The sequence below is a fragment of the Medicago sativa genome, chromosome 5 (assembly GCF_051527215.1).
Source record: "Medicago sativa cultivar Bolivia chromosome 5, Bolivia_mono, whole genome shotgun sequence".
NCBI lineage: Eukaryota > Viridiplantae > Streptophyta > Magnoliopsida > Fabales > Fabaceae > Medicago > Medicago sativa.
Window position 1 is genome coordinate 51,384,646 of NC_140753.1, and position 59,693 is coordinate 51,444,338.

General features: G+C 32.6%; 1 protein-coding gene and 2 long non-coding RNA genes across 4 annotated transcripts; 2 read left to right on the forward strand and 1 right to left on the reverse strand.

Moving 5' to 3' along the window:
* Positions 1–11,465: 11,465 nt before the first annotated feature.
* LOC146922811 (pesticidal crystal cry8Ba protein) lies at positions 11,466–19,459 on the forward strand. Of its 2 annotated transcripts, none has more exons than XM_085715603.1 (22): positions 11,466–11,862; positions 12,131–12,727; positions 13,049–13,257; positions 13,418–13,489; positions 13,579–13,713; positions 13,796–13,914; positions 13,999–14,304; positions 14,499–14,586; positions 14,667–14,772; positions 14,866–14,979; positions 15,096–15,259; positions 15,369–15,489; positions 15,828–16,052; positions 16,146–16,336; positions 16,657–16,824; positions 16,941–17,046; positions 17,176–17,313; positions 17,494–17,655; positions 17,746–17,946; positions 18,372–18,566; positions 18,669–18,740; positions 18,969–19,459. In XM_085715603.1, exons 1-22 carry the CDS (start codon positions 11,815–11,817, stop codon positions 19,119–19,121), a joined length of 3,690 nt encoding a protein of 1,229 aa, XP_085571729.1. In that variant the 5' UTR covers positions 11,466–11,814; the 3' UTR covers positions 19,122–19,459. The 2 variants fall into 2 exon arrangements, with proteins under 2 accessions (XP_085571729.1, XP_085571730.1); XM_085715604.1 differs by having other exon boundaries at positions 18,378–18,566.
* Positions 19,460–30,412: 10,953 nt separating this feature from the next.
* Positions 30,413–31,403, reverse strand: LOC146922812 (uncharacterized). Its single transcript, XR_015012586.1, has 2 exons — positions 31,292–31,403; positions 30,413–30,681 (listed from the first exon to the last, which is right to left on the reverse strand). It is a non-coding gene; the product is annotated as an uncharacterized LOC146922812 (long non-coding RNA).
* An 8,593-nt stretch (positions 31,404–39,996) lies between these two features.
* Positions 39,997–41,034, forward strand: LOC146922813 (uncharacterized). The gene is made up of 3 exons (XR_015012591.1): positions 39,997–40,199; positions 40,302–40,373; positions 40,531–41,034. It is a non-coding gene; the product is annotated as an uncharacterized LOC146922813 (long non-coding RNA).
* Positions 41,035–59,693: the final 18,659 nt, after the last annotated feature.

Consider the following 59,693-nt stretch of genomic DNA (forward strand, 5'->3'; position numbering starts at 1 on the left):
ACACGTTTCCGTCACCAGGGAGTTGTCCTTCCTAATTGACTAGGCTTCTGAAGGGATAGTTTGTCCGGTAGACACGTGTCCAGGATTCCGATTTGAGAAATTCTAGTTTCTGCTTCCTTCTAACTCTGTTAGGGCCATATTCAACGGTGGGATCGACTAAACATGTTTCGGTTCCAATGTTAGACACGTTTCAGTCACTGGGGAGTTGTCCTTCTTAGTTGACCAGGCTTCTGAAGGGATAATTTGTCCAGTAGACACGCGTCCGGGAATCCGATCTGAGAAATTCCAGTTTAGGCTTTCTTCTAACTCCGTGAGGGTCACATCCAACGGTGGGATCGACTAAATATGCTTCTGTTCCAATGTTAGGTACGTTTCAGTCACCGGGGAGCTGTCCTTCCTAGTTGACTAGGCTTCTGAAGGGATAGTTTGTCCGGTAGACACGTTTTCGAGAATTCGATCTGAGAAATTTCAGTTTCTGTTTCCTTCTAACTCCGTGAGGGTCACATCCAACGGTGGGATCGACTAAACATGATTCGGTTCCAATGTTAGACATGTTTCAGTCACCAGGGAGTTGTCCTTCCTAGTTGACTAGACTTCTGAAGGGATAGTTTGTCCGGTAGACACTTGTCCGGGAATCCGATCTGAGAAATTTCAGTTTCTGTTTCCTTCTAATAAAATCATTCAGATCATTGGATATGAACTAATCGAAAGGAGAATGAACTAGAAACTTCTATTTCGCCGAAGGGATAATTTGTCGAATTGACCTATATTGAAAATTCGTATCATTGAAATTTAAGGTTCTACTTCGATCTTATTTTACGGTTGAATTAATTATATAAAATATAAATGCTTAGTTGGACACGACTCTAAATAAAAAATTCGGTCACACACACAAAAATGATGATAAAATTTAAAAAAGAAATAATTTAGTCATATTACTTAATATCATATCTCTTTTAAATTTTATCATTCATGTATGTGTGTTCATATAAATTATATTTAGACTTTCTCTATGTAAAAACTCAAAATAAAATGAACTAATTCATTGATTATTAAATGTTAATTCAAAACGTTTACCAGTAATGAAATATAATAAAAATCGCATTAAAGAACAAGCGGTTGGATGGTGCAGTTGGTAACGTATATAGTGCTTATGGGAATTGGTTGCAGGTTCGACTCTTGTCAATAGAATTTTTAATTTTTCATTTTTTTTAACTCATCTTCTTCGCCCGTGGACTATAAAACGGGTTTCTCGACCCGCGTTTCGACCCGGTCGGATCTCGCTTGTTACTCTATTAAATTGAACGATTTTTACTGAGTTTTGATCGGAATTGAAAGGCATTAAAAAGCACATACTTATTTTGCAAATCTACAAGCCAATCACATATTAGGTTCTTGAAAAAACGGAAACGGAAGCTACGACGTTTCACACAAGCCAATCGACGTGTTAGCGAGCGTGGTATCAATCTGTCATTGAGGTGATGAGACAAATTCAACTTGGAATCAAAATACAGATCCACCACAATGCTTGACTACTCTCTATTTTCAACAAACCCACCACTACAACAATCTACATCTTGAAAAAGAAAGATATTTGTTGCTTTCAATAGAACATTCATTCCAGGAAGAATTAAAAAAAGAAACCACTCTCAAGTCATAACATTGATTCCATGAAATTAACAATTTTTTTAAAAAATTGATTTTCAATTGTATTTGCTCACCATGTGCATCCTGTGATGTGAACCTTAGAATTTGAAAACCGCAACATAAGGATTGAAAGAAGAATTGACAGTGTGACGACGGCGGCCAACTGAAGGCGGCGGAGTAAAGCCACTGGATTATGAAGAAAGAGAGCTTTCTGTCAAAAAAAGAAAAGAATAGAGGGTTAATTATGTTTCTAGTCCCTATAAAATAGCGACCTTGTAAGTTTAGTCCCTACTTAATTTTAATAGCATTTTTAGTCCCTATAAAAAAAAATTTACTTATAATTTTAGTCCCTGCTAAAACAAAGTTTGATTAATTATCCTTAAACTCTTAAATTTTTGAACGATTTTTTTGAGACAAGATTATAACACTATGAAAGGTTCGTTTACTAAAATTTAGAATTTTCTGACATGAAATGAATTAAATATGAATTTTTTAAAACGACAAAAGTTAAAGATAAAAAGTAATAAAATCTGGATGTAGAAATCAAATTTTGCGATAATTTTTTGCGGACGAACTTTTAGTAATGTTCTAAACATGTCTGCAAAAAATTGTTCAAAAATTTAAGAGTTTAAGCATAAATTAAACAAATTTGAATTGAGTAGGGACTAATACTCAGTGCAGAAAAACAAAATTAGGGACTAAAAATGCTATTAAAATTAAGTAGGGACTAAACTTACAAGGTCGCTATTTTATAGGGACTAGAAACATAATTAATCCAAGAATAGAAGGAGGTGAGAGAAATTGTACTTAGAGAGAAGAGAGGGTTGATATGTTTGGGTTGAGTGTGGAGAGGTGTAGGTGCTCCCTTGCTGAGGTGGAGTAGATCCAATCCAATGTTATAATCCTAAGATAAAAAAAAAAGCATCTTTTGCTCCCTCACTAGATGAGGGACCTATTGGCTCCCTCATGTTAGACCTCGCCCTCACCTCACATCCAAACGAATCCAACGCCAAACTTCTCTCTTTCACCTTAATTTATGCTCAATGAGTGTTCAGGTGTAACATACCCCACACCAGGGTGTGGTTATGGTGCATAAGGAAATCCTTATGCACTGTGCATAAATCACAGCCCATTAACCGGTAGCCCAATATAATTGTTTTTTACACCCCAAGTGAAAGCTTAATTCTAATAACAATTAATATCTCCTTACCATTTATTTTGTTTTTACGGAATTTAATTTGTTTTCATAATGTCCTAATTAATATTTGTCTATTTTCTCACATTAGTAGTGATCATTGGTCTGAATAGTAGCCTGAAGCATTTACGTGAATCACAGTTTAATTAATTTTTATTTTTTTTTACAATCGAAATTTCAATTTAATTGTTCACATAAATGCTTAAAATCATTTTAATAAAACAAAGAAAAATGCTCCAGTTCAGAAATTTTTTACACTAACATGTAAAAAACTCAACATGTCTTAGATAAAATGAAAACATGTAATAAAAAATGAAAACATGAAATTATGCCAAAACCATTTTGCTATGGAAATGATTTCTGTGATTTGTACTCCAAAACCATTGGATGTACTTAATGGTTTCCAGCAGGTGAAAAAAAACTAAGGACCTAGAGTCATTGTCATCATTCAGTTTTGGACCGACACAATTGGAGGAGGGGGAAAGAAATGGTTTCTGTGAGTTGTACTCCAAAGCCATTTTGCCGTGGAAATGGTTTATGTGAGTTGTACTTCAAAACCATTTTGCTGTGGAAATGGTTTCTGTGAGTTGTACTTCAAAACCATTTTGTTGTGGGAATGGTTTCCAGCAAGAACAACATGAACAATATTTTCCAGCAATTCATTTTTTGAGCTTTCACTACAAATCCATCAAACACTTTTCCAGCAAACAATCATCAGATAAAAATTTCCAGCAACAATCTTTTTCTTTTGATTTCAAGAACAACACTATCTCCATCAATATTTTTTCCTATCTCACAAATAACAACAACCTTTTCAAATCATCATCATCTAGAATAACACAACAAATTCGAACTCAAGCAATCACAACACAATCCGAACCAGATCTGTACAAAACAAAGCCGCTTCTAGATCTAGAAGAAGAAGAAAGGAAAGGTAAAACCGTGATCTATTTTTCTAGATCTAGAACAAACCGTTGAGTTTTCGAAAAATCTAAGGCCATATTCATAACCAGCGCGAAAAAGGATGTCGGAAAGTGTCTTCAGTTTTCAAAAAAAAAGGAAGTTGAAATTTCCGGCGCAGTGGCGCCGCCCTATTGGGCCGGCCACCACCGCGCCGGCGTTTTAATGTTGATCGGAGAAGATAACCTTTGTTGCAAAGCTTCTCTCTCTAAAATAATTTAGAGAGAGAAGCATTTTAACTTATGTTTCACTTATACCTCTTTCTTTATTCCTTGATTTGGTGTAGTTTGAGAGGAGAAACTTAGGATTATCACACATGTACACTAGATCTGATGGTTGTGAATGATTTATGCACGGTGCATAAGGACATAACTTTTGCCCCCACACCATGTCCATAACTTTAACCCATCATCACTCATGCCTAATTTACCTAATTTTCTGGTACTTCACTTTTCCATTTATATTTTCTTTCTTATCATACTATAACTACAAAGATTTTATCGTGATTGTTATGAAACTACTCAAATAAGAAAGAATCGAGACAAGTGAAATAAAGAGAGAAGATAGAGTATTGTATTATTCTTATTTATTATATACTTTTTTGTTACAAATGAACTCTATTTACAGATAAATACAATGAAATGATACGAGTCAATGATATGGCCCAATAAATATTGAACATCCACCGTACCAAAAAAAAAAATATTGAACATCCACTTACTATTAATCATAACAGTGATATGTTTATTATTTCATTTTATTATTATTTTACGAAATTATTCAATTTTATACTATTAGTTTAATTTATTTACTAAGCTCTAAGTATGCATAATTCAATTTCAATTGCAAGATTTTCAATGAAATGGCTCATGATTGAGTGACTTCAAGGAATCTAAGTCCGGTATTTTAACATCTTTGAAATTTTGAATTGACGGTAAAATTATTTTTTAATTTGACCATGTAGGTGCATAATGAAAATTACCATTCGTCTCTTAATATAATACTTTTTTACAAAATTATCTCTATTGATTTACCATTGGCAAATATTATATTTCTTTCTTATGATATCAATAATTATAAGCGTAATTATAAAAAAAAAGTAACACATTTTTGATAAATTTAATACAACTATTTGCTTAATATTCGTAGTTTTTTTTAAAGAAATATCCGTAAATTTTATAAAGACGTTTATAATAAGAGATAAATAAATAACATGCTACATTTTGTACTCTCGTAATGGAACCCCACATAAGAATCAAACTCAAAGTTTGATAATTAACAAGCAAGAAAGAAAAGAAACAACTAGGAAACCGATGTCGAACGCTGAAGAGGGTAATCGTAAACGAAAGTAGCGTATCTTGCTTCCAACCACCGATAAGACTGAAGCTTAGTTTTTTCACATAAAATATGCATATCAACCATCGTCTTTAGAGGTATATAATTGCAATCTTGAACTAAGTAACATTTTTTTTTTACGTTGTGGACACCATTTTTGGATATGTTATAGATCTTTTTTAGACCTGCTAAATATATTTGATATTTGATATTCAAATGACATTATTTGAATATTAAAGTAGAAAAATAGATAATTTATGGATGAACATATTATTTATGATCTTTTTTGTTGTAGAGACCAATTATACTTTTTAAATGCATTTGTTGTTCTTCTATCTTGCTTAAATTAAATTTTTAGTCACTCCATTTTTAAAATTGTGTTTTTGATCCACTATTTTACAACTTTTAGAAAATTTTACCAATACTCAAATTTAGAGTTTTTTTGTTGATGTGACATCATGGTTATTGACGTGAAAATGCGTTAAGATTAATTATGGATCATCATTTAGCCCTTATAACGACGACACAACTTCATGACATTGGTGACGATGCCACATCACAAAAAAAAAAACTTTAAAATTGAGTTGCACGAAAAATCCTACAAAGTAGCGAAACAAGTGAAGACCTAAAATCCGATTTACGAAGGGGGATTGAAAATTTAATTTTGACATGTTTTTAATCATACAAAATAGAAGATCTAAAAGTGCATCTCATCATTTTTTTCATAATTCTTATGAAAGATCAAATTGTCTCTTTTTATATTATGGTCAAAGATCAAAGTGTTGATTTTATGACGGTGTGGTTCTTATATAAGGGATAAGTTGTTCCATTTTTTTTTTGCAAGAACTAAACATTGCTCTTATTTTTTTCACAATCACCAAGTGAATGTAGCAGTTTTTCAGAGAGGTTATAAGGGATAAGCTTTTCACTATTTTGCCTTTTTTCCAAAAAAAAAAAAAACAAAGACACTTAAGTTTGTACTAGCAAGTAGCAACTAGAGGTCAAAAAAGAAGTTTTTTTTTTTTTTGAGAGGGTCAAAAAAAGAAGTTGTGAACAAACAATTAGCATTATTATGTTATGTTGGTTTGTGAAACACTCGTTTACAGCTTAATGCATAAGGTACTACCATGTTACCAGCACAGTCTTAGTGGGATTCATTTGTCAAACTGATAGTTAGTACCATTATTAAATATTCAAAAGTTTATCGTTATTATAATAGTGACATTCAAATTTATTCAAATTAAAGCGACTTCACTTGACTTCACAACTTTATAGCCGTCACCATGAAGCATTTAATCTATTCATTCATTCCCTTGTGCTGTAGTTGTGTCACCAAATTTCTTCAAAGCTGCCATATAGATTCTTCCTTACCTTTCAATATTACTCATTTACCGTCCTAACCAAACATCACTCAGTGGTTGTTCTAGCAGGAGCCAACAATATATTTCGACTTTACTATAATTATTCAAGTATTATTATTTTTTACTTGTAAAAAAAAAGTATTGTTATTTATTAAGCAAAAAAATATTAAAATAAGAAACAAATTTAAATTTAAAAGCAAATTCAAATTCAAATTTTAAATTTAAAAGGGTGAAAACAAAGTAATCTTATATACAGTTTTTAAATGAATATTAAATATGTTTTTTTTTATAGTTATAACAATTATAATTGATTGATGTGAAAAAATTATTTATAGTTAATATCAGTTAAAACCTATGAAGCCCCAATACTTCAAAATGGATGATGTATCGTATCCCCTGCGTATCCTGCATTGATACCTGTCTGATACTTCCCGATACGTATCAGGAGAGTATCCAAAGAATAAATTTTATTTTTTTAAAAAATAATTATCCGATACTTCCCGATACGTATGAGGAAAGTATCCGATAATTATCCTGCACCGATATCTTCCCCAATACTTCCCAATTAATGTTAACTAAAATAATTAAACTCTTGAGTATAATGCTTCTTTTTTGGATCGATATAGTATAACACTAACAATGTTCCTTTTGGATATAATATAATACTTATGGTGGTCTTTTTGGGATTGACTAATCATCACTATCTTGATCGTCAATATTATTTATATTTATGTTGATGTGCTACGAGCCTATGACTGGTTTCTTTTGTTTATTAATATATTTGTATATTAAAAAAATGGTTATAATTATATTGTACATTTAATTATATAATTTTTTTGATTAACGTATCCCAACTGTATCGTATCTTGATTTTTGAAATTTTCCCGTATCGGTGCAGTATCGTATCCGTGTCGTATCTCGTATCCTGGCTTCACATGTTAAAACCTATTATAATAGATAAATAAATTATTAAGTTTCGTGTTGATAGTTTAGCTGGTAATGTCAAAGATATTAAGGAGGATGTCAACTCAAAACTAACTTAACCACTAATCACTAACAATTACTTCTTTATTAAAAAAAAATATTTCCTATAAAAAAAAAACAAATACATCACGTTAACTTTTATTTTTTAGGTTATCATATTTTTTTATTTAAAGAAGAAAAATGAAATTATATAACCAAACAACTTTACTTTCGCCGCATATGGGGTCCTAGAGAGAAGCAAAGATAAAAAAATGTAATTACATCAAATAACGGGAAAAATAACAAAAAGAATGTTAAGAAGTAATTAAATGCATAATTAGAGATAGCCAAAATTAGATATGGTGTGGGTTGTGTTGGTGGCGGGTGGTTCCAGAAGTGTGTCTCTCGACAGGTGGGTGATGGTGCCAACACTTTTTTTTGGCATGATCTATGGTTAGGAGGAGTTCCTTTGGGTGTGTGCTTTGGGCATTTATTTGAGCTAGTTGTCGATAAGTATTGTATTGTATCGCTTATGTCAGCCCTCGCTTGGGAGGAGGGGGCGGAGGCGGTTGTGGGTTTGGTAGGAGATGTTAGGGGAGTGTGTCACATTACTTCGTAGGAGGTTAATGTTTCAGATTCCTGGAGGAGGCAGCTAGATCCTTGTGCAGGTTATACGGTGCGTGGTGCATACCAGCTTCTCACGTCTCGGGACGCCCCTCAGGGTGTTCAGGTGACTGATTTGGTTTGGCATAAACAAGTTCCTCTGAAGGTGTCTATTTTTTGCTTTGAGGTTATTGCGTAATCGGTTGCCTACGAGGTCAAATCTTATGGATAGCGACATTTCTTTTATGCAGCTAGTTTGGTTACTTTGTGCCTGGACTATATGGAACGATCGTAACAATATATTGTTTAATAATGTAGAAAGTTCCATAGATCAATTATTAGATAAAGTAAAGCGCCACACGTTATGGTGGCTTAATGCTAGTAACACAAACTTTGTTTTTGACTTTACTTCGTTGTGGTCAAGCCCTTTGTTATGTTTGGGCATTGGCTAACTAATTTGTAACATTGTACAAGTGTTTCTATTAGGAGTGTCCTAGGCACACCTTGTGCTTGAGAGACTTCCTAATTTTGTTATTATATACCATTTTTTATTGTTTAAAAAATTAAATGCATAAAAGAGGATTGAGCCACTAAAAGTGGTAGCTAAAGGCAAAATTGACGAGCTTCGCCTTTAGCCACCCATAAGAGTGAACCTTAATTTTGTCAGGGATGTGTTGAATAGTATCATCTTTATTTCGAAAGGTTCTAGCATTTTTTTTCTTTTCATAAAACCCAAACAATGGAACATCAAATCAAAAGAAGAAGACCATATTTGTATTTTGAAAAACCTCCCAAAACACTAAATTGTGTTAAGTGATCCGAGATTCGGTAAGGAGTAACCATGACAACGTCTAGCCAGTCATAAACAACGATCCAAAATATGACGAAAATGTTGCAATGAACAAAAATATGAGTCACATCCTCCATATGACCACAACCTCCCACACAAGACTGAACGGTAGCTAGAATCACCGCTCTTTTGAATAAATTGTTTTTCATTGAAAGGCGATTGCGAAGTACATGATTGTCATCTGCAATGTTTTGTTGATTCGTTGATTGTAAAATATTGTAAGCATTGATGACTGTATATTTTTTTTGAAGTATGCAAACTCCACAACCACCTGTCATTAACATCGTCTTGCAAAACAACATAATTCAATAGTGCACTACACTCCCCCAACTGTTCCTCCTCCAAAGCTCATAACCTTCTATGTCATTTCCAAGCCTCACCACTCTCACCCAAATCTAAATGCTTCATCTCATAACCCCTACCTCCAACCAAGGATCCCACCAAAATAAAGTCAAAGTTCGTCACCTACCTCACACACATAGTTATCATCTATCCATCTTACCACACCCGCACCAACACCCTGATGAATATTGATTAAATTGCTCCACCACACTGAACCCCTTCCCCTCCTAAAAGCAAAATGCCCTAAATCTAGCTCACAACACTCTATACGACAAACTACCATGATCCTTCTTTAACCTGCAACATCATCTACAGGTTGCCGACTAAGAACAATCTTTTTAGGCGGTTGTTGAGGAACAGGTTGCCGACTAAGAATAATCTTTTTAGGCGATGCGTGATTGATGTCGAGGCAGTCATGTGTGTTAGAGGTTGCGGCATGGAAGAGACAGCGCCACACTTATTTATTCACTGTGTCACTTTTGGTACATTGTGGCATCATATCAGGTCTTGGATCGGAATGTCCGGTGTTGACCCCCTAAATGTTGATGACCATTTCATTCAATTTATTCACTCTACAGGTCACTCTAAGGCTCGTCAATCCTTTCTTCAACTTATTTGGTTACTTTGTGTCTAGTTGGTTTGGAATGACCGTAACAACAAACTTCATAATAATATCCAAACCACCATTGATCAAATAGTAGAAAAAGTAAAATATCACTCTTTATGGTGGCTTAAAGCCAGTAACGCCACTTTTTTGCACGGTACTCAAAGATGGTGGTCGGACACTTTATTATGTTTGGGTATCGACTGACACATGTTTTTGTTCCTTCATTGTATGACTGACTGTTTATAGGGATGTCACTTTTAGTACATTTTGTACTTAGGTGATTCACCTCCGTTGTTAATATATTCCATTTTTATGTCTTAAAAAAACATCATCTACCTTTTAGAGCCTTATTAAACTCCCTTTATCATATTGTTTGTACAAAATTTTCACATTCTTTAACAATGACTAATATTTATTTAAGAGTTTATAAAACACAAATGGTGAGTTTTTCTTCTTCAATCATATTTTTTTCTTAGTAAAGATCCAGAAACTAAACCTTCACCACATGCTTAAAGACCATAATTTCTCAGCATATTCATTTTTTTGTTTTGATAATTACCATGTACTGGTAACACATTGCATTAAATTAAATACATTTAATAAAAACAAAGGAAAAAGGGTACGAGTGAAATGTGTGTGACCCACCATCATGTGCTTGCGCCACTAGTGTAGTGGGGACTCTTTTTGCCTAATTCTGCTTACACAACACAAACTTGGACTTGTAGGAAAAAACCATAAAGTGTCCCCACTCCTACAACGTTCGAATTTCGATCCAATAATCTTTATGCTTGTTCTTTCTTTGAATATAAATTAAAAAATGAAATAAAATATTTTAATTAATCACCCCACTTCGTTTACTTGGTCATGGGTCCCGTATATTATAATTTACGTGCACTTTATTTTCGGTCTCGTAAGAGAATTTTCTCCATTTTAGTCGGTGATATAAATAATTTTTTTTTAAAGGAATGTAAATAAATAATAACATAAAACAAATCATAGGTATGTGTAAACGTAGTTGTCCTTTTGTGCTGATCAAACGGGATCATATGACCATCCATGTTCTTCATATTAATCATCACAACCAACTTCCTATTAGAAAACGTTTTATTGGGAAAGCTTAAAAAATAAAATAATTCTACTATATATTCTAGTATATATAAACAATATAAATAAATATAATAAATTCCAAACAAATATATGAATGCGATTCACTTTTAGTAATTTTTTATTTAGTAGTATCATTTCCCATATATAGATTGTTGTTGAATAAGATTCACATAATTTGATTATATGTAATATTAAAAATATAAATATATCCTTGAGAATTCTATTAAAAGTAAATAAAATAAGATCAAGTGAAAAAATTGTCCAAATTTTCTGCACAAATCTTAAGGGATGATATTTTTTTATTAATACTATCTTACAAATTACTACAATGATCATACGTTATTCTTGGTAAATAAATAAATATTTATTACTTTTTTTAAGGCAAATCTTTTAAATATTTACTCATTAAATACAAAAAAAAAGAGACAAAATAAATAAAACAAAAAACATTAAAAAAACAACATTAAAAATAAAACCAGGCAAAAGCAAGAACACAAGCAGAAGAGTGTTTTTTTTTTATCTGTGTGTGGTTTTTCTTTCTCTCTCTTCAGTCTCTCTCTAAGCTTAATATCAAAGGGAGAACCTTTCTGATTAAGCAAGTAAACCCTTTTTTTCTCTCTCTCAAATCTCGAACCCCATTACGGTTTCTGATTCACACTTCTGTGGTTTTTTCTAAATTTTTCAGTAACCAAAAACCCTCAAAATTTCATTCACGTTTAACACTTCTATTTTTGATCATTTTTCATTCTTGTTCAATTTTTTATGCATAAAGCTTAATTCTTTAGGTTTAAGGTTTCAAAATTGGTAGTGCATTTTCATTCAGAGGTTGGTTCTATTAGGTAAGATGTTCACTGAAGGACTTGACAAAAACGCACTTAGATGGGTCAGAGAGGTAATAATCTTAACTCATTACCGTTTTTTCATGTTTTATGCAAATGGGTTTCTTTTAATTTACCTTATTATTTGTAAAGTTGCGATTTTTTGTTCGTTTGCTGTTGTTGTTGTTTGTTGTGCTGTTTATCGTAAGAATGTGATGAAATTAGTATTAGTAATAATGAAGTTCTGATTTTGAGTTGAATTCTGCCAAAATAACTACATTGGTATATATTTTTTTTGAAATTCTAATTTTTGTTTTGATTTTGTGTTTGATTGTTAATTAGAAGGAAGTGCCATTCTCAAACACAGCTATGAGATCTCGTGATCCGATTAGTGGAATGAAAAGTGGCGGCGGTAGAGGGTGTGGATTACCACCACCATCAAAATTTAGGAGTGGTCATCTTCCTGCTAATAAGTTACCTGTCTCGGCGGTTGAGACATTCGATAGCGGTTCAAATAGTGATATGGACGCCAGCGTTGATTCGGAAGAGGAAGTTTATGGTGGAAGGTATTCTTTGGATTCATCACCACAAGACAACAGAGTCCCCAATGGTGCTGCTAAGAGATATGGGAATGTTGCTCAGATGCCACGGTCTCGGTATGCGAGTGATTACACGTTCTCTGATGTTAGTTCGTCCAGAGAAACACTTACTGGAAGACAAGGAATGACGAGGGATCCGGTAATGAGGAGTGCTGCTAATGGAAGGCAGAATGGTTTCACTGAGGATGATTCGTCGGATTCTGCGGCTAGCTCAGAATTTTCTACCACACAAGTAGGGAGTAGTATCAATGGCACTCTTCCAAAAAGCAGGGCTTATATGTCAGCAGGGTATGCTTCTAGTGTACCTTCAAGGATGAATGTTCAAAGTTCTGCAGAAAAGGTACGAGATATCCCAATAATTTTTCATACAAAATTTTCTCAATTTTGGTTTTTAAGCACTTGCTAGCTACTGCTTCTTTTGGGTGAATGAAATACTACGTAGCACGGACACTTCGGATCGAAGGTGTGTCCAACACGTGTCAATGTCGGACACTCACACGGCACCACATGTAGTTACATTCAAATATTTCACTTTCACACATTGTTATTGGTGTAAGTGTCTGTGCTGTGTCCGGTATTGTGTCTGTGTCCGTGCTTCATAGGTGAAATATCTTGGCTTAAATTAGCCTAACTTTGTGATTTGTGCTATGAGAATTTTCAGAGTGGAAGGTTATCTGATGACGAGGACGAAGACATTCCGAGTGCACCCCCATTTTGTGGTTCTACTCAAGAGATAAGACAAACTAACGAGGAAATTCCAACTTCTGCAACACGTAGTACTCCAAATAAAGCAGAATCAAGTACTTTGAAATCTGTATCCAGGGATAAGTTAGAGAACCATGGAGATGCAAGCTCGGAAAAATTCGTTAGGTTAGTATATTTGATCGCATTAGTATGCCTCTCAATATTGAGTTCTTAACCTTCTTTATACATAAACATGCATGACATCTTAATCACACAACTTATAAAAATGTTTAGTAATTTAATTCAATTTAATATCTTGTTAAACTTGATGTATATGCGTTCACAGAACTGCTACTGGTTCAGAGGGTGCTGCATCCTCCAATTCACAACCACCTCGCCTTCCAACATTTCATGCAAGGTATCAATATTTAGTGTTTTTTTTTTTTTGTGCTGAATGCTTTTCTCCTTAAGCATATATGCTAATATATCTACGTGAATTCTTTTCAGTGCTCTTGGGCCATGGTATGCAGTAATTGCATACGACGCCTGTGCGCGTCTTTGCCTTCACGCTTGGGCGATGCAGTGTATGGAAGCTCCAATGTTTTTGGAAAATGAATGCTCTTTACTTAGAGATGCATTTGGGTGAGTTAAGACTTGAGACTCTTCTGACACTACTCTCTTCTCCTTCAAGTGTTCATGTAATTTAATTTTTTTTAATTTGTAGATTGCGACAAGTGCTTCTTCAACCAGAAGAGGAGCTAATGGTGAAATGCAATGGAGAACTTTCTAGTGAGGGTGTTGCTCCTAAACTGAAAAAACTTATTGGCAAGATGAAGGTGCAAGGTACATTATTGTGTGCTAGATTTTCTTTTCAAATTATCTAACTTCTCCATAGTGAGTCTTTTGTGACATTCTTCACTTTTGCAGTACGCAAAGTCAAAGTGGGGCTCGACCCTCCTACTGGATGTAGCATGTCATCAATAGTGACACATAAAATTAAAATGGATTCAATGCGACACCACTTCTCAAATTTGCAGTCAAAACTATCTTCTGGTTGGCACGCTCTTAGGAAAGTTCGGTTTGTACCACATTTGCCTGCAAATGGTTCCCTGACACATAAAAGCTTGGCATATGTGCATGCTAGCACACGCTATATACAACAAGTCTCTGGACTCCTAAAAGTTGGTGTAACAACTTTGCGGAATAGTTCATCCTCCTATGAAGCTGTGCAAGGTATGGGAAAATGCACTCTGCGTAATAATTACTCATTTTTATTATCCATGCCTTAAGGGGAAAAATGTTGGAAATAAATGATTTTCTCTCGATATTTGAATTATAACTATTTATAAATTAATTAGCCATTTTTCAATTGTATAAGTTTTAACTTATTTCACTGTATCTTATTTTCTGCCTGTGTATATCATCAGAGACATTCACGTGTTTCTTACGACTCAAAAGTGTAGTTGAAGAAGACGCCATTAGGTTGCAGCCTGGATCCAGTGAAGTCCATATGTTGTAAGTTATTTTATTTTCAGTCTTTAAAATATAATTCACCATTATGCTGGTTGAATATATTCTGACTACTACATTTACAGTTTTCCAGATAGTCTTGGAGATGATTTGCTCATTGAAGTTCAAGATTCCAAGGGAAAGCATTTTGGGCGTGTTCTTGTCCAAGTGGCTGCTATCGCTGATAATCCGGTAATATTTTTATTGCATTTCTATCGCAGAGTTTTTAGTGCCTGTGTTGAGAGGTGATCATTAAGATAGAATTCATGTTCAATCTGAAAACAGTCTGACAAAGTACGCTGGTGGAATGTTTACCGTGAACCAGACCATGAGCTTGTTGGCAAGATACAGCTTTATATACTCTATTCAACCAGTGCAGATGACAATAGTCATCTTAAGGTTAGCATCTGTGAACATTGTATAGTTTTATGTATTATGCATTTGCTTTAGGAATTGTTATCTAAAGCTCTTTTTGAGTTTCCTAATATATCATTTTATTGTCTTTGTGGTTGCAGTGTGGTTCTGTAGCGGAGACAGTTGCATATGACCTGGTTCTAGAAGTTGCAATGAAAGTTCAGGGCTTTCAGCAAAGGAACCTAGAATTACATGGTCCATGGAAATGGCTCTTGACAGAGTTTGCTTCATATTATGGTGTGTCTGAGATTTATACGAAGCTGAGGTAATGAGAAGTTGATGTGCTATTTCCTGCTGAAATATTAATTTATTAAACTTTGTCTAAATTATTGTGTTAGTTGTGTTCATAATGTTCTGCATTTCTGCTCAAATAGATATCTATCGTATGTCATGGATGTTGCCACACCAACAGCAGATTGCCTTAACTTGGTATATAATCTGCTTGCACCTGTTATCATGAAGGGAAATAGCAAAACTTCCTTGAGCCACCAAGAGGTATCATCGACATCTCTTTTATTCAAGCGTTTTAACTTCGATTAACTAATGTCATCCACTTTCATTATATTTTTAAAGTTCTGTTTTAAGATCAACTAAACAACTTATAACTAATATGAAGACAGTTTGATTTTTTTTTTTTTTTTGAGAGATACTTTATTTTGTCTATTGTTATATAAATAGCTTATACATAGCATTTATATGATAACCACTTAATTAAACTGTTAATCCAAGCATGGCCATATACAACATACGATTTTTAGTTGGCATTTATTTACTTTCAACTAGATTGAATTTTTTGTCTTATCTAATACGGTTCAATTCGGTCATCTTATCAGAATCGACTACTAGGAGAGACCAAGGACGAAATTGAACAGATACTCACACTTACATTTGAGAATTACAAGTCACTTGATGAGTCATCTTTCTCTGGAATCGTCGAGGTTTTCAGACCAGCATCCAGTCATGCAGCTCCTGCCTTGGAACCGGCTGTTAAACTTTACAAGCTTCTTCATGATATCTTATCTCCTGAGGCCCAAACCAGTTTCTGTCACTACTTCCAGGTTGGAGAAACTTGAGTTGTTGATGATGATTATTATTACAATTTACTAATTGGATACACTTTTCTGTGTAATTAACAACTAATATTATCTCAGGTTGCGGCAAAAAAGAGGGCTAGAAGGCACCTTTCTGACACAGATGAATATATTGCACAGAATAATGAAAGCTGTTTGATGGATCCTTTGACCATGTCTACCGCTTACCAGAAGATGAAAACCCTGTGCATAAATCTTAGGAATGAGATCTATGCTGATATTCAGATTCATAATCAAAATATACTTCCTAGGTATCTTTCTTTTCTCAAACATATAAGGACAGCTTATGCAGTTCATAATTAAGAATTCGGACAACTTAATAACATGTATGAATGTTTTGTGAACTCTGATGAAATTTAAATTTTTAATTTGGTTTTTGTTTCTGTTGCATGTTTGTCACTTTTACCAATTTAAGTATTTATATAATCTAGAATAAGTAAGAACATGTGATAATAGGAATCGTTATTTGAATCACCTTATTTGTAACATGTGAAAGTGTTATTGTGTTTTACTTTCAAGCTACTATTATTGTTAATGGTTCTAATATGGCTGGTTCAATATTTTTCGACAGCTTTGTAGACCTGCCAAATCTTTCTGCTTCCATATACAGCACAGAGCTTTGCAATAGATTACGAGCCTTCCTCATATCTTGTCCACCGACAGGTCCATCATCACCAGTAGCAGAACTTGTCATTGCAACATCCGATTTTCAAAGAGATCTTTCAGGCTGGAACATTAAGTAAGTACTCTTTACTAATTTTAGTATGTGACTAGGATCACAGCCCTAATTATGTAATCGAAGAATTAATCGCTGCTGTTAATACACAAGTTTTACTTATTTTATTTCCTTCTTAGTCCTATCAAAGGTGGAGTGGATGCAAAAGAGTTGTTCCATTTGTATATTCTTGTTTGGATCCAAGATAAACGTCTATCTTTGCTCGAGTCGTGCAAATTAGACAAGGTACTCTTTTTCTATATTATAATGGGTTTTTTGAAGGATGCTTTTAAACTAATCATGTGTTGGACTTTGTCTCCTAAGTGATATATTGTCTTGTATTGACGAGAATGTCTAAATGCTTTGCTTTTTCAGGTGAAATGGTCTGGTGTTAGAACACAGCATTCTACTACTCCCTTTGTTGATGACATGTATGAGCGGCTGAAGGAAACATTGACAGACTATGAGGTCATCATTTGCCGCTGGCCAGAATATACCTTGGTTCTAGAAAATGTATGTATTATGACTTTCCTCATCCTGCATTTTTCTTTTTCCCATTTGTTTTAGATGTTGCCAAATTCTATTTTCTTACTATCATCTTTAGTCAATTTTAGCATAACTAATGAGAATCTATTTTGAAGAATACAAGTTTAACTCTGGCTTTCTTTTTTCTGAAAAAATAAATGATGACAGGCAATAGCTGATATTGAGAAGGCGATTGTGGAAGCTTTAGATAAACAGTATGCGGATGTATTAGCTCCTCTTAAAGATAGCATGGCACCTAAGAAATTTGGGCTTAAATATGTCCAGAAACTTGCCAAACGGTCTACATGTGCCTATGTGGTTCCTGAGGAGGTGGGTTGAATTTATGAAAAGAAAAAAAAAAGATCTTCTTTTGGATAACACTTTGTTCAAACAATTAAAACTTATGTCACCTTTTGTCAGGTTGGAATTCTTTTGAATTCCTTGAAGAGGATGCTCGACATCTTACGTCCAAGGATTGAATCACAGTTCAAATCATGGGCTTCTTGCTTACCAAATGCTGGAAACACAGCACCTGGTGAGCGACTTAGCGAAGTGACCGTGATGCTGAGAGCAAAGTTCAGGAACTACTTGCAGGCTATTGTGGAGAAACTCGTGGAAAATGTAAGATTTTTATGCAATTTTTTTGTTATTAATTTAATATTTGATACCCTTGGTAAAAGAGTTGTGCCAAGCACATCAATGTTGTCAAATAGCAGTACTGTAAGTTACGAGAGGAAATGAAATTTTGAAGTCTGAAGAACATACTGCAGTTAGAATATTTATGCACTAATCACTATGTCTGTAGTATTCTGAAACCCAATGTAAAGGTTATTGTAAGGGAACAATACTGACCAGAGGTTGCATATGTTTCTAGTCCACATTGCTACTAATGCTATTAAATTTGGTTGCTTGTTAAGTTACTATGTTCGTCGTATTTATGCACTGCAGCACATGCTAGATTTATTTTACTCATCTTTCCAGCATAGTTAGTAAATTAATCAAATATATTAAACTGTAACTAATATGAGTCATTTATTTTGTTCCAGACGAAGTTACAGAATGCTACAAAATTAAAGAAGATTCTTCAAGATTCAAAGGAAACAGTGGTAGAGTCTGATTTAAAAAGTAGAATGCAACCACTGAAAGAGCAGTTAGCTAGTACCATAAGCTATCTTCACAGTATTTGTGAAACTCATGTTTTCATTGCCATCTGTCGAGGTTATTGGGACCGAATGGGACAGGTAACTTAATTTTCTTCTGGATTTATTTACCTTGCCATGTAGTATCTTTTTAGATGTAATGAGTTTTATGGAAAATTTTCTTATATATTTCTTATTTGACAGGAAATTTTGAGTTTCTTGGAGAACAGAAAAGAGAATAGATCATGGTATAAAGGTTCAAGGGTGGCTGTTTCTGTAAGTAGCAACCTCTGCTTAATTACTTAAGGTCATTTTATTATGTGTGCAATACAAGGAAAAATGAAAAATAGCATTTTATGTAAAACTAACTTTCAATTTATTTATATAAAAGCAATGTTCGTAATGCACTTTAGCTATTTAGTCAATGTGCGCTCTTGGGTCCGGATTATGGGCTGTAAGAAAAGTATTGATTTCTATCTTGAAACCGTGTATGCATGAATGCAGGTTCTGGATGATACATTTGCCTCACAGATGCAACAACTTCTAGGAAATGCGATACAAGAGAAAGACATGGAGGCACCTAGATGCATCATGGAGGTTCGTTCTATGCTATGTAAAGACGCTCCTAATCACAAGGACAACAGTTTTTACTATTAGACTGCTAATCAATACACATGTAAATAAAGAGGGTTATTAAGGGGTTAAAATGATGATAATCAATCAATCATATGGGTCACACCAATTTTGTAGCAGGAGTAAGCAACTCAACTGCTCCTAGGAACAAGATTAATATGCTCTTCACTTACTGGGAAATGAGAAATAGTGCAATTTTTTAAGTAGCATACACAATTGTTATTCATTGTAATACTTTGGTAGGAATATATAGTTTTACTAGATTGGTTAAAAAATGCAATCTCTAACAGCAGTAACTTTTTGTTTAATTTATTCTTCATTTTGATGGTATATTAATCATATCAGTTATCTCAGCCAGCAAATAATGTTTGCCATTTAAATTCTATCAAAAAGATATATTTGTCATTTAAAAAAATGCATTAAAGTGTCGGTTACACTTTGGATTTAGACTCTCATATATGAGGATGTTCTGCCAAGAGATTTCATTATAAATTTATTTGCATTTTTTAATGTTGAGTTGAATGAATTTTAATGATGAAGACCTCACATGATTTTCTAACCAGAAATTCATCTGACACATCCAATTCTCTTTATTTTCACATTTGGTTGTATCAACCAACCACCACAGTGTGACTCGAACAAAAACATGTTTTTGTTGCATTCCAAAAACAAACAAAAAAACTTTTGTTGGTTTTTTTTAGCAATTATTCTATGTAATGTAACTGTGTGTTCTATCTCAACTTTTTACCTCAAGGTTAGATGAATCATTATCATGAGATAATTCACGGAATATTGTATCTTTTGTTGAATAGTTGGTCTAGTCAAAAAAGAATTGATGAATTGTTCGTTGTGTAAGCTTTTGGGGAGGAACTTTTCTCAATTCTTCAAAGCAATTATTCTATGTAACTGTGTTAGTTGTGTATTTTTTAAGAAAAACTTACTTAACTCTTACATTTCTACAATCATGTATGATATGATCGAATACTGAAAAAAGAATCATGTCTGTCTGGATAAAGTTGCTCTCAAGTTTTTAAAATACGACTCCTTACAAGATCAATGTTTACAACAAGGGTTGTTTAAAAGAAATTCGGAAACTATTTTGTACAAAGGTGATGCCTATAAGAAAGAATGCACGAGTTGTGGTTCAAGATGAGACTGTGGAGCACACCGGAGAGCAAGCATACAAATGGGAAGCGATGGCTGTTGCTGTCTGAGACGGTTGGTTACCTCCACCGAGACGAGACATTGTGTGTTTGTGTGTGTGAGAGAGAGGATTGTAGAGAGATTTCGAGTTTGTATGTGGGATGGAAAGAATATAAGACAAAAATCACAATCGTATTTCAAACATTCTTTCTTGCTTGAAGTTTGCTTGTGTTGTGGGGAGGTCAAACTCAAAATGGACAATTTTATCATTTTATTATAGGTTAATTATTAAAATTGACAATGTAATATACACGGAGTTTTAATAATTATCCAGTAAAAATAAAAACACATAATACTTACGTAATTTGAGATTTTTCTTGTTTTTGACATGTAATATACACGAATTCTAGAAAAGTAATTTAGAGGTTGAATTTTTTCATGATTTTTTGCAGACAAGTTTAACACGTTAAAATTTGATTTTACACAAAAAATTAGAATTTGTCAGAGAAAGGAATGAATAATTATGAATTTTTGTTCCCCATAATTATGAATTTCTTAAACAATTAATATTAATTCGTCCCTCGTTTAAAAACCACAAAATTTCATGATGAAGGTTCTTATGATGTTCTAACCATGACTACACAATTAGTGAATGAAATTTGACCCGTGAGTATTTGCTTACTCGGAGTAAAATTGAAATTTTGTATGTTTTGGTTGAAAAATCAAAATAAATCGAGACATCTTTGAAATGCTCTGAAACTTTGCAAATCCTTTTTTATGTATTTTTATAGATGTCTCTACAAACAAACAACTCAAAATTCCATCTCTAGGTTGAGATTTCCGTTGTTTTGTTATTTGAGTTTTTGGCGCTTTAAAAATTCATAATTCATTCTTTCCTTGTCGGACAATTCTAATTATGCGTCGAAAGCCTTATTCAAACGTCTTAAACTTGCCTGGAAAAAATTATGAAAAACTTCAACATCTAATTAATTTTTTTGGACTTCACATATATTATAGGGTCAAAAATAGGAAGACTCTAAAATTAAGATTAGAATATGTGTTTTTGTTTTTACAAGGTCATTTTCCAAACTTCCTGTATATTCTAGGGTCAATTTGAATAATTAACCTTTTTATTATTGTCTTAAACAAATTTGTCCATTTTATGATACACTACATGTTTTAAATCAATTTAATAGTTTTGTTTTGATAAAATTTAATACGATATTGTAGGCATTTTGTCACATTATTTATAGGTAGATTGTGACATTATATGTGCAAGAATCAGGGTTCAAACCTCAGACATCTCACCTATTTATCTTAAAAAGTGAATTTTTAGCCATCAAATTAATTGACAAAAACTATTTAATACGATTTCTTGTGTTTAAGACAAAAATCAATTTGCTCCTTAAAAAAAAAAAGACAAAAATCAATCTGCTGTTTTTTAATTAAGATTTAAAAGTTAATTATTTCTAAACATATTTGCAAGCAAGTAATTTCGATGTCACCAAAATTGTGGTGGTGATAAATTAGAGTCACCGCCCACAACTGGTTAAAGACGTTCATATGACGAATATTACCGGACGGTCATGACACAAACAAAGCAACAACATAATTATAGTGGTAAATCAATGGTTGTCGCAAACTCTAAGAATGATGTATTTTTAAAATTGATATATTTTTTAAACATATTTTAAGCAAATTTTATTTTTTGATCTTTTTCAGAAGCAAAATTGCTTATTAAATTATCATAATCAATTTTATTTAACAATTCTTTTTTAATGGATAATAAAGTCAACTCATAGTTTTTGTTGAGACGTTGTCATGGATTCAAATCGGGTCAATTTACGAACCGGGTCAAACATTGACCCTTATCAAAAAATGAACAAAATCCTTCAAAATCCTGCGATTTTGAACGGATTTCACGATTTTGTGCGATTTTGTTCGATTTTGCCTGTTTTTGGGACTTTACTATGGATTTGAATCGTTGAAGTTACACAAAGTCGCAAAAACCTGGATCACACTCCCAGATCCCAAGTCAATACCACTAGGCCAATTTCGTTTTCAATTTCTAACAACAACTCCTCTTATCAATTTTTGGAATTGCAAAATGAAAGAAAAAGATGAATCTTGCTGTATCTGGTGATGGTGAGCATTGAAACATGTATATTGGAATCATATGGGTACCAATTTTAGGATGATGACATTTTTCCATGGGTAACATCGTCATGGCTCTTCTTGTCATGGGACCACAAATTGAAAAAAAAAATCAGAAATGGGTCTTCTTATTATAGTGCTGTTACTTTTGAAGGAGTAGGATCTTGTTGATGCCTGTAGCACCACCACCATCGGAAAAAAAAAAATCAGTGAAGGAAGAAGGGGAAGGAACAAAAATAATGTTTTTTTTAACATCAAAGTACCGGTTGCAGGTTAAAGGAACAAAAATAAGGGGTGATGTGGCAAAATTTAATTGGAGTGTGTTAAAGAGTGTGACCCTAGCATTTCTCTTAAAATTAATATATATTTTAAAACATATTTTAAGTAAATTTTATTTTTTGATCTTTTTCAGAAGCAAAATTGCTTATTAAATTATCATAATCAGTTTTATTTAACAACTCTTTTTTAATGGATGGTAAAGTCAACTCATATAGTTTTTGTTGAGACGTTGCCAATCTTAGATAGAAATTTATTAATATTAAATGTGATTAAAAAATTAACACTTTTGTGAAAATCTCAAAGTTAAAAAAAAATTTGTTGTTAACTCAAAGTTGTCCTCTCGCGTGCGTGCGTGCGCGCACACACGCAATTTAAAAAAATAAATTTTTTTGAGACTAAAAGCACGGATTTTACTAGTGTGATGGTTGAGACGGCTACATGTAACCTATTACCTTCCTTTTTAACAGTATATGAGAGTGATGCACTAGTATTCAAGGTGAATTGTCCTCGTGAGCTTAGCTCAGTTGGTATGGACAATGCATAATATATGCGAGATCCGGGGTTCAAACTCAGACCACAAAAAAAAAAGGTGAATTGATGACTGACTACAGTTGATTTATGCAGTGCACTTATGTGTTTAAAGAAATTTATTTGAATTATTAATGCATGTAGAATTTATATAAGTGATCTTACATATAGGAAAAGAAAAATTAAGGGTCTCTTTGAAGGATAAGAGACAAGATTGGATAACTATATCATGTCTTGATACCATTAGAGAAAATTAAACACATATTATGTCTTTATAGTTAGTGATTTGTCTTTTTGAAGGATATAGTTAGTGATTTGTTGGATGCTATCATTCTGTTTATGAACTGCTAAATGTTTTAGGGCTATGCTATATAGAGCGACAAAATATATAGCGAAAATTTCACGAACTTAATTTTAAGTACTGAAAGCTTTATGTTTTGTTTTGAAAGATGTACTAAAAACTTGTTTGTTATATTAACATCAAAGGTAGTGATATAATTGACTTTTTGCCACCGCCACACCACTTGGGTTGCATGCTAGACGTGTCTTCATGTCTCCATGCACCTCTGTTGTCCTCCAGCCTCCCACTAAATCAAAATAAATATTTTCACTTACAAATTTTGTCATAATTGTTAATATAAATCAAACTTGAAGGAGCAGAGGTGAACAAGCTATATTTAAAGGCATGATGATCAGTTTTTTATTGCATGGTGCCTCATTCGTGATTTTTCCGTGAAAAAATATTCGCGACACATAGCATAACCCTAACTTAATTTTTTTTCCATATATATGCAGGAGTGGCTCTATAATCGCTACGTGAAGGATTAAAGTATTTGGTGGCTCCCCCCCCCCCCCCCCCCCCCCCCCCCTTCTCCAGTTTTTTTTTCAGTTTTTTTTGAAGAAGCTAAACTAGCCCACCTAAATTAACACTAGAGAGAATCGAACCTGAGACCTCAAGGAGGAGCACACTCCCAGATCCCAAGTCAATACCACTAGGCCAATTTCGTTTTCAATTTCTAACAACAACTCCTCTTATCAATTTTTGGAATTGTAAAATGAAAGAAAAAGATGAATCTTGCTGTATCTGGTGATGGTGAGCATTGAAACATGTATATTGGAATCATGGGTACCAATTTTAGGATGATGACATTTTTCCATGGGTAACATCGTCATGGCTCTTCTTGTCATGGGACCACAAATTGAAAAAAAAAATCAGAAATGGGTCTTCTTATTATAGTGCTGTTACTTTTGAAGGAGTAGGATCTTGTTGATGCCTGTAGCACCACCACCATCGGAAAAAAAAAAAAAATCAGTGAAGGAAGAAGGGGAAGGAACAAAAATAATGTTTTTTTTAACATCAAAGTACCGGTTGCAGGTTAAAGGAACAAAAATAAGGGGTGATGTGGCAAAATTTAATTGGAGTGTGTTAAAGAGTGTGACCCTAACATTTCTCTTAAAATTAATATATACTAGTATGGACACCCGTGCCAAGCACGGGCTAGAATATCGTCATACTTAATGGAGATAATATTAAGATGAAGAAAATGTCAGTTAAAGTCTAACATTGGATAAAAGAGTTCAGGTTGAACAACAAATAAGTAAAAAAAAAAATCATACTTAAGCCTTTCGGATGAAGATGTATCATTCTCACTTATCTGATTTCTATTTTTTAAAACGTGTGGATCCACATCAGTGTTGGCTCGCTCAAAATGCACAACAGTTGCATTATATCCTATTTCAACATTTTGGTGGAGTAGGAGTGGTATCATTCTCACTTATTTTGGGGGAGTGGTATCATTCTCACTTATTTCGGTGATCGATCACGGGCACATAGAGTCTGACACTTAATGGAGAGATGTTAATGTGTCAAATCCGAGTTAAAGTTTCACATTTTATGTAAGAGTAGATGTTGAGAGATATGTTAATGTGTCATGTGTGAGTGAAACTTCTACTTTTGATATTGAACAACATATATGTGAGATGACCAATATACCTAATGTCTTTAGGTTTCAGATGGAGATGTGGTTTTCATCTTACATATGAGGTTTCTCATATTCAAATGTGACAATCCAATCCATTGTAGGATTTATCTGAAATCCAAGCACTATAATGATATTTTTTTTGTTTTGGGATGTCATTTGCTTAATTTTATTATATTAAATTTAAGTTTTTTGATGTCATTCACCTTAATGCAATGTCTTTGTCTAACTTTAATTATTTTAAATTCTTTCATTTTGGTCTTCGGTGGGTCACAGTATAAACAATTGTAGAAGCATTATGTTGAGTCGACAAAATACATACTTATTAGACAATTTGAGTGAACATGCGGTGTCAATATCACCTGTGTGGTTGCTCTTAGTCTAATACAGTGATCCAACCTAATTTAGGCTCCATCTATCATTCTAACATTAAAATGAATTACTTTGCTGGTGTTTGAATGTCATTTATTGATTATTTTATCTAAAAAATTAGTATTTAGATGTCATTCGCTTTCATGCTATTTTTATTCAACCTCTATCATTTCAAACTCATTCACGCCTGGTCTTTTGAATGATTTGAAAATAGAAGAATCTTTATAACGATTGTGATTTGACAAAATACATGTTTACTAAACTCATTTTAAAATGCTAATTTTTTACCCAAAAATCTTCAACTCCTTCAAGAAACCACTTCCAGCCCACGTTTTTGAACATGTTGTGTCTCTGTTTGACATTAATTGACTATGTCACATAATTACATGCACGGATGGTCGCACACTTGATTAAGATATGTTAATATGTCAAGTGTGATTGTACATTCTACATTGGATGAAAGAGTAAATTTTCAACAACATATAAGTGAGATGCTCCATGTACCTAATGCCTTATGGTTTTGTGTTAAAATGCGGTATCAATCTCACTTGTATGGTTGATATTGGCCTAATATAAATATTCATATCAGTGTAGGTAGGCTTAGCAGGAATCTCAATATTATCCCAACATTATGATAAACATTTTTGTTAGTTTTTGGATGTCATTTGCTTGATTTTTTTTATCTCAAATTTTATTTATTGGAAGTCATTCGCTTTCAGGTTATATTTTTTATTCCACTTCTATTATTTTAAAATCCTTCACTTTTGGTCTTTGGTGAGATTACAAAGAAAAACTGGATACTGTTCTGCTGAGTTGACAAAATACACGCTTGTTAGAGTTTTTAAAATAATGTAATTTTTTTATTTTAATTTTTTGTTAAAAAATTTGTCCAAAAATATACAACTCCTTCAACAAACACGTCCAACAACTACTTTATTCTCTATATTCACCGACAACGCATAAACCCCTTTTTTCTTATTATTTCTTTCATTTCAAATTCCTTTTATGTCTTCTCAATTTTTCTAGTTTATTTTTTCTCTTCTTTTCTCCATTTTCAGGAAAGGAACAAAAATCTTCCTTCATTAAATCACCACCAACCCACTTTTTTTTTACTATGTTACACCTTCTCAAGTCTTATTTAGCTGTGCTACCAGATCATATGCAGAGAGTCTCAAACTTAAGGGATAATTATTATTTTTTAAATAAGCTAAATTAGCCCAGCCAATTTAGCATTGGGTCCCAAGTCAATACCACCAGACTTACCCAAGTTGGTTAAATGATAGATATTAATATGTCATATCTAAGTTAAAGTTGCACATTAGATTGAAGAGCATAAGGTGATGAACATATAAGTAAGATGACCCCATATACTTAATACCTTGAGAATTTGGATGTGGTGTCAATCTTACTTTTGTGGTTGCTCTTAGCATAATGTGATTATCCTATCCTGTTTAGGCCCATACATAAGTCCCAACATTATAATGATCTTTTTTTTTTTGTCATTTTCTTGATTCTTTTATTTTAAAATTTAGTTTTTTTTATATCATTTGCTTTAATTCTATTTTTTTAATCCAACCTTCATTATTTCCATTTCCTTCACTTATGGTCTTTGATGAGATCTGACAATAGCAAAACATAGATGTGTTATGTGAAGTTAACAAAATACATGCTTATTATACATTCTAAGTAAAGATGTGTTATCAACCTTAATTGTGTGGTTGCTCTTATACTAATTTAATGATTAAATCTAGTATAGACTCCTCCTTGGAGTATCAACATTATGATTAACTATTTTGAAAGTATTTGGATGTCATTTTTAAAAAAAATATATATATCTCAAAATTTAGTTTTTTGATTTTATTCGCTTTCATAATATTTTTTAGGCTTAATTGCAGTTTAACCCCCTAACTTTTATAAAATTGCAATTTTGGCCCCCTAATAAAAAAAAACTACAAAACAGCCCCATAAGTTCTGCATCTGTAGCAGTTTTTGCCCCCAAAGACAAAAAAAAAATAAAAAAAATAACACGGGGCACCTCACTTAGGGTGCCACGTCAGCGTAGACCGAGTCAAAGTTGGTATTGGGGGCTAAAACTGCCACATATGCAAAACTTAGGGGGCCGTTTTGTAGTTTTTTCTTTTTAGGGGGCCAAAATCGTAACTTTGTGAAAGTTAGGGAGTTAAAACTGCAATTAAGCCGATTTTTTATTCAACCTTTGTCATTTCAAAATCCTACATATTTGGTCTTTGGTTGAAATGCAGATGTGTTATTCTAACTTGATAAAATACATTCTTATAATGATAGTAATGTTTGAAAATATATATATTCGTTACTATAATTATATACATGTCAGTTTTACAATATTTAATTAATTGTGAGATTAATTTTTTTTATATAATTATAATGATATTTTGGTATCATGTACGCATCAAACACATGATAAGATTTTTGTTATCATGTCTATATCATATCATGTCTCTATCGAATTTCATATTCTATCATATCTCTATCCTATACCGACCATCAAAGAGGGTTTAGTCTAGCAGTGTAAAGACATACTTTAAATTTAAAGGTTACAGGTTTTGAGCCCTTCTAGTATCTTTGGAGGTATGCAAATGTAAATACTAAATAACTTAGTGAGTGCTCTTTTATCTCTAAGATTTTTTCTACCTTATACAAAATTAACATTCATTCACCATAAAAAAAAATTACCAACAAAAAATTCACTATGACTTTTATTTTTTTTAATAATGGCATTAAATGTCATACCCAAGAATCATTATGGTCCATTGATCAATGAAGTTTTTTGTGTTAAAAGATATTTATGATCATTATTATTATACTATTAAAAGACGTTCTTATGTCAAGCACGTGAGAATTTTCTTCTTTTTAATTATTATTTATTTGTTTATTTTTTATTAGTGAATGAAATGTTTTTTTTGGAAAGTATGAGATTAAATGATATACACTATCAATGTTTGTTTTACACTAACATCCAGTCACACAATCAATTATCAGACACAATAAAAATAAATTTAATATAATTTTCGTTATAGACTTAAAATTATTAGCCTTTAAGTTTTTTATTTTTCAAAATATTTATTATATTAATTAGTTTGATTTTATTGGGGTATATTTTAGGCTTTCATGAAATATATATGTTGTTTTTATTGTAATTGGATTTTTTAAAAAAACCTATTTTAAAATACTTAAAATTTTCCTTAAAAAAAATACTTAAAATTTACTAAAAATGAATTTAATAATGTTAAAAGTAATGCGGTAATTTATGGAATTGTGATTCAATTTGATTGTCTCTAAGAATAAAAAGACTCATCATTTGATCAGATTAATTATCCATTCTATGATCAATTTGGCTTCACCAAAATAAAGGGAGGTGGTTAATAATGTTAAAATAATCTTATGGGCATGGTTTGATTTGATGAAGGATAAAAAAACGGTTATATAATTTTTTATTTAAAAAATGGATGAATTGGTATAATAAGGGTTGGAGTACTTATTGTAGTCTCTAATTATATATCATTTTTCTTATTAAAATTCAAACATTTAAATATCTAATTGTCATTCATTTTTATTTTGATAAAACATCTTCTTTAATTTTGATTTAATGCACATGATGATTATAAAAATCGATTAATTTTTTTAGATGATTTCCTTAATAAAATAATTCATGATAAAAATACCAAAAATAGAATCTCATACAAATAAAAATATATAATAATCATTTCTTAAAAAGATAATACACCAAAAATGGAAATTCTAGTAAATAAAAGTATGTAATAATCATTTATAATTATAATAGAAATTCCCACAACGATTCTTTCGAAAAAAAGAAATTTTCACGACGATCAGCTTGTCATTAATTTCCACTTATAATTGGAGGTTCACCATAAATTTTATTTATTTTTTGTTCAATTTTAAATTAGTAACCACATAACATAAAAAAGTGAAAATTACCTTTAATTCCCAAATTTTCTATAAAGATGAAGTTCATACTTTGATTGATTCTATTCTAAAATTTTTGGTTGGGATACTTTGTTGCAAGTTTTGCTAAAAAGAACAACAATGAAATTAGGTCATGTTTCGACATCTTATTGGATAAAGTCAACCCAAAATTGCAACTTTAAAAAAATCATGAAAGAAACATGAGTAGAAGAGCAAAGATTGATATATCAAACATAATAGAAAGTCAATCCCATGATTTTTATAGGATTAATTCCCTATGAAGTTAAAAACCGTTAATTTAGCGTCGGTATTTCCAAAAGTTTAATGCATTTCTTTTTGACCAAGGGTGTGTACGCTTGTGCGAAGTTTTACGTTAAGCTAACAATTTTTTTCTAGAGATATCATCTCTCAGTTGTGTGCTTGACGATACTTAATTTGAAAAACATCCACAAATATTTTTTTTAAACCTTTGTTGCACTAAATATCCATAACTTTATTTTGACACAGATGCAGAAAGTCATTGAAGAAACATGGAACAATGTTACAAATAATGAGAGAACTAACAGAACACAAATCATTGGGTTATTCAACATCATAAAATATACTCCATTCATTTACTATTATAAGAGGAAGACGAAAACCAAAGGATCATATCATATAAGAAAAGAAAAAGAAAAAAAAATAGTGGCTCGTCATTCTAGGGTTTGCCGTGCGGTTTCGATCAATTTGAGGTAAAAAAAATCGAATAATCAAATCAAAGTATGATCTAATGCGAAAGGTTTTCACAAAGGACATTCAAACATATGCAACGATATTAGATTTTGTGATTTTCAGTTTTTGTACCAATTTATGATTTTCTTTTGAATCGGTTTATATTCGAACACTCATAACTCGTCATTAGTGTGATTAGTTAGACACTTGCAACAATATCAATATTACTGCTAGCATTTTTACAATCTCAATGCAAATAAAACTACTTAAAATTCATTTAACATCAGACACTTTAATCAAATTTATAATATATACAACTCTTAAAATATAAAGCTTGATTAAAATATTCTACTCTCTCCAAATTCTTTCTTTTGTTGAGAGGAACTCTACAAATCCATGTAGTCAAACTTTAATTATTGCATCCTTGCGCTTCATCTTTAATTGTATCCACATAACTGGAAAAATAGAACAAATCAATAAAATCCCGTTAAAACCAAAGAACAATTGGTCGAAGAGCTAAAGAAGAAAAGTTGAACAAAAAATTAGGTAAAAAAACTATAAAAATATAGAGAGATAGAAAGAGGATTAAAATATAAAATAATAGATTTAAATAAATTGCAAACCCAAAGTAGTCAAGAACCAAAAACAAATATGTAATATTTAGAGAATAAGGATGAAACACTATTTATGGGCACTATGAAGAAAAATAATACAATTTTTTTTAATAAAAAATGGATACAAACTATAAATGAACAAACATGATTTTGAAATAATTTTAAATTCTATAACTGAATGTTAAAATGATGTGAGGAATGGTGATGGTTGAAGTAATATTTATAAGGAAAAATTCAAAGCATGGTGAGATCCGAGAAGTAATGTTGAAATTATAAACAAATATCTATTAAATAGTGGTTAAAAGTATGTTTGAACTTTTTGTACACAAATACTAATGGAAGAACGATTAGCACACATCTATGAACATTAGACAAATATAGGCATCAAACCAGCACTAACATGTCGACGTCGTCAATAATCTAAGAAAATAAAATATTTGAATCCACTTACCTTGTTACACTTGAGACTATGATTTTCATCTAATTGATTTTTACTATATCATATCTTCGTGATTGAAAATATGATCGTGATTTAAAATATGCTACCTAACAACCGGAAGAGGGAAAAAAAATGGTGTTAAAGCTTGGAAGAAACGTATGGAAAAGAAGAAGGATAAAAAAATATGTTGATTTTTTCAGGTTTGACTATGAAACAAATTAAAAAAATATAATAAAAGTTAATAGCATTTACACGCCATTAAATCATCCATTTTTTAGTCAACATTTACATTTTAACCACATAAAAATAAGAAGGAATATTCTTTGATGAGAGAGATGAAAAATGCTAGATGAATAACATTAAATGCTAGATGAAAAATATGATGCCAAGTGTACTTTGGCTCATAGATGTATCCTTTTGTATTATATAGAGATTTTAAAACATATTTTAAGTAAATTTTATTTTTTGATCTTTTTCAGAAGCAAAATTGCTTATTAAATTATCATAATCAGTTTTATTTAACAACTCTTTTTAATGGATGGTAAAGTCAACTCATATAGTTTTTGTTGAGACGTTGCCAATCTTAGATAGAAATTTATTAATATTAAATGTGATTAAAAAATTAACACTTTTGTGAAAATCTCAAAGTTAAAAAAAAATTTGTTGTTAACTCAAAGCTGTCCTCTCGCGTGCGTGCGTGCGCGCACACACGCAATTTAAAAAAATAAATTTTTTTGAGACTAAAAGCACGGATTTTACTAGTGTGATGGTTGAGACGGCTACATGTAACCTATTACCTTCCTTTTTAACAGTATATGAGAGTGATGCACTAGTATTCAAGGTGAATTGTCCTCGTGAGCTTAGCTCAGTTGGTATGGACAATGCATAATATATGCGAGATCCGGGGTTCAAACTCAGACCACAAAAAAAAAAGGTGAATTGATGACTGACTACAGTTGATTTATGCAGTGCACTTATGTGTTTAAAGAAATTTATTTGAATTATTAATGCATGTAGAATTTATATAAGTGATCTTACATATAGGAAAAGAAAAATTAAGGGTCTCTTTGAAGGATAAGAGACAAGATTGGATAACTATATCATGTCTTGATACCATTAGAGAAAATTAAACACATATTATGTCTTTATAGTTAGTGATTTGTCTTTTTGAAGGATATAGTCAGTGATTTGTTGGATGCTATCATTCTGTTTATGAACTGCTAAATGTTTTAGGGCTATGCTATATAGAGCGACAAAATATATAGCGAAAATTTCACGAACTTAATTTTAAGTACTGAAAGCTTTATGTTTTGTTTTGAAAGATGTACTAAAAACTTGTTTGTTATATTAACATCAAAGGTAGTGATATAATTGACTTTTTGCCACCGCCACACCACTTGGGTTGCATGCTAGACGTGTCTTCATGTCTCCATGCACCTCTGTTGTCCTCCAGCCTCCCACTAAATCAAAATAAATATTTTCACTTACAAATTTTGTCATAATTGTTAATATAAATCAAACTTGAAGGAGCAGAGGTGAACAAGCTATATTTAAAGGCATGATGATCAGTTTTTTATTGCATGGTGCCTCATTCGTGATTTTTCCGTGAAAAAATATTCGCGACACATAGCATAACCCTAACTTAATTTTTTTTTCCATATATATGCAGGAGTGGCTCTATAATCGCTACGTGAAGGATTAAAGTATTTGGTGGCTCCCCCCACCCCCCCTCCCCCCCCCCCCCCCCCCCCCCCTCCGATAACAAACTGCCATCCTCTTCTCCATCTTATTCTTCCTGTTACACTACCAAAGTTGTCTTTCTTTTGGTAGTGTCAGTTCTGACCACCATTCTCCTTGGCATAGCCACTTGGGCTTTGGTCAAGTATTATCACCAGAGGACGCAACAAAGAGCTACTGCTGCCAGAGGAAAACCGGTGTCTGCTCCAGCAGCTTGGCCAACGCCAACAAGGTAGTATTGCTCATGGACTTATGGTTTTTTATTTGATTGATTTTGGGTTTTTGGATAAAATTTTGTTATCTCATTACCAGTGTTGTTGTTCTTCCTCTTGCGCGCGCGCACACAATTTAAAAAAAGGATAAAATTTTGTTGTTATCTCATTACTAGTGTTGTTGCTCCTCCTCTTGCACGCGCGCACACAATTTAAAAAAAAAAGGATAAAATTTTGTTGTTATCTCATTACTAGTGTTGTTGCTCCTCCTCTTGCGCGCACGCACACAATTAAAAAAAAAGGATAAAATTTTGTTGTTATCTCATTACTAGTGTTGTTGCTCCTCCTCTTGCGCGCACGCACGCACACAATTTAAAAAAAAAATTAATTGGGACTTAAACCAAGGACTTCAAAGGCGTAACGGTTGAGACGGCTACATGTAACCTACTCCCTCCGTCTCACAATTATTGTCTCTTAAACATTTTTTCTTTTTCTCAAAATAATTGTCACTTTACAATACCAATGCAGCATTAATTATTTTTTTCCACTATTATACCATTATTTATTGAATTTCATTCAACTTAACTACTCTACTAACTACAATTAATAAGGGTGATTTAGTAAATGCTACTAATTTTAACATTGAAATCAACACAATTAATCATTTCCTTAATAATCGTGCACCAACCTTAAACGACTAATATTGTGAGACGGAGGGAGTACTACCTTCCCTTTTAATAGTATACTAGCATTCATATGTCCACTTTTTCTACTGCGCTAACCTAAGTATATACTTGACATGTCTCTTTGTATAAATTAATATATAGTATTCATACACAAACATAATTCATTTAACATCACGTAAGTAAAAACCTAATGAACAGAGATCTCTTATTGCCCTTCAGTCTGCTTTTATTTTTGTCTAGGTACTGTGCTAATATATATATATATAATATGTTTCTTTGTATAATTTAATTGCAACGTAAATATGAATATGGATTAAGTTAAACAGAAAAATGAAAGTACATGTAATACACAGAGAATCTAGAACAATATGAGATTTAAATGAAGAAACTATTAATTGGATTTCATTTAGTTTGTGATGACTTGAGAACAATGCAAACAGAGGAACCAATTTTAGTCACTAACTTAACTAACCAACTTAACTAACCTATTGTTGAGATTGCGGATAAGCAAGCATATAAAGGGTTCCCTATTTCCATTTAGACAATATCTAAAGGTGGGGTCTATCTATTCAACATTCAACCCTCAGTTACCATAATGACACTCACTCTACCATTTCACAATTCAACAATACGTAATTCAATATTTCTAAATCAATTTCTGCAGACACGACAACATAGATGAAAAATGTAACACAACATAATCATTTTTTTTTTTGGTAAAGAAGAAGCGCACGATGAAAACAAACAAACTTAATACAATTAGGCAGTAATGAACAAAAACAATTCCGATCCATAAACATTGTATAATCCTTGCAACATGCATCGTGATTCACACCTTTGATTTGAAATAACACATGCCCAAAGAAAACAACCATAATAAAATAATGAACATCGACAAAGAATAAAGGAAATACCAAGAAAGAAGTTGGTTTAATAACAAAGTAAAATTGATCAAACATAGTTGAGCCATATTCCGCCGCACCGGTGACATGTTCCATGACCACGTGAGGAAAACACCCTTCTCCTTCTTGGCTTCCTATTATGGAAACTCTACTTCATTCTTTATCTTCATCATTTCTTTTGTCTTCCCCTTCCTTTTCAGTTCCTTATTTACCCATTCTCCTTCTCTCTTATGTTTTTCTAATCCACTTTATGCATGTTATTGTGTTTTCACTTTAACGCACTTCAATCAAAGCCACCAAAGAAGGTTGAAAAGAAAGTCAATTTCGTGGTGTTTTTTATGTTGTGAAATAAGTTTAAAAAATAATAAAAGCTTTTCAGCATTATAATATCCCTGCATTTTACACTTCCAATAAATATGTCAAAATACATTTAAAATTAACAATGATTCAAATTAGAAAAAACTACAAAGTAGAAGGGGTTATAAATCAAATAGTGTTTTTTTGTTTAGTTATTTAGAAGGTATAGAAAGAAATTGATATTTAGTCCAGAACATTGCACACACCTTAGGCGGAAACAAAGGGGAATTCATACTTCTAGACCAAAATTGTTTTTGCTTAAAAACACATGGAAAAATGTAATTTTACTTCCAACTGCAGTTAACTAAGCGAGATGTAATTAACTACCGCTGAGCTAGATGCAGTTAAGTGCAGTTCCTGGCAAAGCATCAATTGCGATATTGCGTGTTTCGGTCGAAAATAAACCAATCAAATTTCCATGTGTTGGAATAAATTGGTGATTTAATCTTTGAGACATGGACCAAAATAACCCTGCCAACTACTTTTTTTTTTACACTTTTGAACGAAATATCACCCTATAATATGAAAATAAACCAATCAAATTTCCATGTGTTGGAATAAATTGATAAAACGTTAGGTCAATCACACCATTTCAAAATATTATTGATTATGCATTTATAAAATAGACACTAATTGTATTTTTTTTTTTTTTTATCAAAATCAATTGTATTAGATTCTAGTATAGTATACACAAATACTTGCTGCAAAAATATAGAAAACATGGTATTATATACACAAATATGCTGCAAATATAAAGAAAAGTATGGTATTCTATACATAAATATGTTGCAGGCACATGAACATAGAGTTATTGTTGCTAATGTCAGATTCAATTTACCCTCTTTTATATCCTTTGAAACAGCAACATTGATTGTCCATCAACCACAACTGCATTAGGCTCCTCTTCAATTTCTCCCCCATCATCATGAACCCAACTCACAGAACTGGTTCTTTATGTTGTTGCAAGCACAAGACTCACGACGGCCATTCTAAGAGATTCATTATTATTGAATCATCGAAACAAAAACAAAAAGAAGTCAACTTTTTCTCTCTTATTTCCGGAAGAAAAAAAAAAAAACTTTCTTTCTCAACAATTGCTTGGTAATTATCTCATCAACACACATGTCCTTTACTATATCAACCCAGAAACTCAAATCAACTTTCTCTCATTTTGACAAAACTCAAGCTTCATGTCGATCATAAAAGTAATATCATCCATGCAATTTACACTCCTGCTATAAGTAGAATAACTATATACAATCCCAATAACATGATTTCAGAAATGGTGGCTAGTAGCAGCATATAAATTGTCAGCTGGTGTTTCTAACTAGATGCAAAAAGAGTAAGATAATAACTACAAAATAAATAATCAGTTATCATTCTATTTTGATACGTCTGATTCATAGAACTAAATGGTAAGGAATCCTAAAAGTGTGGGCCTCAGTACAAGTAAAATTTTAGCCTATAAGATTTACTACAACACACGATAAGCAAACTCTACTTTAAATATAGGGAAATGCTAACGAGTGCCCCTAGGGCACTCTTTAAGGGCATAAGTGCTAAGTAGTTATGAAAATGCATGCAAGACCCTTAACTCTATACACATGAAAACTCTCTGAATAGTGCTTCATCAAAGTCTAACAACAAGAGATAATGTGTTTGTCTAGTCGAACCTTGGAAGCCATAATGAAAATATGATTTAGTGGCATAACCTTTGTTTTTATTTCTGATAGAACCCAGAAATTTGAAAGAAACAATGTATTTTATTTAACTGGAAAATGGTGAGCTCAAAGCTCTTGCAATGATGTAAACAGAAAACTGAATGGATAAACCAGAGTTCAGAGAACTCCTAGCAGAGCTAAGCTCCTAGACCAGAGAGAACTTCTTTATTAAACAACTCTTAACAATCTTTCCGAATGCCTCACCCTCTAGGCTATCCTCTCTTTCATAGCTGTGCTTTTGTGGATTGGACCCAACAATTGGGTCAACACATGTAGAGGAACTCAGGGTTCTATCAGTTTCTAATTTCATCTACTCCCTCCGGTCACTATTATTAGCAAAAGTTTACTTTTTAAATTCATTCAATAAATGATGTATGTAGTCTATATATTGACTACATACATCATTTATTTAATGAACCTAAAAATTCAAATTTTGCTTATAATAGTGACCGGAGAGAATATGTTTGAAGAGTTCTCTTATTTTGCATGTTAACACGTTTCTACATATATACTTTCTGCAAGAAGAATAAAGAGAAGACTGACTTATAACTCTCGAAGCAATAACACAGATGTATCAAAACCAAAAGCTTCTAGTTCTTGAACAACATCAAAATTCTCAAAGAAAATGGAAGGTAAAAAAACTGAAATGAAAATGCCAATGTGTAGGTTAAATCAAAACAAAACAAACTCAATGACATTTTAATGCCCTAAATATAAAAGCTTATATAAATCAGTCAGAAGATTGAATCACCAACATACATGGATGAAATCATATATATTGGCAGTGTCAGAGGCAATATCCAATAAGGGTCCTCTTAACACAACTGTGTAATTGCAAAACAGAGTGTCTACTTTGTCAGCAAGTATAAGTTTGTCAACAATATAAGTTGTACAGTTGCATACGCTTTTGTGTTATTGATGCCCTAAACATTGAGAACTAAACAATACATTGAAATTTAAAAATAAAAATAAAAAGGATGATGATGGTGATGATAAGACAGTAGTGAACTGAAACTAAATACATTACATACCCCTTAGAATAGATTCAGCTCTTCCTTTATTTGAGCCTTGAGGATTGGTATTCTTAAGGGTTGTATGGAAGCTAGCTATGACTATTAGACCTGTAAAGTTGCCATATCCAGACTAATTGTGAATTCAAATTATAAAAATATGTAAATATCTGTAAATGCTGTGTGAATATTTGTGTCTATAATGAGATCACACTATTGTATTTGTAATGGTGTTACAATAAGTGCATTGAATGCTTAATTAGTAAGCACCAGCCTAGGAAGTTGAATACTCTAGGAGTAATAACAATCAATCTAGGAAGCGGTACAATTAAAATGTTGTCTAATGTGCTCCTCTCTGTCTTTTCGTGGTTTGTGCTAGTGGCTCTTAAATCTACATAAAGCAGACACAAGTGCAGCAAAACATCAAAATAAACTATTGTACTTACCTTCTTAACACTTTCATTGGGGTAGCATTTTCCATGAATATAATGCTCGTGAGGTTCTTACAAAAATTGATAACTATAATTTGGAAGCCTTTATAAACATGCTGTCAAGCATATTGTGCAACTTTACTATTGAAATCCTAAGGCAATGCAGTAAATGACAGCACATAAGTTTCATGCTAAATTGATGAATCCTACATGGTGAATGCATTCAATATGCAGAAAATCAATTACCCAGCAGAAACAGAACGAATATTTGAATTCTTATCATATTCCTCATCGCAAATCTGCAACAAACACACGTTTGACCTTCCTATTCTCATGCTCAAATATATCTTTTTCAAAAACTGAGTCTCCTACTGAATGTATAGAGATTTCACATAGAACGTGACATAACAGATTCTAACATGAACTTTCATATTTCATGCAATGAAAGAAAAAGACATCATTTTTACAGTGTTTTACTTATGGATAAAGTGTTATCTGCATTCTAATGTTTTCGCTATTCAAATCCTTATTGTTTGTTCATTTCTTTATGAGTCACAGAAAAATGTAAACACTAAAAACATTCACTTCCAAACAGAATTGCAATGAAATACAAGGAAGCTTTCAAGAAAGCATTACTCATTTCAAGCTTCGTGTGCAGCTACAAGCCTACAGCAGCTACAACGTTGTACCAAATAACCATGAAATTCTCCAAATTCAAGAATTGTATTTGGACAATGCTTAGAAGCATGTTAACAAGCATTTTGAGTAAACTTTCAATCAAAAGCCATAAATAATTCGGCGCAACTATAATAGATTAGTTGATTAGTTCACTGTCTAAATTTAAATTAATTCCTTGAGAAAGTAACTCAGCCGGTTCAAGTGTAACCGCCGAAATGCTCTCTGTGCCACTATCTGGCACAAAAACACCTTCCTTGATTCCTGAATTTTTCGCCAACATTGGAGCGAATTCAGACTCAGTCTCCCCCGCAACAACAAACGAACGACTCATCTTCGTAACCAGAACCCTTCCAACCTCATTTACAGCTTCTTGAACAGCATAGGTAAAAGCTTTGGAACTACCTCGTCTCACCATATCATCAAAATTATCCTTAAAAGGCTTCAATTGTGACGGGTGGTACCAAGCAAATGTTCCATCAAAGTAAGCTACCAAGAGTCTATTCTTGTTTCAGCTTTAAAGCAAGTTCCGACGCATCAGACGGATCATAAACCCAACCTGGCCACCACGGATGACTCTTAATCTTTCCCCAAACAAATTCGCCAACAGAAATGTCACACCTTTCATCGATCAAATCGTCAACTTCAACATCCATGCTCTCACTAGCCTACACTATTGGACCCTCAAAAATCTCAATCTTCCCATCACAATTTTCATCTTTTTTTCCTTCCGCACCCTCCTTCTCAGTCATTTCAACATCAACACTTTCACTTGCCTCCACTATCGGTACCTCAATAGACTCGATCTTCCCATCACAATTTTCACCCTTTTCTCCCTCCTCACTATCCTTCTCATTCATCTCAACATCAATGTTCTCACTTGTTTCCACTATTGGAACCTCAACAGTAGCAAATGGAACCTCAACAGTCGCAAATTTTTCATCTTTTTTCCCCTCCTCATTCTCCTTCCCGTTCACTTCAATATCAATATTCGCACTTATCTCCGCAATTGGAATCTCCACAGTCTGAATTTTTTCATCACCTTCTTTGACTTTCTCCTCACAATTGATCTTCTCACAAACGACGACACTTCCATCGTTTTCTCTCGTTTTCAACAAAGAAGACACCCCAGTATTCACCTCATGTTTTCATTGCCATCTGTCGAGGTTATTGGGACCGAATGGGACAGGTAACTTAATTTTCTTCTGGACTTCTTTACATTGCCATGTAGCATCTTTTTAGATGTAATGAGTTTTATGGAAAACTTTCTTATATATTTCTTATTTGACAGGAAATTTTGAGCTTCTTGGAGAACAGAAAAGAGAATAGATCATGGTATAAAGGTTCAAGGGTGGCTGTTTCAGTAAGTAGCAACTAATGACAAATAGCATTTTATGTAAAAACAATTTTCAGTTTATTTATATAAAAGCAATGTTCTTAATGCACTTTAACGCGCACTTGGATCCGGATTATGAGCTGTAAGAAAAGTATTGATTTCTATCTTGAAACCGTGTATGCAGGTTCTGGATGATACATTTGCCTCACAGATGCAACAACTTGTAGGAAATGCAATACAAGAGAAAGACATGGAGGCACCTAGATGCATCATGAAGGTTCGTTCTATGCTATGTAAAGACGCTCCTAATCACAAGGACAACAGTTTTTACTATTAGACTGCTAATCAATACACATGTAAATAAAGAGGGTTATTAAGGGGTTAAAATGATGATAATCAATCAATCATATGGGTCACACCAATTTTGTAGCAGGAGTAAGCAACTCAACTGCTCCTAGGAACAAGATTAATATGCTCTTCACTTACTGGGAAATGAGAAATAGTGCAATTTTTTAAGTAGCATACACAATTGTTATTCATTGTAATACTTTGGTAGGAATATATAGTTTTACTAGCTTTTTGCATTCTATTGGTTAAAAAATGCAATCTCTAACAGCAGTAACTTTTTGTTTAATTTATTCTTCATTTTGATGGTATATTAATCATATCAGTTATCTCAGCTAGCAAATAATGTTTGCCATTTAAATTTTTTTTTTTTTTGAGCAAAGACAAGATTAATGCATTTCATTCATAATCAAAGGGTACAAAGTAGATGGTACATCATAGAAAATATGGGGGCTAGGATTAGATAAGGATGCTCTAGCAATACTATGAGCAACCTTATTTGCTTGCCTCCGAACATACGACACTACAAAATCAGGATTATCTAACAGTAGTTTCCTACATTGTGATATGATATCTCCAAACTCATTGGTAGGAACATTTGAAACAGCAAGTGCATCAACTAGGGACTTGCAGTCTGATTCAAAGCAAACAATGTGCAATCCCTTTGATATTGCCATTTTGATAGATTCAAGCAAACCCACGGATTCTGCTTCTAGTACCGTGGCGGTGAAATGCGACACGTCTGATTTTCCAAATAATAGCTGACCCGAGGAGTCTCTAAAGCACATACCGTATCCCATGATAGAGTTGTTGTTGAAGGTAGTTGCATCGACGTTACACTTTATCACACCAATCGGAGGTTTTGACCAAGTAAAGGTATGATCTAAGTTGTGTTCCTGAATTTTGACTCTTTGCATACAAGTCCATTCATGGAGAGCATCCTTGGCACGATCGACAATGAAGGTGGGAGAGGTGTCAGTGGACTCCCAAAGTTTAGTGTTGCGGCTCTTCCATAGGCTCCAAAGGGTCATAGCGGTTAGTGTTTGTTGTTGCGTCGATAGCCTGTCAAGTAAGTCAAACAACATTACAGTAAAATCATTAGCCTCGTGGAGTAGCTCACAGACAATATTATCAATGCCAATTATGTTCCAACAAGTTGCAGCTTTTGAACAAACGAAAAACGTATGCATGTGCGTTTCAGCCAAGAGATTGCAAGACACGCAAGTATCATCACAAGGAATACCACGATTGATAAGATTAGTGCGTGTAGGTAGACATTGGTGAGCTAAGCGCCATAGGAAGGATCGAACCCGGTGCGGGACTTTCATGTTCCAAAGGGACTGCCATGGAACACTACCTTGCGGAGGGACAGACGCATGAAGAAGGTCGATGCAGATTCGGTAAGCTGACTTGACCGTATAGGACCCATCTGTTGTTACCTTCCAAATGCGAGAATCTTCTCTTGAGCGTGCATAAAGAGGAGTGGTGAGAACAGCAGCTGCATCTGATTGATTAAAGATGGAATTTACCATTGCATGATTCCAAGAGTTCAAACCCGGATTCAACAAATGATTCACTGTGAGATCTTCATAATAAAGTGGCGGACAAGTAGAAGGCTTGAGGGAGGGGAGGTTACGGATCCAAGGCATATTCCACACATTAATTTTTGTACCGTCACCAATCTTCCATCTATAACCCAAAGCAAGCAAATGTTGAGTACTCCAAAGACTCCTCCAAGTAAAGCTTGGATTATGACCGAGGGGGGCATCCAAGAAATCCCTTTGAGGGAAGTATTTGGCTTTGAGGATACGAGTAAGTAAGGAGGTAGAGTCGGTCAAGAGTTTCCAACTTTGCTTACCAAGCATAGAGAGATTAAATGCTTCCATATCACGAAAGCCTAGACCTCCATGACTTTTGTGTAGAGTGAGTTTGTCCCAACGCTTCCAATTTATGCCACGACGGCCATTCTTATTCGAGCCCCAATAAAAAGAGTTCATAATTCTTTCAATCTCTTCACAAAGAGAAGTGGGAAGGAGGAAAGCACCCATGCAGTAAGACGGGATTGCCTGTGCAACCGATTTAATCAAGACTTCCTTTCCGGCACGAGAAAGTGATCTCACACTCCAAGATTGACATTTTTTCCAGATTCTATCCTTTAAAAAAGAGAAGATAGCTTTCTTACTACGACCCACCATAGAAGGGAGGCCCAAGTATTTTCTGCTCCCAATATTACTAGAAACTCCAAGAGAGGATGAGATGGCACTGATGATGTCTTGTGGAGTGTTAGCACTAAAAGCAATGGCAGATTTCCCATAATTAATTGCTTGCCCCGAAGCATGTTCATAGTGAGATAAAATATCTTTTAGGCTTTGAATTTCAGTAGTAGTACGACAAATACGAGTTCCGTGAAGCTTACCTCTTAACTCATGGCTTTTTATGATAGATGAGAGACCTTCAGCACATAAGATATAAAGGTAAGGAGAGAGAGGGCAGCCTTGGCGGAGGCCCCTTTCTGGGGTAATAGGGCCAATGCGCTCGCCGTTAAAAATAACATGGTACTCTACAGTAGTGATGCACATTAACATCCAAGTGATCCATTGAGAAATGAAGCCCATTTTGTGGAGAATGGCTTTAAGATAGGACCAACTGACACTGTCGAAAGCTTTAGAGATATCAAGTTTTAAAGCTAATTCCCCAACTTTTCCCTTATGCTTACAGCGCATATGATGTAGGATTTCGAAGGCCGTCAATGCATTATCCATGATAGAACGAGAGTGAACAAATGCTGCCTGTTCTGGAGAAATCCATTTGTTGATTAGAGGTTTGAGACGGTTGGCAAGAACCTTCGAGATGATCTTATAGAGGACATTGCAAAGTGAGATGGGGCGAAGGTCTTTCATGGATTCTGGATTGTCTCCCTTAGGTGCCATTTAAATTCTATCAAAAAGATATATTTGTCATTTAAAAAAATGCTTTAAAGGGTCGGTTACACTTTGGATTTAGACTCTCATATATGAGGATGTTCTGCCAAGAGATTTCATTATAAATTTATTTGCATTTTTTAATGTTGAGTTGAATGAATTTTAATGATGAAGACCTCACATGATTTTCTAACCAGAAATTCATCTGACACATCCAATTCTCTTTATTTTCACATTTGGTTGTATCAACCAACCACCACAGTGTGACTCGAACAAAAACATGTTTTTGTTGCATTCCAAAAACAAACAAAAAAACTTTTGTTGGTTTTTTTTTAGCAATTATTCTATGTAATGTAACTGTGTGTTCTATCTCAACTTTTTACCTCAAGGTTGGATGAATCATTATCATGAGATAATTCACGGAATATTGTATCTTTTGTTGAATAGTTGGTCTAGTCAAAAAAGAATTGTTGAATTGTTCGTTGTGTAAGCTTTTGGGGAGGAACTTTTCTCAATTCTTCAAAGCAATTATTCTATGTAACTGTGTTAGTTGTGTATTTTTTAAGAAAAATTTACTTAACTCTTACATTTCTACAATCATGTATGATATGATCGAATACTGAAAAAAGAATCATGTCTGTCTGGATAAAGTTGCTCTCAAGTTTTTGAAATACGACTCCTTACAAGATCAATGTTTACAACAAGGGTTGTTTAAAAGAAATTCGGAAACTATTTTGTACAAAGGTGATGCCTATAAGAAAGAATGCACGAGTTGTGGTTCAAGATGAGACTGTGGAGCACACCGGAGAGCAAGCATACAAATGGGAAGCGATGGCTGTTGCTGTCTGAGACGGTTGGTTACCTCCACCGAGACGAGACATTGTGTGTTTGTGTGTGTGAGAGAGAGGATTGTAGAGAGATTTCGAGTTTGTCTGTGGGATGGAAAGAATATAAGACAAAAATCACAATCGTATTTCAAACGTTCTTTCTTGCTTGAAGTTTGCTTGCGTTGTGGGGAGGTCAAACTCAAAATGGACAATTTTATCATTTTATTATAGGTTAATTATTAAAATTGACAATGTAATATACACGGAGTTTTAATAATTATCCAGTAAAAATAAAAACACATAATACTTACGTAATTTGAGATTTTTCTTGTTTTTGACATGTAATATACACGAATTCTAGAAAAGTAATTTAGAGGTTGAATTTTTTCATGATTTTTTGCAGACAAGTTTAACACGTTAAAATTTGATTTTACACAAAAAATTAGAATTTGTCAGAGAAAGGAATGAATAATTATGAATTTTTTTTCCCCATAATTATGAATTTCTTAAACAATTAATATTAATTCGTCCCTCGTTTAAAAACCACAAAATTTCATGATGAAGGTTCTTATGATGTTCTAACCATGACTACACAATTAGTGAATGAAATTTGACCCGTGAGTATTTGCTTACTCGGAGTAAAATTGAAATTTTGTATGTTTTGGTTGAAAAATCAAAATAAATCGAGACATCTTTGAAATGCTCTGAAACTTTGTAAATCCTTTTTATGTATTTTTATAGATGTCTCTACAAACAAACAACTCAAAATTCCATCTCTAGGTTGAGATTTCCGTTGTTTTGTTATTTGAGTTTTTGGCGCTTTAAAAATTCATAATTCATTCTTTCCTTGTCGGACAATTCTAATTATGCGTCGAAAGCCTTATTCAAACGTCTTAAACTTGCCTGGAAAAAATTATGAAAAACTTCAACATCTAATTAATTTTTTTGGACTTCACATATATTACAGGGTCAAAAATAGGAAGACTCTAAAATTAAGATTAGAATATGTGTTTTTGTTTTTACAAGGTCATTTTCCAAACTTCCTGTATATTCTAGGGTCAATTTGAATAATTAACCTTTTTATTATTGTCTTAAACAAATTTGTCCATTTTATGATACACTACATGTTTTAAATCAATTTAATAGTTTTGTTTTGATAAAATTTAATACGATATTGTAGGCATTTTGTCACATTATTTATAGGTAGAATATTGTGACATTATATGTGCAAGAATCAGGGTTCAAACCTCAGACATCTCACCTATTTATCTTAAAAAGTGAATTTTTAGCCATCAAATTAATTGACAAAAACTATTTAATACGATTTCTTGTGTTTAAGACAAAAATCAATTTGCTCCTTAAAAAAAAAAGACAAAAATCAATCTGCTGTTTTTTAATTAAGATTTAAAAGTTAATTATTTCTAAACATATTTGCAAGCAAGTAATTTCGATGTCACCAAAATTGTGGTGGTGATAAATTAGAGTCACCGCCCACAACTGGTTAAAGACGTTCATATGACGAATATTACCGGACGGTCATGACACAAACAAAGCAACAACATAATTATAGTGGTTCCTTAAAAAAATAAAAATAATTATAGTGGTAAATCAATGGTTGTCGCAAACTCTAAGAATGATTTCTTTTTAAAATTAATATATTTTTTAAACATAATTTAAGTAAATTTTATTTTTTGATCTTTTTCAAAAGCAAAATTACTTATTAAATTATCATAATCAATTTTATTTAACAATTCTTTTTTAATGGATAATAAAGTCAACTCATAGTTTTTGTTGAGACGTTGTCATGGATTCAAATCGGGTCAATTTACGAACCGGGTCAAAAATTGACCCTTATCAAAAAATGAAAAAAAATCTTCAAAATCCTGCGATTTTGAACGGATTTCACGATTTTGTGCGATTTTGCCTGTTTTTGGGACTTTACTACGGATTTGAGTCGTTGAAGTTACGCAAAGTCGCAAAAACCTGAATTTTGGGACTTAAGTCGCGTTTTTTATAACAATGGTCCTGAGCACCATTATCCTTGCCATAACTACTTGGGCTTTGGTAAAACTTTATCACCAGAGGAAGCAACAAGCTACTACTGCCAAAGGAATATCGATGTATGCTCCAGCAGCTTGGCCAACGCCAACAATTTATTGAGTATTATGTAAGTTATGGTTGTCGCAAACTCTAAGAATGGTGTCTTTTTAATTTTAGAGCAATGCTAGGGTCACACCCTCTAACACTATCTTTTAACACACTCCAATTAAAATTAGCCACATCATCTCTCTTTTTCATTCATTTTACCTGTTACAGGCTATTCAAGTTACTAAACTTCAAAAAAAAAAAAAAAAATTAGTGCAGTTTTATTTTTCATCCCTTTTCACTCTGGCGATTTCTAATTCATCGTTCATCGTTTCATTTTCTGACATTTTCTAATTCCTTTCATCGTTCCATTTCCATTTCTCCCCCATTCTCGTTCTCAATTTCAATTCCCTCCTGCTCTAGTTTTTTTTGAAGAAGTTAAACTAGCCCACCTAAATTAACACTAGAGAGAATCGAACATGAGATCTCAAGGAGGAGCACACTCCCATATCCCAAGTCAATACCACTAGGCCAATTTTAATTCAATTTCGTTTTCAATTTCTAACAACAACTCCTCTTATCAATTTTTGGAATTGCAAAATGAAAGAAAAAGATGAATCTTGGTGTATCTGGTGATGGTGAGCATTGAAACATGTATATTGGAATCATGGGTACCAATTTTAGGATGATGACATTTTTCCATGGGTAACATCGTCATGGCTCTTCTTGTCATGGGACCACAAATTGAAAAAAAAAAAAATCAGAAATGGGTCTTCTTATTATAGTGATGTTACTTCTAAAGGAGTAGGATCTTGTTGATGCCTGTAGCACCACCACCATCGGCAAAAAAAAAAAAAAAAAAAAAAATCAGTGAAGGTAGAAGGGGAAGGACAAAAATAATGTTTTTTTTAACATCAAAGTACTGGTTGCAGGTTAAAGGAACAAAAATAAGGGGTGATGTGGCAAAATTTAATTGGAGTGTGTTAAAGAGTGTGTTAGAGAACATTTCTCTTAAAATTAATATATATTTTAAAACATATTTTAAGTAAATTTTATTTTTTGATATTTTTCAGAAGCAAAATTGCTTATTAAATTATCATAATCAGTTTTATTTAACAACTCTTTTTTAATGGATGGTAAAGTCAACTCATATAGTTTTTGTTGAGACGTTGCCAATCTTAGATAGAAATTTATTAATATTAAATGTGATTAAAAAATTAACACTTTTATGGAAATCTCAAAGTTAAAAAAAAAATTGTTGTTAACTCAAAGTTGTCCTCTCGCGCGCGTGCGTGCGCGCACACACGCAATTTAAAAAAATAATTTTTTTTGAGACTAAAAGCACGGATTTTACTAGTGTGATGGTTGAGACGGCTACATGTAACCTATCACCTTCCTTTTTAACAGTATATGAGAGTGATGCACTAGTATTCAAGGTGAATTGTCCTTGTGAGCTTAGCTCAGTTGGTATGGACAATGCATAATATATGCGAGATCCGGGGTTCAAACTCCGACCACAAAAAAAAAGGTGAATTGATGACTGACTACAGTTGATTTATGCAGTGCACTTATGTGTTTAAAGAAATTTATTTGAATTATTAATGCAATGTGGAATTTATATAAGTGATCTTACATATAGGAAAAGAAAAATTGAGGGTCTCTTTGAAGGATAAGAGACAAGATTGGATGATAAAATTAAACACATATTATGTCTTTATAGTTAGTGATTTGTTTTTTTGAAGGATATAGTTAGTGATTTATTGGATGTTATCATTCTGTTTATGAACTGCTAAATGTTTTAGAGCTATGCTATATAGAGCGATAAAATATATAGCGAAAATTTCACGAACTTAATTTTAAGTACTGAAAGCTTTATGTTTTGTTTTGAAAGATGTACTAAAAACTTGTTTGTTATATTAACATCAAAAGGTAGTGATAATTAACTTTTTGCCACCGCCACACTACTTGGGTTGCATGCTAGACGTGTCTTCATGTCTCCATGCACCTCTGTTGTCCTCCAGCCTCCCACTAAATCAAAATAAATATTTTCACTTACAAATTTTGTCATAATTGTTAATATAAATCAAACTTGGAGGAGCAGAGGTGAACAAGCTATAGTTAAAGGCATGATGATCATTTTTTTATTGCATGGTGCCTCATTCGTGATTTGTCCGTGAAAAAATATTCGTGACACATAGCAAAACCCTAACTTAATTTTTTTTCTTCATATATATGCAGGAGTAGCCATAACAAATAAGGGAGTGAAGTATTAATGTATTTGGTGGCTCCCTCCTCCTTCCACACCCCCCCCCCCCCCCCCCCCCCCCCCTCCTTCCGATAACAAACTGCCATCCTCTTCTCCATCTTCTTCTTCCTGTTACGCTACCAAAGCTGTCTTTCTTTTGATAGTGTCTGTTTTGACCACCATTCTCCTTGGCATAGCCACTTGGGCTTTGGTCAAGTATTATCACCAGAGGACGCAACAAAGAGCTACTGCTGCCAAAGGAAAACCGGTGTCTGCTCCAGCAGCTTGGCCAACGCCAACAAGGTAGTATTGCTCATGGACTTATGGTTTTTTATTTGATTGATTTTGGGTTTTTGGATAAAATTTTGTTATTTCATTACCAGTGTTGTTGTTCATCCTCTTGCGCGCGCGCACACAATTTATAAAAAAGATAAAATTTTGTTGTTATCTCATTACTAGTGTTGTTGCTCCTCCTCTTGCGCGCGCGCACACAATTTAAAAAAAAAAGGATAAAATTTTGTTGTTATCTCATTACTAGTGTTGTTGCTCCTCCTCTTGCGCGCACGCACACAATTTAAAAAAAAAAGGATAAAATTTTGTTGTTATCTCATTACTAGAGTTGTTGCTCCTCCTCTTGCGCGCACGCGCACAATTTAAAAAAAAAATTAATTGGGACTTAAACCAAGGACTTCAAAGGCATAACGGTTGAGACGGCTACATGTAACCTACTCCCTCCGTCTCACAATTATTGTCTCTTAAGCATTTTTTTCTTTTTCTCAAAATAATTGTCACTTTACAATACCAATGCAACATTAATTATTTTTTTCCACTATTATACCCTTATTTATTGAATTTCATTCAACTTAACTACTCCACTGACTACAATTAATAAGGGTTATTTAGTAAATGCTACTCCCTCCATTCCTTTTCTTTTGATGTTTTAGGTGATTGCACAAATATTAAGGAATCATTAAATTATAGGAATAATTGTATGGTTTATACTAAAATACCCTTACTTACTCCTTGATTTTTTTTTTCTCAAAATTCTAATCTCCTTAATTATTGAAATTCACCACACAAATTGCATTTATTATTTAAACTTCCAATTTTCAAAGTGTGTTTTTCAACAAGGGTAAAATTGGATAACAAGTATTAAAAATTCTAAAACATCAAAAGTTTTGGAATAAAGTTTAAGCTCTAAAACATCAAAAGAAAAGGAATGGAGGGAGTACTAATTTTAACATTAAAATCAACACAATTAATCATTTCCTTAATAATCGTGCACAAACCTTAAACGACTAATATTGTGAGACGGAGGGAGTACTACCTTCCCTTTTAATAGTATACTAGCATTCATATGTCCACTTTTTCTACTGCGCTAACCTATGTATATACTTGACATGTCTCTTTGTATAAATTAATATATAGTATTCATACACAAACATAATTCATTTAACATCACGTAAGTAAAAACCTAATGAACAGAGATCTCTTATTGCCCTTCAGTCTGCTTTTATTTTTGTCTAGGTACTGTGCTAATATATATATATATAATATGTTTCTTAGTATAATTTAATTGCAACATCTTAATATATAATACTAAGGTTCACAATGCATGCTCATTATGAAACCCTAAACCTAAACCTAATCCTGCCTTTTTGGAGAGGTTTAAAAAATCTTTCTGAAAAAAGTCTCTGCAGGGAGTTGAACTCGCAACCCGTAGCCTCCATCCAAGCACTTTAACCACTTGACCAGTAGCTATTTTAGTGTTATAATATCGCTTCCACTAATACATTATGATTGAAATGAATGAATAACATATCATGAACAAACCAACAATGAATTAATACAGCAGCTGATATCAACAATTAAAAAGAATACACAAGGTCAAGTAATACAAGGCACAATTAACTTTTAATTTGATGTTATGCTTTTTGTTTCATTTTAGGTTATACCTCCTTCACACATTCTTTACATGTTTATTATGGATTATGGATGGATGGATTCATTTCTATCACAACCTTTGAACTGCTTTTTTTTTTTTATTCCGTAACTCATTTTTTAATTATGACCATACACTCACTCATTATATATACAACCACTAATATGATCTCAATATTTTTAGTTTCTACATTGAAAACATTGTGTATAAATATGTGATTTTGTGCATCATATTTTGGGTTTTGTTCATCATCACTTTCAAGTAACAATTGGATAGTTTATCTTCAATTTTGTATTGTTGTTTTTCCACTCACTTTTACTCTTCATCTTTTGATTATCAAAGTCTAAAACAAGAGTGTTCTATTTGTGGATTGGAGTTTGCAATAGGACAAACTTTAGGTGGCTATATGAGGAGACATAGAGCTTCAAATATGAAAGGAAATAACAATATTCACAATTCTAATAATACTAAGTGGTGGTAGTAGTCTTGATTCGCTGCAAAAGATGAAAGCTAGAAACCAGTGAGTTTTGGTACGTTGGATTTGGATTTGAATTCATTTTTCAATATTTCTTGGTATTAATTATATGATGATTTATTCATTAGTGTAGGTACAATTTTTCTCTTATCTCTTGATTATTAACTGGTTTCTATGATATGATAATTGATAGGGAGTCAAGTTACTCTTAGATTGATCAAATAGTTAAGCTTCAAATGTTTATTAGTCTATTTTTCGAACTTTCTTTTATACATTTTTTTATTCCTTAATGTGTATGTGGATTTTTGATTTTTTTTTTTGAATTAGGATAAATGATGCTTCTATTTTTTATTTTGTTGCATCATTGATGGCGAGGAAGAAGCTTATTAAAAATGGTTGTTTATCGTCACTTTCTCCATGAAACTATTGGATGATTCCTCTTCAATTTGGTGTTATAGTTTTTCTTCTCTTTTTTACTCTTTATTTTTTGGCTATTAATTAATACAAATTGGTAATATAAATAAGGGGTATATTTATAAATAATACTGTTTTTTTTTTATAAAGGTGAAGACAAGTGTCTACCATTTTTTCGTATAAAAATAATAATAAACATATTACTCCAAGTATAATGATAGAGATAAACATTGTGTATGTGTAATTAAGAAGAAAAAAAAAATTGAGATGAATAAATAATAGTGCCTCTAAAAACAATATATAGAGAAGGTTAAAGGATATGATCCAAGTTACACATCTATCTCTCTATCTTCTATATATTTATATATATTTGAATTTGTACATCTAAAAAAAATTTACACTATTAATTAACAACTTGACTTTCCAATTATCTTTGAAGAATTAAAGAATTAATTAATTATCAAATTGAATAGTTTCCTCCACTATTGAAAAAGAAAAAGGAACTTCCCATTCAGCATGTCACACAAAATGAAAGGAGAAAACAAAGACTTACTTGACAGTTAGTACTATATACCTCAAAGAAAAATATGTATGCTACAATTATTAAATAATTAAATCCATATGTCCACATAAAATAAATAAAAAAACGTATTCACTAATCAAATTGTCAGAAAATTTAGGAAAAGTCAGTCCTAACATGATAAGAAGATTAAAATGATTATGATATCCAAAAAAGTTCCATTCATTAGATTGGAAACTCTAAAAATGAACGTTTTAATTTTTTTCAATAAAATCTTGCCCAAACTTATCTTATATATGCATGATTGCCCAACTCTACTACCATGATCATTTATGCTTTTCTGCTTTTTTAAAGTGATGTGGTTGTCCTTTTACTTTCCTTTCCTTATTTTTTGTGTTTGGGTATACATTTTCGGTCCATAAATTGGTTTTTTTTTAAGGAAGGTCCGTAAATTGGTTGATATGTTTTCTCAAAAAGAAATTCATATATCCCACACATATAGCATATAAGATTATACATAGTGAACACATTATTTTCTTAGACTAATACAATTTTATTTTCATATTTTATCCATAACAACAGAGAGAGGTGTGATCACTAAGATGTACTTTCAAGGTTTGATACTTACTATTAAAATTTGCTTTTAGGATTTACAAATATGCAATTTGTATGACCCGTGCGGCAGCACGGGTGCAAGGTCTAGTAAATATGAATATGGATTAAGTTAAACAGAAAAATGTGTTGTAAATTTTGAGTATATTTCAAAAGTTTCAAATATTTTGTGTCTCATAATTTTAATTGAGAGAAATATAGAAAAGTATTTTTAATAAAAAGTTATAATTATCATGTTTTACTCCATACTTATGTGAATACATTTTAATTATGGTTTACTTGGTCAAATGCTTTATATAACGTGCTTTTCCTTGTAAATTGGCTTTAATGTGTAACTGATTGTTTTAATATGCAACGGATTGATTGGCATATTGGCATGTATAGAGAAACATTATTCCACTTTGATTAGTATGAAAAAGGATATACAATTTCTTTACGTTTTCATATATAGATACAATGGCTCCTCCTCACATTCATTTTTTAGAATATATACTAACCGACCAAAAAACCAATCTTTCTCAAGCTATACACTACTTTGGGTTTCATCTTCCTGATTAAATTATGTTCTTGCTAGTTTCTGTATCCTTGATTAATATCAAGAAGGGTCTGTTAAATCCTGGGGGATTAGCGTATAATTACGCGGAAAATCCTTAAGGACAGTGCGATCAGCACGTCTCAGACTATTCACCGTTTGTTAATTTTGTAGCTGTCTTGTTGAATTGATGTTTAGAGATGTTGATTGAGTGGTCAATTATACAACAATCTCAAGACAGATAAGTTTCCTTGAAATCTCCCTTGATTATTTCCATTAACATAAATTGATTCTTATATTTATATTTTGATTATTATTTGTAGAGATAATATGATGCTTAAATTTACAACAATCTTAAGGATTTTCTTAATTGTGTTAATGGCTGCCGATGCTAGGGTTTTCATTGCAAGCTGCTATGTGACACCTGTGAGTGGATAAACTTGTGATAAATTGGATGAAATTAAGCATGTCAACTGGTTTCAAATAAGGAGACGAAATAGCCAAAAATAAGATAATGCTGAACTTGTATACAAACTTTAGAAAGAATATTATTGGCGAAAATTTGACCGAGAATTTGGATAAATTAAAAACTATTGTTGTGTCACTCTACAAGGTATACACTTTTCCTATACTGATCAATTTGTGAACTAATTTCATGCAACTTGTGTATTCCAACATCGTTGAATTTGTGTTTTTAAAGGAAACTGCTTTAATGATTTACGGAAATTGCTACATGGTTTATGTGTCTATTTATAAAATTATTGAGAGGCAATGTTGGGTCTTTTAATATAATATAGTCCATGTTAATTCTCTACAAAATTGACTATATGTGATATATGTTTATATTGAGACCACTCCTTGACATGTGTATGTATGAGTTTAGTGTTTTGAAAATTTTACCTTATACAAGTATGTATTCTTTTAAATGTACTTACTTTGTGATAAGTGTGAATGTATGATTTTTGTGATTTGGTGAATGGTGTGAATTTTTATTGTGAGATTTTGAACTATTTAAGGTGATTAGTTCCTTGTGTATGAAGGAGATATAAAACTCATTCTAATTAGTTGTATGTGCTTCGAGGATCCATTCATTTGACAGTTTTTCTTGCACACAATATCAGTATTCTTTAATTCATTTGAACATATATGTTGCTTAGTTTTAAAGTATGTATAATCAAGCCTATATGTGTGGTGTTATTTTTTTTTTTTTTTTGAAGAATATATGTATGGTGTTATGTTTACCATGATTGATCTTATTTTTTAGTTATGTAAGTAACTTGATAGTGTAGAGAATCATATTATGTGAAGTATGTTTATAATTATATATTCTTTCGATTTGGCTTTGTTCACTTAATTTTTAGTGAAGTTATGATGATTGAGAATTCTTTTTATGTGTGTATGTACGAGCATCCTCATAATTTTCATTATGAAATGCCGTATTCATTTTTAGGGAGTGTACTGACATGAGTAATTATTGAGAAATTCTTCTCATATTAATATGATTTGCATTTCGTTTAGCTTTTGAGACAAATAATGCAATGATGTTTAATGAAATTTGTTTATGAGAAAATGTAATGGGATTTATTTTTCATTATGGAATTGTTGTCGTTTGAAAATTATTCAAGTAGACCTGTAAAGTTATATTTTCTCAATGTGGGGGTTGTCGCTTAGAATTTATCTAAGTAGACCTGATGAAGTATATTAAGGAAGTCAGTTTGACACTTATGAAATATTGTTTTGAGTTGATGAACCATTGTATCAAAATAATACAATGATGATAATTGAAATTGAATTCCAATGAGAATAAATCAAAATGTAAAATTATTTTATGAGATGATGTTGCTTGAAGTCATTCAAGCAGACCTCTATAAATATAATTATAGAGATCAAGTTTATTGTTATAAACTTTGATAAATATATGAGATTGATTAACTTAGAGACGTCTTAGTCAATCTTATATGATGAAAGAAAATTGTCTTCATCAATTGCGTATAAAGTAGCTACTAAACAAAGCCCCTTGGGATGAAATAAATTTGTGTACATCGAGGGGATTGGGACTCAAGCCATTCGAAATTAATAAGTGATGGGAACCCAACCTTTGTGATTGGAGATACCATGAATAAGGTTCATATGGGTAAGAACAAGTCACTTATTAGTTCTGCTAGCACAAAAAAATTAGTTAATTAATTTTTGTTCTCGTCCCTTTCCTGTGGTGTGTGTGAGAAGTGCTAGACACTGCATTATTGAGAGGATAAGCGTATAAAGCTTTTAATGAATTTCATATCCCTTATGGGTGGTGTATGATTTGCAGCATACACTTGATGAAATCACCTATGTGAGTGTCAAGTGGGGCCGCTTGTATGAGATCTTGGCGAAATCTCTGGAGCACTCATGAAATAATCCAGGCACGCGCACGGCCTATTCGCGCACCACATCGCCAACGACAAGAATTGTGGGGGGTGTGATGCGAATGGTATACCGCTAACATACGCCAAGTGATTTTGGTTCATATAGCTTGCTACACAAACTTCACTGTGTGTTAAGTATTATCATTCTAGGGCTGGTTCATATAGCTTGCTACACCAGTTTGATGCATCACATCTAGGATGTTAACCCAGGAAGTCTTTTTTCTAATTTCTTTTAAACTTTTGAAATATGTGGGGGATTGTTGTAAATTTTGAGTATATTTCGAAAGTTTCAAATATTTTGTGTCTCATAATTTTAATTGAGAGAAATATAGAAAAGTATTTTTAATAAAAAGTTATAATTATTATGTTTTACTCCATACTTATGTGAATACATTTTAATTATGGTTTACTTGGTCAAATGCTTTATATAACGTGCCTTTCCTTCAATCTTGTAAATTGGCTTTAATGTGTAACTGATTGTTTTAATATGCAACGGATTGATTGGCATATTGGCATTTATAGAGAAACATTATTCCACTTTGATGAGTATGAAAAAAGATATACAATTTCTTTACGTTTTCATATATAGATACAATGGCTCCTCCTCACATTCATTTTTTAGAATATATACTAACCGACCAAAAAACCAATCTTTCTCAAGCTATACACTACTTTGGGTTTCATCTTCCTGATTAAATTATGTTCTTGCTAGTTTTTGTATCCTTAATTAATATCAAGAAGGGTCTGTTAAATCCTGGGGGATTAGCGTATAATTACGCGGAAAATCCTTAAGGACAGTGCGATCAGCACGTCTCAGACTATTCACTGTTTGTTAATTTTGTAGCTGTCTTGTTGAATTGATGTTTAGAGATGTTGATTGAGTTATGTCCGTGGTCAATTATACAACAATCTCAAGACAGATAAGTTTCCTCGAAATCTCCCTTGATTATTTCCATTAACATAAATTGATTCTTATATTTATATTTTGATTATTATTTGTAGAGATAATATGATGCTTAAATTTACAACAAAATGAAAGTACATGTAATACACATAGAGAATCGAGAATAATATGAGATTTAAATGAAGAAACTATTAATTGGATTTCATTTAGTTTGTGATGACTTGAGAACAATGCAAACAGAGGAACCAATTTTAGTCACGAACTTAACTAACCAACTTAACTAACCTATTGTTGAGATTGCGGATAAGCAAGCATATAAAGGGTTCCCTATTTCCATTTAGACAATATCTAAAGGTGGGGTCTATCTATTCAACATTCAACCCTCAATTACCATAATGACACTCACTCTACCATTTCACAATTCAACAATACGTAATTCAATATTTCTAAATCAATTTCTGCAGACACGACAACATAGATGAAAAATGTAACACAACATAATCATTTTTTTTTTTGGTAAAGAAGAAGCGCACGATGAAAACAAACAAACTTAATACAATTAGGCAGTAATGAACAAAAACAATTCCGATCCATAAACATTGTATAATCCTTGCAACATGCATCGTGATTCACACCTTTGATTTGAAATAACACATGCCCAAAGAAAACAACCATAATAAAATAATGAACATCGACAAAGAATAAAGGAAATACCAAGAAAGAAGTTGGTTTAATAACAAAGTAAAATTGATCAAACATAGTTGAGCCATATTCCGCCGCACCGGTGACATGTTCCATGACCACGTGAGGAAAACACCCTTCTCCTTCTTGGCTTTCCTATTATGGAAACTCTACTTCATTCTTTATCTTCATCATTTCTTTTGTCTTCCCCTTCCTTTTCAGTTCCTTATTTACCCATTCTCCTTCTCTCTTATGTTTTTCTAATCCACTTTATGCATGTTATTGAGTTTTCACTTTAACGCACTTCAATCAAAGCCACCAAAAAAGGTTGAAAAGAAAGTCAATTTCGTGATGTTTTTTATGTTGTGAAATAAGTTTAAAAAATAATAAAAGCTTTTGAGCATTATAATATCCCTGCATTTTACACTTCCAATAAATATGTTGCAGGCACATGAACATAAGAGTTATTGTTGCTAATGTCAGATTCAATTTACCTTCTTTAAGATCCTTTGAAACAGCAACATTGATTGTCCATCAACCACAACTTCATTAGGCTCCTCTTCAATTTCTCCCCCATCATCATGAACCCAACTCACAGAACTGGTTCTTTATGTTGTTGCAAGCACGAGACTCACGACGGCCATTCTAAGAGATTCATTATTATTGAATCATCGAAACAAAAACAAAAAGAATTCAACTTTTTCTCTCTTATTTCCGGAAAGAAAGAAAAAACAACTTTCTTTCTCAACAATTGCTTGGTAATTATCTCATCAACACACATGTCCTTTACTATATCAACCCAGAAACTCAAATCAACTTTCCCTCTCATTTTGACAAAACTCAAGCTTCATGTCAGATCATAAAATTAATATCATCCATGCAATTTACACTCCTGCTATAAGTAGAATATCTATATACAATCCCAATAACATGATTTCAGAAATGGTGGCTATTAGCAGCATGTAAATTTTCAGCTGGTGTTTCTAACTAGATGCAAAAAGAGTAAGATAATAACTACAAAATAAATAATCAGTTATCATTCTATTTTGATACGTCTGATTCATAGAACTAAATGGTAAGGAATCCTAGAAGTGTGGGCCTCAGTACAAGTAAAATTTTAGCCTATAAGATTTACTACAACACACGATAAGCAAACTCTACTTTAAATATAGGAAAATGCTAACGAGTGCCCCTAGGGCACTCTTTAAGGGCCATAAGTGCTAAGTAGTTATGAAAATGCATGCAAGACCCTTAACTCTATACACATGAAAACTCTCTGAATAGTGGTTCATCGAAGTCTAACAACAAGAGATAATGTGTTTGTCTAGTCGAACCTTGGAAGCCATAATGAAAATATGATTTAGTGGCCTAACCTTTGTTTTTATTTCTGATAGAACCCAGAAATTTGAAAGTAACAATGGATTTTATTTAACTGGAAAATGGTGAGCTCAAAGCTCTTACAATGATGTAAACAGAAAACTGAATGGATAAACCAGAGTTCAGAGAACTCCTAGCAGAGCTAAGCTCCTAGACCAGAGAGAACTTCTTTATTAAACAACTCTTGACAATCTTTCCGAATGCCTCACCCTCTAGGCTATCCTCTCTTTCATAGCTGTGCTTTTGTGGATTGGGCCCAACAATTGGGTCAACACATGTAGAGGAACTCAGGGTTCTATCAGTTTCTAATTTCATCTGCTCCCTCCGGTCACTATTATTAGCAAAAGTTCACTTTTTAAATTCATTCAATAAATGATGTATGTAGTCTATATATTGACTACATACATCATTTAATTAATGAACCTAAAAATTCAAATTTTGCTTATAATAGTGACCGGAGGGAATATGTTTGAAAAGTTCTCTTATTTTGCATGTTAACACGTTTCTACATATATACTTTCTGCAAGAAGAATAAAGAGAAGACTGACTTATAACTCTCGAAGCAATAACACAGATGTATCAAAACCAAAAGCTTCTAGTTCTTGAACAACATCAAAATTCTCAAAGAAAATGGAAGGTAAAAAAACTGAAATGAAAATGCCAATGTGTAGGTTAAATCAAAACAAAACAAACTCAATGACATTTTAATGCCCTAAATATAAAAGCTTATATAAATCAGTCAGAAGATTGAATCACCAACATACATGGATGAAATCATATATATTGGCAGTGTCAGAGGCAATATCCAATAAGGGTCCTCTTAACACAACTGTGTAATTGCAAAACAGAGTGTCTACTTTGTCAGCAAGTATAAGTTTGTCAACAATATAAGTTGTACAGTTGCATACGCTTTTGTGTTATTGATGCCCTAAACATTGAGAACTAAACAATACATTGAAATTTAAAAATAAAAATAAAAAGGATGATGATGGTGATGATAAGACAGTAGTGAACTGAAACTAAATACATTACATACCCCTTAGAATAGATTCAGCTCTT

Coding starts and splice junctions, on each gene's coding strand:
- LOC146922811 (XM_085715603.1), top strand. CDS start 11,815: ATGTTCACTGAAGGACTTGACAAAAACGCACTTAGATGGGTCAGAGAG. Junction 14,305..14,498: donor CTCCTATGAAGCTGTGCAAG/GTATGGGAAAAT, acceptor GTATATCATCAG/AGACATTCACGTGTTTCTTA. Junction 16,825..16,940: donor CTTTCAGGCTGGAACATTAA/GTAAGTACTCTT, acceptor TTTCCTTCTTAG/TCCTATCAAAGGTGGAGTGG.